Below are 72,089 nucleotides of genomic sequence, written 5' to 3' on the forward strand. Positions count from 1 at the left end.
AAATTTTAGGAATATAATCTTTTCACAGCATCAATCAACCTCAAAAAAAGAAAAGAAAAAAAACTAAAAGAGAAGTACTAGTAGAATGATGGATCAAGCTAAATTTCGATGGTAGTTCTTTGGGGAACCCAAGACCAGCAGGTATAAAAAGTATCATTCGGGCTGTCAAGGAGTGGTGTTGACAAAATACAATAGTCTAGTAGGGGTGAAAACTGCGAATGAAGCCGAGCTTAGGTCAGTGCTGCACGGTGTAATGTTGGCGAGAAGTTTCAATATTCCAGTGGTGGTGGAAAGAGATTCGTAGAACGTAATAAAATGGATAAAAAAAGGAAGCTCAATTGCAATGATTTCTTAATGAGTTATTAAGAGAATTGTTAGATAGGTGTATAGATACGATTTGATCATTTGTACATATGTATAGAGAACGAAATATGGAAGCGGATGCTCTAGCAAAATAAGGAGTCACTGTTAAGGCTTTAATGATTGTGTAATATTTGATTTGACATTTCTGTTTTGCAGATTTGAATTAAAATTGTATTGTTGTTGTATTGGCCAATTGGCATTCACGATGATGTAACTTGCAAAGGATAATGTAATAAAATTGTTATTGTTTCTTAGGAAAAAAAAAAAAAAAACATTAAAGCCTACTTTTTATGTGGTTGAAAAGACAATATCATAAAACTACTAAAACAAGGACGGTCCAATTTTGGTTACCCAAATCTAAATGAAAATCCTTTTTTTTTTAAATTATCAACTGGAAGCATACAATGTGCTCCCATGAGAAGTTACTATAAACACTCACACTTTGTATATCATTTACAAAAACGCTTTATATGTCATTTACTACGGACCACACAACACCCTCATTCGTGAATGATCGATACTCCTTAACTTAAAGCATTGTTCACCCTCATTCCTGAATGATAGATACAGCTCACCTTAAAGCATTATTAGATAAAATTGAACGTTTTCCATAAAAAGAGATTGAGAAAGTAGAGATTTTGCGAAGAGAGATAGAGAGATTGTTTTCATACTTTATAATTAAAATAGGAGATCTTAAAATAGAGATTTTAGAAAGAGAGAGATTGTTTCTATATTTGAATTTGAGAAATATAAGAATTTTTCTTTCTCTATTTTTTTGGTTCAAACTTTCTCAAATTAAGAGAGAGAGAGAAAGATATGCCTATATCCTAGGGGATTCCCTATCCAAGAGCATGATAACCTCTTTTAGTGTATGCGCCCCCCCACTCTCTTTCTCTAGTTAGGGTTTTCATGTTATAGAAGTTCCAAAACCCTAAAGCCCCACTCTCTTTCTCTAGTTATTTTATGTTATAGAAGTTATAAAACCCTAAAGAGGGCATGCGTAAACCATTTGCTCATATAAACTATGTTAGCATCTACCTATCATTTCGTATCTCTCTATCTTTGCTACATAGGTCTTGCTTACTCTCAATGAGGTACATGTCTTTTGCTTTTTCTATAGTATCAATATTTGTGGCAATTTAGTTACTAGGGTTTTCTTCATATCGCATAATTCATTAGTTTTAATATGATTCTCTATTATACTTTACATCGCATGGGATGTTTTTGTTATGGATTGAAGCAAGTGAGAGTTTATGTTTATAAAAATGTAAAAATAAGTATTCATAGCCAAAATACTTTTTAATCTTTGCCAAAATGATAATATATATATATATATATATATATATATATATATATATATATATATATATATATATATATATATAGCAATGCATGCATGCCCCACTCTCTCTCTCTCTATCTTTCTTTGTTTTGATGTTATATAAGTTAGAAAACCCTAAAGCGGGGCATGCCCAAGCCATTTGCTCATATAAACTATATTAGCTTCTACTTATCTTTTGTTATCTTTCTTTCCCTCTTTGCTGCATAGGTCTTCCTTACTCTCAATCAGCAAAGTTTCATTTCCTTTTCTATGATATCAATATTTGTGGCAATTTAGTTATTAGTGTTTTCTCCATATCACACGATTCATTAGTTTTAGTGTGATTCTCTATTATACTTTTCATTGCATGGAATGTTTTAGTTATGGATTGAAGCAAGTGAGAGTCTATGCTTACAAAAATGTAAACATAAGTATTCATGGCCAAGATGTTTTTAAAAATCTTTGCCAAAATGATAAAAAACTATATATATATATATATATATATATATATATATATATATATATATATATATATATATATATATATATATATATATATATATATATATATATATATATATATATATAACAGATAGATTTCTTATTTTTTGGGATTTTTATATTTTTTAAATTTTTGTTAAATAACCCCTTTCAATGCATGCATGCCCCTCCCCCCCTCTCTCTCTCTCTTTCTCTCTCTCTAGTTCGGGTTTTGATGTAATGGAAGTCAAAAAACACTAAAAGGGGGCACACCTAAGCCATTTGCTCATATAAACTATATTAGCTTCTACCTATCTTTGTTATATTTGTGGCAATTTAGTAATTAGTATTTCCTCCATATTGTATGATTCATTAGTTTTAGTGTGATTCTCTATTGTAATTTCCACTGTAAATTATGGATTGAAGCAAGTGATAGTATATGTTTACAAAAATGTAAAAATAAGTATTTATGGCCAAAATATTTTTTAATCTTTGTTAAAATGATAAATAATATATATATATAAAAAACATATTAGAGATTGATTTCTTATTTTTTGGGATTTTTTATATTTTAAATTTTTTTAAATATCCCCAAGCTGGGACAAAATATTTTTCAATTTTTATCAAAACGATAGAAAACATAAAAAAAAAAAATACAAATAATTTTTTTGTTTTTTTTGGATTTTTATATTTTTGTAGATTTCATTTAATATCCTCAAGTAGCTTCTCGATCACAAGAACCAAAAATAGTCATTTCTTATATAAAGTAGTAATAATAATAAAATAATAAAATAATTTGTTTGATTTTTTTCACTGTTTGCTGTAATATTTAATAAAACTGTTGATAAAACCATTGAACAATTACTTAATGGAAAATTGTTTCATGCAGATTGGACCACATTTCTATAATATGCGGTCCTAAGGTATAAAGCATCCATCTTAAATATGGATGCAAATAGTGGTCCATCTAAAAACAGTTGAAACTAATAGTCACAATGTTTTCTTCATAAAATTATAATTTTTATTTCTTAAAATTTATTTATTTTTTTATATTCGATCTCCATGTTAGATATTACATATTTTTAAATATTCGGTCTGAAAATCCATCTCGAAAATAGATTTTTAAGAGGCAGACTCATTTCTATATGGACTCATAGAAACAATGTCTTTACTTTATTTATAATGATCCATGCATGCACCCATAAAACTACCAAAAATCAATAGAATTGGCCCCAATCATGCATATTGATTTTTTCTTTTCTTTTTTTGTTGTTATCATGCATGTTGTGCTTTATTATTATTATTATTATTATTATTATTATTATTATTATTATTATTATTATTATTATTATTATTATTATTATTATTATTATTATTATTATTATTATTATTATTATTATTATTATTATTATTATTATTATTATTATTATTATTATTATTATTATTATTATTATTATTATTATTATTATTATTATTATTATTATTATTATTGTCATTTATGGTGCACTTTTATGAAAGCAAATAACATATGTTCATTGTTATGTAGTACAATATTTATCTACGCTAATAATTGTTTTGATCTATCGTCAAAAAATGTTAACATATTGGCTTAATGTAGAAAATCACGATAATAATTGTTTTTTATTTTTTGTTGTTGTTATCATGCATGTTGTGCTTTTTTTTATTATTGTCATGCATGTTGCACTTCTATGAAAGCAATCATTGTTATGTAGTGCAATATTTATCTGCAATAATAATTGTTTTGATTTATCATCAAAAAATGTTAACAGATTGTCTTATGTAGAAAATCACTATTTTTAGAATTATGTTTAGATTCATGTTAATATATTAGGCCTCAAGGCAGGTCATATTTTTCTCGTACGTTTAACACATGTTCAAAATTTGTAATAATATTATGTAATAGGAAATAGATCATAACTCTAGAAGTCACTCATACCACATTCAAAGTTTGTGGGAACTATGTGAATAATAGGAAATGGGTCATAACCCTAGAAACCACTCAATTCGTAAGGGTTCTTTGAACAAAGATCGAAATAGAGATGCACGTTAACACTACATATTTATATGATTAATGGATATTATTTTCTATGTTCAATGCACGTAATCCAACTAGTCTCTATTAATGTTGTCATATTCGCTTCGCAGTGTTTTTCGGTTTGGTAAGAAAAATAAAGCAATTTAGTGCTTCGGGCAATTCAGAAGAAAACTTTAGACTTTTTAGTTAATATAAATAAGTTAGATATTTATATATAAAATATATACAAATAATAAAAAAAATAAAATAAAATTGTATATAGCTACTTCCTTGCTGCCCGAAGTAAACCCAAATTTGATCGAAGCAGCACGAAACGACTTGAATCTGGCCAAAGCAGCAACACCATGCTTCGCTTCACGAAATGGCTTGAATCTGACCAAAGCGGCAACCTCATGCTTCGCTTCGTTTCGGTTTATGCCTAAAATCCAAAGGCCTAATGCAAATTTGATAACTCGGATCTCCATTTCTTCATCTTCAATTATTGTACAATTAATAAAATTTACTGCAAGAGACACGCTTTGCTCCTTTTAATTAAGAACATTTATTGTAAGAGACACATTCAGTTTTTTTTTCTAACTTTTTATTAAAAAGTAAAAAAAAAGACAAAAATCCAACGTGTCACTCAAGTGTTTTTTAAGACAAAGATAAGAAAGTGCACGTAAAGGTCGAGTAAAGAAAGATGGTGAGGGATGGGCACCAACCTATGAATTGGTCCCACCTTTGGTCCCAACTCAATTGCTCCATTATTTAACAACAACAATAATGCTAATACTAATATAATAATCAAAGATTGGAATCATGCAATTAATGGAAACGAAAACAAGAATTCTTGTCCCGAGGTTATGAAAAAAAACACAAAGGAAGCCATGCATTACTACCTTCTTCTTTGGTGAGGAGGAGGCGGACTTGAACAAAGCAAGCAGTAGTAGGCCGAGCGGAAGCCCTGGTTTTCTGAGTCGGCGAAGTGCTGAATATGGAAAACCTTGTACTGACTCGGCCTTCTGTGAAAGCTGGATTTCATGGATCGCCGACGTTTTGGCCTTCGAGGCGTTGGTTCTCCTCGACTAAGTCTATCAGAAGCCCTGGTTTTTGCTTCTCTTCTCTTAAGGTACTCGTGTTTTTCTTCTAATTCTTTTCTACTTTTATTTGTACTCTTTTTTTTTGAGGTATTTCTACTTTTTTCGTTTCTTCTTTCATTTGATTGTTTTTTTTTTCCCCTGGAAGTTGGGTTGGGTTGCATGATAGAGGTTGGAGACCATGATGCTCTTACACCAATGGTTTAGCATACTTATTGTTCATGTGCTGATATTTGTTCGAACAATATGTTTTTTTCTGGCTTGCTACACTCGGTTTTTCGAACCACTAATACTATCAACATTAATATGGAAGTGGTTATGTTCGTGACTAATAATAATAATAATAATAATAATTATTATTATCATCATCATCCGAACCATTTAGGGCTGACTACATGAGTCGTATTTAGCTATTCTGCTCATAGGTTCACGATTCATGACAAGATTGGCAAAGTTATTTTGGGTTTATATGGCCATTAAAGACCTTATGAGAACTGGTAATCAAATATTTGATGTGGTCGAACATAAACTCGTTGGGAGAATGATCCTTTGTGGACTGAGATAGACGAATACTATTTGCCGTTACTTTGACGTGCTAGGCCAATCGAGTTGGAGAACCCTTGTTACCTGAACATATAAAACAAAACCTATGAGAGTTTGCAGGGTCATCCTTTGATGAGGTCGGAGTTGCCCAAGATTGTGAGCCAAGAGACTGTGTAGCCTTTGTGCGTGATAGTAGGCTTCTAGGGGCGAGGGCCAAATCCTGATCCTCGAACTATCACACGGCATGTACATATGATAGCCGTATCGGGAAAACAAGTCACCATTGACAGTGAAGCATGTGCATGTGCGAGAGGTTACCCCTATGAACCATAGAGCTGTGGTTGCATCAAGTCTGTGTAACCTTGGACTCGTCTCTAGGGGAGAACATGTAATCCATATTAGGATTGTATCCCCTTGCCTATTGGTTGACTTTCATAACCCATGGTCAGTGGGTCATTGTAACTGTTGGGTCAGTTTGAGAAAGCCAGTATAGATTATTGTCAACAGAAGAAGATAGAGTGCTTCAAGAAGATAGAGGAATTAATTATTTTTATGTTAAATGATTTTAAGATTGATTATTTAAATTTTTATAAATCTCTAGATATTTTATTTTACAAAATAGATTTATAAATTAAGAGATATTGAATTTTTAGTATTTGAATATTCAGAGAGAAATAATGTTTATTTCCAATATTCTAATAATTATTTTATGAATTTTATAATTCCGTAAATATATGGAGGCCCCACCATGAGCTATCGGGCCCACTATAAATAAATCACATGAGAAACTTTTGTGGGGCCCACTATAAATAAATCACACGGGAAAATTTTGTGGGGCCCACATGAGGCCACCTATGGTGGCACACCCACTCAAATGAAATCTTACTTATTATTTTATGATAAAGCCACCAAGGCTATCAATCAAGTTGAAATAATATAGTACGTTTTGAAATTATGGATGATTGATTTCAATTATATATGATGTCATAAGTAGACATTGGGAAATTAAAGTAAGATTGATAATTTTGTCCATATTTCATTATTTGATGGGATTAAGTTTAGGTAGCTGAAGGATAGGGTTATAGCATCTTCCTTTGAATCATGATGGCTGATCTAAGGATTTGATGACTAAGATATGTCACTCCACAAGTCTCTTATAATTAATGGTCTAGGTCTAATCTCCATAAAGATGACTAACCCCTAAAGAAACCCTAACCCCCTGAAAACTCTATAAATAACGGCCTCTCCCATTTCTAAATCTCTACACCTCTCTTCTCTCACTCTCTACTCTCTCAAACCTAGGGTGACATGCCATCCTTTAGGCTCTCTTTCTCATCTCTCTAAGACAGTTATCTCATCTATCTCCATTAGAACAGTAAAGTAAGGGGCAGCCCCAAGCTAGGTTCAAGAGGGGGCATGCCCCACTACTATTAGATAGTGAGGTCTAGGTTTTGTCTAAAAGTTGTTCAATTGCTCTTATATTTGTAAGGGTAGTAGCCAAGACTTTTTCATACTTTGTAGATCGGAGATAGACCATTGATCCCATGCGTCATTGGAGGACGAGATCCAGTATAGGGTGTACTAAGTCCGATTGAGGTAATCTTCCAGCATCTTGCTTTGTGCATTACAGTCTCTTTATTTCTTGTGCCTTGTTATTTCTATAAGTATTATATTTCTTTCGTTTATTAAATAAAAGATATTGTGATTAGTGGCAACAAGTGAGAACCTTTTTTTCTTATATATTTGTTTGTTTCGAGTAAATTTTATTGTACTTGGACTTTTTAAGTATTCTAGTCGATGATAAAAAAAAAATAATTAAAAATTATATACACAGTGCTTGATCTCCTTGTCCAACTTTCAATTAGTAATAGTACTAATAATAATGATAATGATGATGATGATGATGATGATGATGATGATGATGATAATAATAATAGTAATAATAATAATAATAATATGTCGTGTGCCCAACTGATCACATGCACTTCTATTGCTAGTTTTTATGAATAATCCACAAAAATTAAGAAATTTAAGTGGATCAATTTTTATTTATTTGCTTCCAACTAAAATTCAAATTGTTTCAGCTTGGTCTAGTACTATTAGCGTGCCTTCACCCTAATCATTCCTTGGAGCAGTACTTTGTTTTGTTTCTTATTAATGAATTTTCATATAAGCAGTTACTCAGGCCACCCTTTTGATGGTTTTGTATAGAGCTCTCGACATGTGGGGAGCCTATTTTTTCTTTCATGGACATCTTCCATACTCAATACAAATGCTAACAACTTCAACAAAAAAAAAAAAAAATCTTTAAATCTTTTATTTTAAAATTTTATTTCAAACCATATATTAAATCATAGATATTCTAATTTTTTATCTTTTAACCTTTAAACTAACTCTATTATTTTAAAATTTATTTATTTTTAAACAAATATAAAAAAGACATATATTTTTTTAACCCGTTATTTCTCTCTTTTCACATCATTTTCCCCTAAATCCTTCTCTGCCCAATTTTCGTCTCTCTTCCCCCGTCTCTCTTTCCCGTGTTTCCCCAAATCCCTCTCTATCTCCCGGCGTGTTCTCAGCCCCTCTCTCTCTCCGTGATTTCCAACCTCTCTCCCCATTATTCAATATTTTCAATATTTTGGTGATCGGATTAATCTTAGGAGAGACTTGTCAATTCCTCTCCCTTCTCTCTCTAAAATTCTGCACAGGGTTAAGAACTACTCTCCAAGTCCATGCTTTTAAGCCTAACACCCATAAACACGTCTCTCTAGAACCCCATGTTTGACAGAATCTCTCTCCTGTTCTTATTTACTCTCTCTCTCTCTCCTGCAAGAGCAAATCCCGAATGGCTGGTGCTCATGTCCATGCTCAAATAATCAGGTATGGGTTCATCAAGAACACATTTTACCGAACAATTTGCTCTCAAGTACGGGTTCATCAAGAACACATTTGTGCTGAACAATTTGCTCGTAATGTATTCCAAGTGCCACTACTTGGGCGAAGCCCGCAAAGTTTTTGATCGAATTCCTGAGAGAAACCTTGTATCTTGGACTTCCATGATCACTGGAACTGTTCAGAATGGAGAGCTGGTAGATGGGTTGTTTCTCTTTCTAGAGATGAAATGGGGAGGATTCATGGCCAATGAATTTGCTTTGGGTAGTGTTTTGATGGCCTGTTCAGGCTTAGAGGCTCTGAACTTTGGGTTCTCATTGCATGGTTATGCTCTAAAGATCGGAATTGAGTTTAACTTATTTGTTGGGTGTGCTCTATTGGATTTCTATGGAAAATTAAGGCTCATTTCCATGGCAGAGCATGTCTTTGAGAGCATTACAGATCCTGATGTAGCATGTTGAAATGCCTTGGTTACATGTTATGTGAATAATAGAGTTGCAGAGAAGGCATTCATGGCTGTTTCATTTATGCATAAGCAAAATTTACAGTTAGACCAATTCACCTTCCTAGTCATGCTCAAGGCCACACCATTTCGCCCAGTTTTGATATTGGGCGCCAAGTCCATGCCTTGATTATCCAATCTAAGGTGAGAAAGGGCCTCTCAGTTATCTCTCCATGAGAATAACCCCTGATTCCGAATAGAAAGGCAACGTAGCCAAATAAGCCAAAATCACGGGGGAGAGAGAGGGGTTAGAAAACACGGAGAGAGAGAGAGGTTGGTTGGGGAACAGAGAGAGAGAGAGGGGTACGGAAACACGGAGAGAGAGAGGTTGATTGGAACACACAGGGAGAGATAGAGAGGAGGGAGAGGTTGGGAAAACAAAGGGAGAGAGGGGTTAGAAAGTACGGAGAGAGAGAGAGAGAGAGAGGGTGATTGGAAAACGCAGGGAGAGATAAAGAGGGGTTGGGGGTGAGAGAGACGGCTTTGGGGAAATACGGGTAGAGAGAGGGAGCAAGAGAGGTCCGGGAGAATCATAACGAAGAGAGAAAAATTTGAGAGAATATATCGTGTATAGAAAAGCAGGGTTCAGAATAAATGTATTTTTGTTATATTTGTTAGGGCTAAAACAATAGTAAGAAGTTGATAAAGTTAATGGATTAGAAGATATATTTTGAGGCTTTAGATCTATTGATATATAAAAACCTAAAATAGAGAATAAGAAAAAAATTTCTCAAATAAAAATCATGTAAGTAGTGTATGGGACTTGGCCGAGTCTACTAACTCCGCTTATGGGCTACGCCGAGTACCTCCAAGTTGTGTGACAACCATTGAAGGAAAAATCAAGCAGTCAAACTGGTATCCGTCCGGTTAGATTGGAACCAATTGGTCAGTTTTGGTTTCGACTAGTGACCATTTTTTAATTTTTTAAAAACATTTATATAAAACATCAAAAATAAAGGATTTTGTTTGTAATGCATTTTTTTTAATGTTTTTATCATTGTGACAAATATTAGAAATTGTTTTGGCCATTAATACTTATTTTTACATTTTTTCATCTTTTTGTGAAAAATTTCAAAAATACCCTAAGCATAAATTGGTTATTTAAGGTCCATTTTTCATTAATTATCAACTTCATTTTGATGTTTTTTGTTTAATCATTCTTTAAATATATTTTTTATATTTTATTAAATATTTTTTGTATTTTTGTAAATTTTTTTAACACTTTTTTGACTGCACAAGACTTACATAGTTAGAATGGTTGAACCGGCCGGTATACCGGTTAGGTCTGTTGAACCGCTTCTGGGCCATGTCCGGTTAACTATTCCGGTTCGATTTTTCTTGCACGGATGACAACTCAAGGTATTTAAAAATTCCAAAAAAAATGAAAAAATGAAAGTTATACAATTTTTTTTATATGATTTAAGATGCATTTGGCAATGATTGGTGAGTGTTTTTTTGCCATAATTACAAATATTATTCTTTTTTGGATTTTTTTAAATATCCCAATCTGAAAATTGGGGTTTCTTAAGTCCATGTTTTCTCTACTTTTTTATACTTGTTTTAAATTTTTAAAGGTATTTTAGGTTTGATTTTACTTTTAATGTATGCGTTTTGTAATTCAAATTTCTTAAATATTTTTTCTATCTTTTTGGGCCCTTTTGTCATGTGCTGGACTCGGCCGAGTGACCCACTTCGAGCCGAGGAAAGTTTCTGTACGTTGCATATGAGACAAAGGGTTTCATCAATAACACTCCTCCTCCCGTCAAATCAACCTTATCCTCACAATTTGGAAACTTTTGCTTTTGAAGTTCAAAATGATCTTCATACCCCGTTGTTGGCTTTTTCTCTTTAACCTTCTGTTTGCATCTTTTTAAGCCTTTCCTCTTGTTTGACTACTTTTGCATGCTTTGTATGTGTGAAGCCAAATCACATATGTGAGCTTCACTTGTTTATCTTTTCTTGTTGACTTTTGTTTCTTTAGTCAACTCAATTGGATTGGTTTTTTATCCAAGGGTTGGGGTTCATTGAGAGGCCCATGGGTTTTTCCTCTTTGTTTTAGAGTGAGGAAAAAAAAAAAAGGGAAGAAAAGGAGAGAGCTTATGTAGGGTTCTAGTGTACTCTGTTTTGCCCTTCTTTGTAGAGAGAGAAATTCAAAAATTTTGGGTCATCCATTTGGGTTTTTTGGACCCTGTTGGTTCTATTTTAGAAACAGAAAGTGCACACTTGTAGTGTGTTTGGAGCCTTGCTTTGGGCCTTGTTAATGATTCATAAACTTGTAGTAAATTGGAGCTTGAATCTCATTTTTCTCTTGTAATCTCCATTTATTAGTAAGTTGAGCCTCTCACCATTCTCCCATGGATGTAGGTCACGACTGAACCACATTAAATCTTTGTGCTCTATGATGTTCATGCTGTATTTTCATTTCATGATGTTTTGATTCCATATTGTTTCTATTGCTGGTTTATGTGATTTATGATGCACAATAGCTGTTAATATGACACACCCATGCTGTATTTTCACCACCTTCGATCACCACAATTGGTATCAAAGCTTAGGTTTTGTGTTTCATCGTGTTTGTGAAGAAAATGGTTTTGTTATTGTGCTTATTTACTGTATTTTTCCTAAAATGGAACGGGCAATGGAATTTGAAAAACTAAATCAAAATAATTGGTCAATATGAAATATGATATCGGAAAATATCTTGTTGGAGAAGACTAGATAGACTACTTCGAATAAAAGATGCCATGCGTGTTGGAATGGAAGATTAGGAATAAGATATTCTTAATCAACATGTTTGGCAGCAGTTAGACCTTGTAATTCACCCTCAAGTTTATTTGATGTTTGTCAATGTAAAACATTTGCATAGCTTTGTTGGAGCAATGTTTTTAACAACCCTCTGGCGCAAATAAAATGAATGCGCTGAAAAAGTTTTAAAAATGAAAGAAGATTCAACCATTAGAGCTCATGTGAGTGAATTTAATTCTATTTCTGCACAATTGAGATCTTTAAAAGTTAATTTAGATGAATAAATTTTATGTTTGCTTTTGCTGAGTTCTTTACTTGTTAGTTGGGATACCTTGGTTACCACTGTGACAAATACAATGGGTAACATGTTTAAGTTGAAAGACGTGGTTGCTTCATTGCTAAATGAAGAGATTAGAAATACATCTACACAAAAGCTTGCTGAATCAAATCAAGTATTGGCAGCAAGAGATAGAGGAATGAGATCAACCCTCTGGATTTGAGGTAAATCTCATGCCAAAGGCAGGTCCAAGTCATAGAGTAAGAAGGTTACTTGTTGGTATTACAAGAAACCTAGGTTATGCTTTGAAGAATAAGCAAAAGGCCTAGAGCAAGGATAACCATGCCAAAGAAAGTACTGTATCTGATGGTGAAGATGGAGTCACTTTAGTGTTGTATGTACAACACTGTCTGTTGAAGATACTTGGGTCTTGGACTCTGGTGTTTCATTTCGTGTTTGCCCAGAAAGATCATACTTTTCATCATATATAGATGTTGATGATGGTTTTATCTATCTTAGTCATGATCGAGCTTACAAAATTTTGGGCATTGGAAATATTGTTATCAAACAATAAGATGCAAATAAGCACACATTGAGTAATGTGAGGCATGTTCCTGACTTGACGAAAAATCTCATTTTTACTGGGCAATTAGATGACTCTAGTTTCAAAATGACTTTTGAAAATGGGTTATAGAAGATTTCAAGATGTTGCATGACAATGTTAAAGGGGCAGAAGGATGGAAGTTTCTACATTCTTCATGGCACGACTCAAAGGAATGATGCTGCAGAGAAGAGCATTGCTATAGTTAGTAAGCAAGAGGACATGCAAGTTTGGCATAGTCACATGGGTCATCTTAGTGAGCATGATATGAAGGTATTACAAAGTCAAACTCTTATTCCTATTTCTAAGTATTCCTTTCTTGATTTTTGTGATCATTGTGCCAAAGGTAAGCAACGTAAAGTTGGTTTTAAAAGAAATGATTAAAAGTAAAGCATTAGAATTGATATATTTTGATGTTTGTGGCCCCGTTAATGTTAAATCTCTTGGTGAAGCTTCTTATTTTATCACTTTTTTAAATGATTATTTTAGAAAGTGTTGGTTGTATCCTTTGGCATCTAAGGTTTAAGTGTTTGAAGTTTTCAAAGCCAAGGCTGAAAAAGAAACAGAGCGATTTATTAAAGGCCTGTAAACCAATAATGGTAGTGAATATTGCTCAAATGCTTTTGATGCTTTTTGTAGAGAGAATACAATTATATATTTGATCAATAGATCTCCTAGTGTACCCTTGAATGGTGAAATACCTGAAATTCTTTGGAGAGGTAAGAGTGTGTCATATGAACATTGAGAACATTTGGGTGTGAAGCTTATGTTTAAGTGCCAAGTGAAAGTAGAGCCAAGCTAGATGCCAAGTCAAGAAGATGTGTTTTTCTTTGGTATTGTGGTGGTAATAAATGTTATAGGATTTGGGATCTTATTGCTAAGAAGACCATAAAAAGTAGGGATGTTCTCTTTAATGAGAATGTGATGTTTTTGAAAAGAAGCAATAAGAGTCAAAGTAAGACAGGCTTGTTGTGGACATACAAGTCCAAAATCCCATTGTTTAACCTTGGCAAATACAAAAAACTCAACGGGGTGATGTTAGTTATGAGGAAGACATTGGATTGATTGAAGATGAAGAAAGCCTATCTGTTATAACCTGTGCCAAAATTGAGAGAATCTATACGTCTTTACAAGCCCACATGTAGATACTATATTTCCTTAAATAAGCCCACATGTAGATACTATATTTCTTTAAATTATGCTTTGTATACTGATAGTGGTGAATTTGAGTCTTTTCAGAAGGCTATTTATTGCCATAATGCTAAAAAGTGGCATAAGGCAATGGAGGAGGAGATTGATGATTTGCATAATAATAATAATACATGGGAGTTGGTGGAGCTTCTACATGGGAAGAAAACATTGAAGTATAGGTGGGTGTATGCAATTAAGTAGGAGGCAAATGGTCATATGCGCTATAAGGCCAGACTTAAGGTGAAAGGCTATGGGCAAAAACCAGGTGTTGATTTTAATGAAATTTTTGCTCATGTTGTTAAGTATAGCTTTATTAGAGTTGTTTTATCTTTGGTTGCTAACTTAATTTGAAGCTAGAACAACTTGATATTAAAACTGCTTTCTTGCATGGTGATCTTGAAGAAGAGATTTATATGTATTAGTCTGAAGGTTTTGAGAACAAAACTAATCCAAACTTTGTTTGCAAGTTGAAAAATGGATTGTATGGTTTGACGCAAACATCTAGGCAATGGAATAAGAAATTTGACAATTTTATGCTGAGTGAAGGCTATTCTAGATGTGAATTTGATCATTGAGTGTACTTCAACGATTCAACATATGATTCTTTTATTATTTTGTTGCTTTATGTTGATGATATGCTTGTTGCTAGCAATGATCTCAATAAAATCAAGCGTTTGAAGCTTGATATGTCCAAACATTTTGCCACCAAGGATCTTGGACCAACCAAGAAGATGTTGGGCATGCATATCTATAGAGATAGAAAGTAAGTGAGCTTTAGTTGAGTCAATCTGAATATATTTCTAAAGTTCTTGAACGTTTTAATATGATTGACTGTAAATCTGTTTCTACACCATTAGCTCCACATTTTAACTTTTCTAAAAATGACTTCAATGAATGAGGTAGATAAAAGTAAGATGAAGAATGTTCCATATACTTCTGTATTGGGTAGTTTGATATATGCGATGGTTGTACTAGACCTGATATTGCCTACGCAGTGGGAATTGTTTCTAGATTTATGTCTAATCCAGGTTGCGAACATTGACAATCAATTAAGTGGGTCTTTCAGTATTTGAAGGGGGCGCGAAATATATGTTTGTGTTTTGAAAACTCATCATTAGAAGTGTTTGGTTATGTAGATGCAGATTATGCCAGGTGCCATAACACTAGAAGTCCTACCACTGGGTACATTTTCAAGGTTGGTGGTGGTGCAGTCAGCTGGATGTCAAGGTTGCAAAATATTGTTGTCTTGTTATCAACTGAAGCCGAGTATGTGGCATTGACAGAGGAAGCAAAGGAAATGATTCGGTTGAGGAGGTTACTTGACCAGATTGGGGTGAAATAAGATAGATATACTATGCATTGTGATAACTAGAGTGCTATTCGTACGGTTAAGAATTCAGCTTATCACTCCAAGAAAAAACAATAGAGGTCAGATACCTTTTCATTCGGTTGGTCCTGGTGCGTAGAGATCTGCAGGAGGACAAGATCCACACTAAGAAGACCCTTGCAGATATGTTGACAAAGATTATCTTAATTTAAAAGATTAAGATGTGTAGAAGGCTTTCGGGGTTGGAGGTGACATAACCTCGAGAGGATGGAAAGTTGTGCATTGGTGGTTGTTTTATAGGTTTGGTGATTTGTCTTCAAGTTGGAGATTGTTGTATGTATGAAGCCAAATCACACATGTGGATTTCATTTTTTTATCTTTTCTTGTCGACATTTCTTCCTTTATTCTAAACTATTTGATTGGTTTTTTATCCAAGGGCTGGGGTGCATTGAGAGTCTCATGTTTAAAAGGGCTTTCCTCTTTGTTTTAGAGTGAGAAAAAAAGAAGAAGAAAAGGAGAGAGCTCATGTAGGGTTCTGCTGTACCCTGTTTTCTCTCCTTTGTAGAGAGAGAAAGTGGGGAATTTTAGGTCCTCCGCTTGGGTTTTTGGAACCCTATGGGTGGCTCTATTTTAGAGAGAGAGTGCACATTTGTAGTGTGTTTGGAGCCGTGCTTTGAGCTCTGTTTTTTAGCGATAAAGTTGGTGCAAATTGGAGCTTTGGATCTCATTTTTCTCTTGTAATCTCCATTGAATCAGTAAGTCATTGAATCAGTAAGTAAAGTCTCGCACCATTCTCCCGTGGATGTAGGTCACCATCTGTGACTGAACCATGTTAAATCTTTGTGCTTTGTGATGTTCGTACTGCTGTATTTTCATTTCATGATGTTGTTTTGATTCCATATTGTTTCTATTGTTGGTTTATGTGATATATGATGCACAATAGTTGTTAATGTGCCACACCTTTGCTGTATCTTCACCACGTTCAATCACAACATCTCTCTCTCTCTCTCTCGTATTCTTCTTTCTCTTTAAAACTTAGGGAGCCACTTTGACCAAAGGGTATTTTGCTTACTACTATTCTCTAAAGAATTTTATCTTTGAGTGGCCCCTGTTAATGGTGCTTATGAAATGTGGTCTCAATCATGCATACATCGTGGCAAATTTTATCTATAAACTTACTAATAAACAATTGACATAGAAAGATAAAATCAACATTGTTTATTAGAAACACTTCAATATAGACCTATGATTTAAAAGACTGTGACTGAGGCTCAAACTCGTTCGAACACGGTGGGGTACTAAGTCCAGTTTAGAAGTCTGAGGATTGACTCGAGTCACACTGGGTCATGTTTGCACTACTGTGTTATTTGCATGAGACTCAGTCCAGTTTGGGTGAAACTCAAGCAATTCCTGACCACTGACTAATGCTTGGACACTGACAAGTCTGACCTCAAGTTAGTGTTTTGAATCAGTGACACAGTAGTTGCTACTCTATCCAACCACTTGTTGAGGAGTTATAAAGTTTGAATATGGGATTATATAGAGCAAAGATTATGAGGCTGTGTTGTTTGCTTGTTGTCTATTTGATATTTGATCACATTACACAAGAGGTTATCTCACGTACCACAACATCAAAATTATGATCTAGTGTTACAGATATACATGCTTGTTTGGTTCTTATTTTTATAGAACTAATTTCATTCATCTTTACTTCATATGTTATAATAATATCCTACGATGTTGCTCTGATACAAGTTTTGATGATCCCATAGAAACTACAAAAATGTACTTGGTGAAAAATGAAAGAAAATAATGCCTCTTAGAGGGGCTACCTTTTTACATCTACAACCACTTTGTGGAGGCTACCACCCAAAGCCTATATATAATATTTTATTTTCTTCTAGTCTGTTTTTATTTCCTAAGCGTACTTATATATGTTCAAGTGTACTCTAAGCTTGCTCAAACTTTTTCCCAAATCTTCGAATAAATCTATATAATTGAGGGTTCGTCTCCTACCCCATTATATGATTTTGTAGTTAATAGAAAGTCTTTGAACTCTAAGGTGTCAATCATAATGCCATGTGGGGTAGATGTGGAGGCTTCATTGAAGAGACTTGATTAGAAATTGGAATTGACTTGGATTGTGCTTACAAGATAAGGTTACACCTAATTAAGTTTCTTATTTTACTATAACTAAGTAAAAGGGTTAAACAGATCCTTTTGATTTGAGAAAGAACATTAAGGAGGTTGCCCCCTCGGAGTGGATAGAGTTATAAGGACATACCCTTAGAGGAATTGTTTTATCTATATTACATTATTAAGCCATTGCTAAGGGGTGGACACGTGTTGAAAAAATAAGAGGGTGGTTCCTAATTCTAGATTATATGTAGGGCACGCAATTTCTAAATTAAAAAACGCGTAGGGTGCCCAATCCCTATCTTTAATGGAGAGAGATGTGTATTAAGCCAGAGTTAAAGGGGTTTGCTTTTTCCTTGGTATTGCTATTTGTGACAATTTAGTTTTTAGTGTTTTCTCTATGTCGCATGATTCATTAGTTTTAGTGTACTTCTCTATTATACTTTTCATTGTGTGGGATGTTTTAGCCATGGATTGAAGCAAGTGAGAGTCTATATTTACAAAAATATAAAAATATATACAATAATTATATAATTATTTTTAGTTAAAGAAAGTTGTTATTGTGTTGAAAATGGAATTGAGAGATGTTGATTTCTCTCTGCTTTTTTTTTTTTCTAATCAATCATCGTGGAATTTGAGACACACCACTCACCCAAGTCGCCCCACTCACTTAAATGTGGAGTCTCTCTCAAAGATTAGTACATTAAAAAAAAATTGTTTAAGTCTAGATTCCGCCGTGCCAGTTTGTCCACTGCGGAGATAACAATTGTCCACTGCAGAGATAACAACATAATTCATCTCTTTTCCCATCTCCATAGTGGAGATAACAACGGAAACCTTAGACCCATCTCTAGCCAAAAAAATGGATAGATTTGTGATCTAGAAACAAATATAGGAGAGACTTCATATCTTTATAGACATTGCTGATTAATTGAAGGAAGAAAAAATTCATCTCTTTCCCCATTTTGTATTCCCCACATTGCTGATTAATTAAAGGAAGATAGAGTTCATCTCTTACCCCATTTGTATTCCTCATTATAGCACGTGCCTTCATATGTTTTATGGTGGAGTTTTTTTCTTGCAGTTTTTTCATGATTGATATTTGATTCTAAGTTATGCATTGACGAGTTTCATGAAATCCTCTCTCGATCTCTCTGAATCATTGTTATTTGGCTCTTTTTTAGTGCTACTTATCTATTATAGATATGAAGAATATCTGAAGTAAATATCAAAGTATTTGAAGAAAAATGCTTAGGATGAGCGATGCAGTTGTGTAGGATTTTTGGTGATTTTTATGTAGTCGTGTAGGATTCTGGTGATTTGAGTTTGTTCGTGTCTTTAGGGACGATTTAAATATGCAGATAGATAGTCATGTTTTTTGCATTCTCAATCTTTTTTGATATGTGTTGGGATCCCATGCTACATATGTAACTAATAGTTGTCGTTTAACTATTTTAATTTTTATTTTAAGTAAGTCTACATAATTGTCAAGATTTGCAAATTTTATATACATAATTCCTCAATATTAGCTTATTGCTAACTTCTGATTTTTTTAACTAAAATTTTTATTCGTTTAAGTTGTGGGATTTGCTACGGTTGGAGACTTAGATTATTGACAATATGTTTGATCCTTGGTATAATTTTCTATTGCCTCTTTCAATATTTAATTTTTACTCTTCTCTATAATGAGAATTTTTTTAAAATTATATTTGCAGCGAGCTTATTTGTTGAATATTGTTATTTATTTTAATTTTAATTTATTAGTATTTTAATTTGCTTTTATTGGTTTAAATTTATACTTGGCATCCCCCGCTTTATTTTTAATTCAATTTTCTTCTATGATGTCCATATCATATATGTACTCACATTTAGGACTAATTTTTATTTTTAATATCTTTTATATTTTTTCATATTCAATTTTGTAGTTTTTAGGTATAAAATTAAATTGATTTCTCCAAGAAACTTCATTATTGAAAAATAGAACCAAATTTTTGGTTAAAATATTGAGAAAGTCTTTCAAAATAGATTGAGATGTATGATAAAGTTGAGTAAACGCTTTGTATGATACTTTCCTCCCCTCGTCTCAAGCTGTCATTGGCCGTCTCATTCCTTCTCCTCTCTCTCTCTCTCTCTCTCTCTCTCTCTCTCTCCCTTGCCCCATATCTTCCCCCCCTTGAGCCTCTTCTAAAATATCTTTTTATCTACCCTCATCTCCTAAAATCTCTCAATTCTCACATATCTTATATATTCTACATTGAAAATTTCAAAAAATTTAGGATTTATGTATCTCTCTCTTCCCCCACGTGAGCTCTCTTTCTTTTCACCCTCATCATGCATTGCATGTGTAAATGTAAGGAGATCTAAAACTAACAAACACATCCATATGATAAAAGAAATCGCTGATAAATTTTAAATTTAAACATAAGAATATAATGTGACAATTGGTCATAATCACAATGAGAAATTTTCTCATTTATTATTATAAATTAGTCGTGTAGGATGCTGGTGATTTGAGTTTGTCCATATCTTGATGGAGGATTTAAGTATACAGATAGGTAGTCGTGCATGTTTTTGGCATTCTCAATCTTTGTTGATATGTATTGGGATCCCATGCTATATATGTAACTAATAGTTGTAGTTTAGCTATTTTAATTTTTATTTTAAATAACTCTATAAAATTGTCAAGATTTCTAAATTTTATATATATTATTCCTCAATATTACTTATTGCTAACTTCTGATTTTTTTAAACTGAAATTTTTATTCTTCTAAGTTGTGGGATTTGCTATGGTTGGAGAGTTAGATTATTGACAATATGTTTGATCCTGGGTATAAATTTCTATTTTTCTCTTGTAATATTTAATTTTTACTCATCTTTATAATGATAATTTTTTTAAAAAAATTTGTATTCATTTAAGTTGCGGGATTTGCTACGGTTAGAGATTTATATTATTGAGAATCTGCTTGTTCCTCAGTATAATTTTCTATATGCTCTTTCAATATTTAATTTTGACCCTTTTCTATAATGAGAAACTTTCGTAAAATTATATTTGTAATGAGATTTTTTGTTGAATATTCTAAATTTTTTTAATTTTTGTTTATTGATATTTTACTTTTCTTTTATTGGTTTAAATTTATTCTTGCCATCCCCGCTTTATTTTTTATTCAATTTTCTTCTATGATGTCCATATCATATATGTACACACATTTAGGACTAATTTTTATTTTTAATATCTTTTATATTTTTCATATTAAATTTTTAATACCTTTTAGGAACTTTTAAAGTATAAAATTTAATTTATTTCTCTATGAAACTTCATTACTGAAAAATATAACCAAATTTTAGGTTAAAATATTGAGTAAATCTTTCATAATAGATTGGGATGGATGATAAAGTTGAGTAAAGATGTCATGTTTTATTCTCTTGCTTCCTAAAGTACCTAACATGACCCAATCTCTTTTTGATTGAAAACATTGTTTAACTGAATACTTGCTAAATAGAAATTCTTCTTAGAAATAGTAGTATATTTCCTTGATATTCCATAAAAAGAGATCAAATTTACAACTGGAATGTCTCATGCTATTCGGTTTGAGCTTTAACATCCATGGGTTGCATGTAGTATCCATGTTGTTTCTCTTATAATTTGTAATTTTAGGAAATTAATAAACCCATAATAAAAATTTAAAAGTAACAAAGTTGCATATCATAAATTAACAATATAATACTATTATATGAATTATATAAGTTTGGTATTTTAGTCATGCCTTATTTCATATATATGTGCAACACACGTAATCCTACTAGTATGATTTGAACCAAAGGGTTCTTAGTTTTTATGGGTTCTGGAAGTAGAGCATTTCTTGATATTGTAGTATTACATCTTAGGTGAAAATGAAGGTACTTGATGCTAAAATTAAGAAAATCAAGGTTGAATCATCAAACAATCAAAGAGCTTTTTAGATATTGATCACATTTTGATGTTGTAGTACTAGGTAAGCTTCTTATATGGGAGATCATCATCATTATCATCCAAGTGTTATCCCAATTATTTGGGATCGGCTACATGAATCATGGTCCTTCTGTTCTTCTCTATTAAAGGCTATAAATCAGCAAACCCTCGACCTAGCTGTAATTTACCAGCTTCGTTGTTGAAGAAAACTATGCTCTGATACCAAATTGATGTAGGAAAAGAGTAAAATCAGCAAGAAACAAAGCCAAACACAAGCAAATTCAAAGAAATCTAGGGTTTATTCTCCACGCCAAAGTTGGGGTTGCAAATGCCTGAGTTTTTCCTTTTTTCTCAATTCTAATAAATCGTGTGACTGCCTCCTCCTAGGCCCCTACGCACATCTTTATAATATTATTTAAATGTTCCAAGTACAAAAAAGTACAAATAATACTTTGACCCATGTATCCTAAAAAATAAAATTCATAATGATAGTTTATCCCTTTGAAAAATACTCTTGAGCAATACCTATGAACAATAATCATGAACAGTACTCTTGAATAGTAACTAGGGAATAGTAAATGAACCCTAGAATTCCTAAACAACTTGAAAACCCTAAAAATAAACCCTAAAATTAAAATTAAAATTAAAATATATATCCTTTGAAATTAAACAAATGTTTGAAATAAGAATAATCTTGCACTCCATCACATTTATGCTTAAGCTTCTCGTTGGTTGATTCAAGGCCTACCATGAAGAAGCACAAGAAATATCTTAATTCATCATTCTAGATTGGAAATATTTCCTAATTTTGCCTCTTAACCATATTGGCAAGAAGCAGCCGAAGAAGATAAATATTTGCTTGACAAGCATGGAAAATGGTTTTTTTTTTCTTTTTTTTCCTCTTATGAAGGGGGGATAAGCTGTTCATTACAATTTGGTCTGCAAAATAAAGTTGATATAAATTTGGATTATTTACAGACATCTAGGTGAACCGGTTGTGAAGGGAGTCACCCATGGGTATGAGATACATCTATTTGAGAATTTGGCACAACTCACGAAATTGGGATATGACCACCATATAGAAATCTTACACGAGAAGAATTACACAACAAACATACAAAAAATGCGGCCAAGTTCCTGCATCTTAATATATATATATATATATATATAAATATGTGTGTGTGTGTGTGTGTGTTTATGAGTGCGTGCGTGCATTTGTGTGAGTGTGCATCATATGCTTGTGTATGCGCACACTCATGTTTGTGAGTGTATCATGTTGATTTTATCCATGCATATGTTTTATTATTCTGATTATGAATATTCATCTGTCGACTTTGTTCTTGGAGCTCTTTAACTCTCCCATTTTTGTTTTTTATTATATTTTGATGAGAATGTGAAATGGAGATGTAGAAAATTATTCTTGAAATAACTAATATCTGTAACTACATCTTTGCAGTCCAACTCCATCTCTTGCTTCATATGTTCTAGTGCTGTAGCTTCTTCTCAAACAAAGTGTCAAGCTATGGCAGTGGAATCCTTTAGGTTAGTGTGAAAGAAACCCCTGAGGACTGGTTGATAGCATTTTCTTTTGACATTACATATTCAGTAGATATATTGAAAAAGAATGTTTGCTTATCCTTTTGGAAATCATTTTTATGTTACATCAATATGCCTCTTATTCTCGCACATGTCTTAACAAATAGGAAAGGTTCACTGAGATTGATTTGTGTCCACGCAGCTACTTTTTTCCAATGTGATATTTTATATGGACTCTTGACTGGTTGAGTCCTTGATAAAAATCAGCTGAGTTCATAGAGTGGGTTGAGTACGCACTTGCAGGCATTTATAAACCCAAGGGAGAATATATCTAGTTTGTTCCTCTTTTCAGTTTTGCAACTTTGAATGCCTCTAAATCCCTTGTAAATTTGTGTAAATCCATGTTTTTATTGTATTATATAATGTATAGGACTCATGTACATGTATTTGAGCACATATATCTTTGTGTGTTTATGTGTCCGGATTTGTCCACTTTCACCTATTTGACCCGATCCTCCAATTTGAAGGGTTATTGCGTGTACAAGATTCAAACAGTTAATGATCCATAAAGAAACTTAAGTGTGTAATAGATTGGAAGGTTTTTGTATAATTAAGTCTTTTATTGGTATTATTGGTTGATTATATATACTAATATGTGGGTTGGTACTTATTCCAATAAACACTTGCTAATTATATTTTGAGTAACTATGCCATAGGGTTAAAACTTATATATGGAGCTTACTTAGGTATATAGTGGGTATGCTGGTGTCAAGGCTAGTTTTACTTTTATCTGCCTGTATATTTATTTATATATGTTTTCTACTTTTGTGAGATGGTTTTCATATGGCCAAAGTCTGAATCAGGATTATGTGTTTCTTATGTCACATGCGTATCTGTTAATAAGAACAAGCTATTGTTTCATGGTCGGATACAGAATCGGAATGCAATTTGCTTTTTTCATGGTCGGATACAGAATCGAAATGCAATTTGCTTTTTGTAGTAGCACAAGTGGGAAATGGGGAATGATGAAATGCTCATATTCTTTGTGCTTCATATTAGAAATTTGTGTGCTATATTGGCATTCGTTTTATGATCGAATATATGCAGGTATATGCAATGGGGATTGCTTATTGACGTGCTTGATTAATGTGATGCAGGGAGGTTGAAGAGTTGGCTGATATTGATTGGGATAACCTTATATATGGGATTAAACCAACTGATTATATGTATATGATGAAATGTGCTAAAGATGGGAGTTTCTCTCATGGAAAATTGCATCAATATGGAAACATTGAGTTGAGCCCATCAGCTGGAGTCTTAAATTATGCTCAGGTTAGTGAAACTTGATCCTTAGCTTCCAGCATTGTCTGAATTCTCATAATAGTTCTCATTTTAGATACTTTTTCAGTTGGAGTATATTTGAATATCTTCTGTATGAATTCATGTTTGATTATTTAGTCACTATTTTAATTATTGTTATTATTAATACAATCCTTGTTATCTACCGTTGTTGGATGTGGACTTTTTTTATTTTTCTTTTTTGTGATTATGCAGCAATAGGCTTTTCTAGATAATCTTCTATACAAGTGGCTCATCTCTTGCAAGGTAGTAGTGTAATCCTTCAAGGACCAATTTATGACCACCTTTCTTCCTTTTCCAATGTGTAACTATTGTATTTTGCTCAACTTTATCAACCTAATACATAATGCATCTGAAATAGTTAGTAGCTTAAATGATTCTCTTCAAATGTATCATCTTTCTAGTTTTTTATGATTCTTGGTCTTTGCTGAATTGACTATTCAATAAAATTAAGGGTGCCGAATGTCAAGATAACACCAAATCTTTTGTGTTATTTGAAAAACTCTACACTCTTTTGAGATTGTTCATTAGTTCATTCATCATGAATTTACTCGTAGAGTGAAAGCCCATGGATTCCCTTCTCTTATTTTGCTTCACCTAGTCTGTTTTGGTTGTTAATCAAGTTTTGCCTTCTCACTTTGTTGTTGTCTTTGATGTTGTTTTGTTTTGGATGAACTTAATGTCTGCTTGATTGAGATACCAGCTTGCTAGATGAATTGATTCCAACTGTGAATTTGGGGGATTAATCTAGTAGTACCTGTAAAAGAAAATAGAAAATGAGAAAAGGGAAGGTTTTGGATCTTGAAATTTGGTATATGTTTCGGTCCGTTCATGATTTCATGCTTGTGCTCACTATGGCATTTACTTACTCTCAATAGCTTGGGCAATTGATAAATTGAGCAATGTTCATGACATGCAGAACTGTTGTTTTCTATTATTGTGTTTATTGGTGGCATGGCATTTAAAAGCTTCCATATGAGTTTTTTATCCGTCTTTTTACAGGGCGTGTTTGAAGGGTTAAAAGCATATAGGAAACAAGATGGCGATGTGATCCTTTTTCGTCCAGAAGAAAATGCATTGCGGATGCTTATGGGTGCGGAGCGCATGTGCATGCCATCTCCTTCTGTCGAACAATTTGTAGATGCTGTGAGGGAAACTGTTTCGGCCAACAGGCGTTGGGTATTTCTAATTATTTCCACTTGAAACAATTATGATTACATCAGTATTGATAAGTGGATTGTGATTGTGGCTCACTGTTTTCTTTCAGGCTCCTCCTTCAGGAAAAGGATCTCTATACATTCGTCCAATGCTTTTTGGAAGTGGGCCTATTCTAGGTCTTGCCCCTTCTCCTGAGTACACATTTCTTATATATGTCACACCAGTTGGGAATTACTTCAAGGTTTGTGGTTTTCTCCCTTTTATTTCTTGTGGGCATGTGTGAAACTAGACCAGAAATTTCATGTCATGGTCTTTTTGATGGCCTATGAAAGCCTTGTTTCTTCTTTTTAAGCTGCATCTCATCTCAGCATAGCTTGTTCTGCCTAGAAAATTGATTTCTATTTGAGTTTTAAAGGATAAAATATACTCTGACACCACCCACTTCCAACCCCCCAACCAACCACACACCCCTCACTGCGCCCTTCGGCCCCCCCCCCCCCCCCCCCCCCCCCCCCCCCACCCCACCCCACCCCACCCCACCCCAAAAAACAAAAAAGAAGAAAAGAAAAAAAGTTGGATAGATCTACAAAAGTTGGATAGATCTACTAAATTTTGTGAAAAATGAGCATGCTCATCTCTGTTTTCTACAATTTACTTAATCTGGATGTAAAACTTTGGTCTTCATAAAATCCCATAAGCTGAACTCATTTCTTTGCATAAATACATTAGGTAGGGCATGTAATATTTTATATACCACCACGAGAGTATGAACATTAGTAATCCATGACAAAATTGTATGGCAAGTTCTCGCTTCAGATAAAGTGTAAGCTAGTTTTGATGGTATTGTCTTTTTTTAGGGGGTAATGGACATAGTCCATAGGAGCCCATAGGGCCATGAGAGGAGTGCATATTCTGGAAAGGAAGTTTGAGGGACATGGATCATCAAGGGGGATTTACTAAATGGATAGCTCCACTTCTTTTAGAGCTATTCAGCGTTTCAAAAAGTGTTAGGCGGCGTCAGGGGGATCTAGGCCGCCCATCACCTAGGCAGGCGCCCAGAACCTGGCGGCCTAGTAGAAAGAAAAATATCTTTATAGTCTAACAATATAAGTATAACTGTATAATACATAAGAATTAGGGATTTAGGGCACATCAAATGTATAGTACACAAGTCCACAACACACACTGCTCCATACTCCATAACCATAAGTCCATATCCAATTATCCATAGTTTAATGGGTTTTAGGTTTCAAATGAACCTAAAACCCACAATTTTTTCCCTTTAGTACTAAAAAAATTGCCAAAAAATGTCCTCAACGAGGGGCATTTCCTCCCCTAGGCAGGGTGCAGGCCCTGGGCGGTCGCTCAGGGCTAGGCGCTGGGTGCCCACCTAGGTGGGTTCTCGGGCACCTAGGCGGGCGCTCAGGGATATCCTGCCTAATTTGGTTGCTTAGGCCTAGGCGATGGGCCCACACCCTATTGGACAGCTTAGGCGGCCGCCTAGACGTTGGGCGGTCCGTTTTTTAAATCATTGGAGCTATCTTTATGACATTTAGTGAATCCCTTTCGATGATTCTTGTCCCTCAAATTCCTTTTCATAATCATACTCCTCTCATTGCCCATTTAATGAATGCCCCTTGATGATCCCTGTCCCTCAAAGTTCCTTTTCAGAATCCACACTCCTCTCATTGCCTTGTGGGCTCCTATGTATGTGTACTCTACTATGTTCGAAGGTCCTAAACTCTTACTCACATTGTAAGATAATTGCAACCTATTTCACAATCGTCCTTCTGAATTATGTGGGTCTTGTTTTCCTTTGGCGCTTTGAAAGTAATCTTTCAAGTGGTTGGTTCCATTCAAAATGAGGCCTTTATTGTTGAATGTATTCAGTGATAGCCTTTGTAAACTATCTTTGCAAATTTATAGTGCAATTCCTTCTATTTTTATGTTTATAAATTGCATCTTTTTAGATGATTTCATGTAAGATGTTTGAATTACAAGGTTTGCTCACTGGAGTCCCAACAGTTGCTTTACTTAACACTAGTTGAATTGCATGCATTTCACGTAATTGTGAAACAAGCAATCACACACATTATCGTATAAATATGTGATATAAAATCAATGAAATCTATATCATCATAGTAATAAATCAACAACATTTTTGCCATTGTCTATTATTGAAATATAAACATAGTTTGCAAGGAACTTTTAAAATTTTGTTTTGAGAAAAATACGAAATTTGATATAAACTTCGAAAATTTTTATGGAAAACAACATTACATATTTTTATAATATTTTAAAAGTGAATAAGACATTATTTATAAAATATATAATATGTTATAATTATTTCGTTTAATAGTAAAGAAAACATATTTTATTTTTACATTTCAAAATGTTAAATTCAGATTGTGGAAATTTAGTTGTATATAGGTTGCAACTAAATAATGCAATCATGAAATTATGGTATGCACAGATGGATATTTTGAAAATTAGTGTTTAATAACTTTCTATAATTTTTAGATAAAGGAAAAATTATCATAAGTGAATTTAAAGTATATGATATTCAAGTGAATAAAAAATTAGCAACAAATCAAATTTACAATAAAAAAAAAGAAATGAGATTTTAAAAACTTGCAAGTTTTATAATAAGTAAACATTCTAATCCATTACATGGAATCCTCTCTCGTTCTCTCTTCAACCTACTTTCTTTCTCTCTTTAATTACATTATATAATCATCCTCTTTCTCTCTCTTCTCAACCAAGTGTAATGTGTAATGACTTTTTCATTGGATGTCCATCCATGAAATGAAATTATTTTACGTATTAATTTACTAATACTAATGTCCATGCTTAGCTCAGCTTGATTTCATTTCAAAATTCCAATAGTTTGAGAACCCATGCATTAGATGATTTTATAAAAGTTCAAAAACTTAGACTTATAAATACCCAATTTATTTTGATTGTTTCTAGACATCCAAATATTATGTGAATTGAATGCTTAATAATTTTCAGGATTAAGGGGACTTCTATGACCTATTCAAATTCATACATATTTACCACCATAAATTTAAGCCATAAAACTTGAAAAAGGATGATAAAAATAAACAAAAAATGATGAAAGTAAAGCAAGAAAGAATGTACTTGAAAATATAGAAGAAGAAGAAAGTAAACAAAGAGAGAATGCCCCTTCAATATATAATATATTGGCAACCAATATATTCAAGATATTAACAACCAATATCTTTAATATAACATATTCGCAACCAATATCTTTAATATATCCATATATATCTTTTACTTTTTGTCTCTCTACACATCTCTATCTCTATTACGCACTTTCTCTCCATATTTCTCTATCTTCCCCTATACAAAAAGCTACCATAGAAATCTTTCATCACGTCTAAAATCTATCACACCCTCTCTATTCCTCCACTTCCTTTTTTCCTCTCCCTTGCACATAAGCTTCCATAAAAATATCTTATCTCTCTCTCCACATGTCTCCCTACACATATTCTCTCTCCACCTTTCCTTATCTCTCTCCCCTAATATAAGCTTCTATAAAAATCTTTCATCTCTCCTAAATTCTCTCATGCATTCCCTCTCTCCAAATCTCCTATCTCTAAGCTTCCATAAAAATTTCTCTCTACATGATTAGGGTTTGTTTTAGGATGTAAAAATCTCTCTACATGATTTAGGGTTTTTTTTGGGATACTGCGAAATATTTTAAGAAATACATACTCTCTCTTTTCCCTTGAATATAGTTATGCGTCTCTCTCACTTCTCTCTCATCCACGTCTTTATCTTTCTATGGATACGTGATTTATGTGGAGAGAGAGGGAGAGACTATTTTCGATTTGGAGAGATCTAACAGAGAGAGATTCCATATCCTAATTAGAGAGAGATATAAATAGATATGCTTTATACATGGATGTCACAATCATTCTCTCTAAAAATTCCATCTTCTAAAAATCTCTTATTCTTTAATTTTCGCTGCATATATCTCTCTCACGCCCCTCTTTCATCTACTCTCTCTCCCTTTATCTCTTCCCTTGAATATAGGTATGCATATCTCTCTCATCCATGCCTCTCTTTCACTCTCTAAAGAGGGTGCACACCTCTCTTCCTATATCTCTATACCAATACTTTTATAAAGTTTATAGGAACCATAAAATTCTCTTTAAAGATTCTCTATCTTTTAAAAATCTGTCATTCTTTAATTTTCTCTCCATATATATCTCACACCTCTCTTTCATCTACGTCTATCTCTTTCCCTCTAAAGAGGATACACGTCTCTCTCTCCCTATAGATGGGGTAATGTGTCCTAAGATTAGGGTTCTTTTTTATTCTTGCAACATGTGTCTACCCCTTAACTCTTGTTTAACAATGTAGTATAGATAACCCCAGACAAATGGAAACTTGTTCACCCTAGTGCTCTACTGTCTTGGTTCAATCTTGTCTTTGGCTAGACCTTCATAGATTGAGAAAAAGATCATGTTTAAGGTGAAAAAGGTGGTTAAGAACATAATTTATTGAAGCATTTTCTTGGGTGCAAAGATAAATTGTATTTGTGTTTTCTCATCCAAGTGTCATATGAAATCGGTTATTTACTTAGACTCCTGATTATTCTTCTCTCTTCATTTAGAATTTGTTTAGGATTTCTTTAGTTATATGTGTGTGCGTGCGTGTCTATATACATATATATTCATTTATTTATTTGTAAGAGCTTGTAAGAGATCGTTATTGTGTTCTGAAAATAAAGTTTGTTTCATATATGTTTCAGGAAGGTTTGGCTCCAATTAATTTGATTGTTGAAACTGAATATCATCGTGCCACTCCAGGTGGGACTGGTGGTATAAAGACAATAGGAAACTATGCAGCGGTAAGGAAATCCTTGCATGTTGTTTTTTCTTTGATTTATTCGTCTATTGAATCATTCAATAAGTTTTGAAGCGCTTCATAAGAATTGCCTTTACATGTTTTTTGAAATGTTAATGATTGAACCAGATGCTTAGATATCTACAAATTAAGGCTCGATGCTTTTTAGGTTTATTATGTTGGTACTTCCTTGACTTTGCTATATTTAATTTCATTGTTTGTTGTGATAATTTCGTGATATATGGACCACCAGATGAAAATAGGAAGATGTCTATTCTAGCATCTTATGCATGACAAAAAGAGAGTTGCGGTGGACCCATGTCGGTCTCCTTGATAAAGGTGGACCCATGTCGATCTCCTTGATGAATCGAGAATACGCTGGTTCTAGAAAGAACTGTCCTTTTCCACTTTGTTTTAAAAAATTTCATTTGAAATTTTTTTTTAATTTAACCAAGTTTCATTGGAAACTTTTTTTAATTTAGCAAAGGGTGTAGCTGCCCACCCTTCACTTAAGAGTTCGAGTTCGGATCCTCTTGTTTCTGTTTTATTTACAAACTTTATTATTGCTCAAATGAACCTAGAGCCCACCGACTAACATGCTGCTTGCTTAAACACACACAGCTCATTTACTAGTTACTACGTTTTTATAGGCCTTAGCTCATGGAAGTGCTATGGAAATCCCCGATGTGGGACTAAAGAAAGATATCTTTACATCTCATCTTATTAAAGTTTCCTTTTTAGGCCCCTCCCAATATACTCGATACAATGTTTATTGCGAAAAGAAGAGAGACTGCGAAGTTTATCATGAAAAGAAGAGAGAGTGAGAGTTTTTGAAGATTATTAATTTTTTTTTCATGAGTGTTCAAAGTTTAGAAATGGTAAGATATTGAGAAGGGATTCTCTGTTTCTCCCACTCTCTCTCTCTCCGAGAAATTGAGAAGGCATTTTCTCTCTCTCAATTCCAGGTGAGTTTATAGAAGCATAGTGGATTTTTCTCTCCTCTTGAATTTTGGATTGGTTTTTTTCACACTTGCTTGGATCGGTTTTTTTTTTTTCCATGCTTTCTCTCTCCCCGTGGATTGGGTTTATCTTTTTTCACACACTCTTTCTCTTGAATTGGGTTTATCATCTCCTGTCACGTCCATTCTGTACCTGATATCATTCATGAAATGTATAGCATAGTTTCGTATAAATTTGTGTTCAAACCCACAATTACACCATCTATAACATCAAAATTTTTGTAAAAAGTATTGTATTGTAAAAAGTATTGTATCAAAATTTATATAAACTATTAATATTAAAATTAATATCATTAGACACTTTGATAGGAAACTGTCCCAATATTCATGTAGTTTTGTGAAATCATGAAAGTCCATAATGTACCACCTTTATTTTTTTTTGAAACCCAAAAAACAATATTTATAATGAATTTTAATATTTTCTGAAAATTTTTTATTTCCGACTATGGCTGATCCACCCATCCAGCTATCAATTCGCCGATCCTGACTAGTTTTTGGGATGGGCGATCAAAGTCACTGATCTGTTTTTTTAAACATTAAATTGTTGCATAGATTGGGATACTCATTTTCTTATTTTCAGGTTTTGAAGGCGCAAACCAATGCTAAATTGAAAGGCTACAACGAGGTCTTGTACTTGGATGCTATCCACAAAAAATATCTTGAGGAAGTGTCAGGTTGTAATATTTTTGTCGTGAAGGTACGCCATATTTATCTGATTTAAATTCTGGTACTTTTTACGGTAATTTTCTTAAGAACATCATATTACTTCACATATATTTCAATGAATTTAAAATCATTGAAATTTTGTGAGTTTTTTTCTATTTTGAGAGAAGAGGGGGGGAGAGAGAGAGCAAGACAGAGAGAGGGAGAGGGAGAGGGAGAGAGAGAATATGAGTCCGCACCGGCACACGTGCATGAGAGAGAGAGAGGAAGATAGAGAGAGAGAGTATATGAGTCCATGTACATGTGTGTGTGAGAGAGGGAGGGAGATAGAGAGAGACCTTGCATCGAACACTTGGAGGTAGTCTTTAAGACAGAGAGAGAGGCCTCACATCGAATGCTTGGAGGTAGTCTTTGTTTCTACTTCTTCATATATGTAGAGAGAGAGTGAGAGAGCATATGGGTCCGTGAGAGAGATCTGGGGAGAGTGGACTGTCAGGTTATCTTCTTTGTATAAATAGAGAGAGAGAGAAAATATGCACTTGTGTAAGCGACATGGATAGGGCTCACATCCAAATATGGTTTTGTTTAGGCCCCAATGGGTTTGGATAGCCCCTATCCCACCAAGGGGGCCAAGTGGGTGAGTTTTCTTTCACTGGTGTGACACTGACATGTTTTCTTTTACTATATTTGTTTACAAGGGTAATGTAATATCGACTCCCCCAATAGAAGGGACAATTTTACCTGGGATTACTCGGAAGAGCGTGATTGAAATAGCTCGTAATGAAGGATACCAGGTACTTACCCTGCTGCTAGATTACAGTGTATATGACATAGCAATTGAAATTTACTCTGACATATTCTATCAGGATCTTGTTAAGATGAGCGCGACTATTGTGACATTAAAATTCAAATATCGAAAACACTATTACGATAGTGGAGACATTGTACTTGTTTCTTTATAATTTTCTACATGTCATATTTTCCTTTCTACCTATTCCATGTGTATTTAACCACATGAATTTCAAAACCTTGTAAAACCCTCTCATCCTTACCTTGTTTGGAGGTTACCCATTTTTCCTCCATTGTTGTTTAGTTCATATTGTGGTTTAGTTCATCCACTGCTCTCTCTCTCTCTCTCTCTTTTCTCCCACACACACGGATAGCTATTTACATGTACGCTATTCTTAATTTATCTTGTACTATTACATGCATATTGTTGTATTTAAATTTATGTTATATCCAATGTGAACTAAACTAAGATCAGTCACTCACAAGTCTTTGTATCAAAGACCCTAAAATATCCACAATTTCATCTGGTAATCATGCATAAAACTAATCAACAAACTTGTGTAAATCAGACTTGTGTAATTCTAGGAATTTGTTTTAATGCCTGGGAGATGAGATTTTGAATATGTAATGCATTAAAAATTGTCACGGATCTACGGAAACCGTCGTGGTTTCCTGTGTTTTGTCTGTGGCGGTATTTTTTCACTCAAAAAATACAGAAAACCGCAACGGCTCCCGTAGATCCGTGACGGTTTTTAAAGCAAAACCACAACGAACATAATATGTCTGTGGCAAGGCGAAACACTATTCAATTTCGCCTATAGGTGTTATTAAGAGTTATGCAAATTATTTTTTTAATATTTTTATTAGATGCAACTTGAAGACAAGAGTGGACGCTAAAAATTTCAAGTGATTTGAGTTTGTAAAAAAAAATTAAAATTAAACTACGAAATTAAATCATGACCATTGGATCGACCTAGATTCAATAAGGGGCTGTTGGGCTACCACTGTAGCTATTAGCTAGTGGGCTAACGTCAGCTTTTCCTTATATATATATATATATATAAGAAAATGATCCTGTGAGCCAGTGGAGCTCACAAGTAAAAATGAGCCCAACGGCCCAGATTGAATCTGGGCCGATTTGACGATCACGGATGCCCGATAGTGTTTGAATTTTAATTTTTTTTACAAATCCAAATCACTTGAAATTTTAGGCGTGTGTTCTTCTCATCAAGCCGCACCTAATAAAAATATAAAAAAAATAATTCGAAAAAAATTTGGGTGCCCACCTAAGCAGCTAGGACCCTTGGCCTCCTAGATGGCCGAATCCAACTTCTTGAGCATTGAAATAAGAAAATAACCTTGGTTTTCCCTATAAAAAGAAATTATACCCTCATTCCATGACCTCCTTATCATTTTCTTTGGCTTCAGAACGATGTTTCTTTTGTAAAATACACCCAGAAAAAACTATGGAACAATGTTCTTTAAAAAATTGACGTTCTATGCACTCAATCAGAGGAATTACTTAAGAAACAGATTCCCCTCCGATGAGATATCATCCTCAAGGGCGCCTTAGGGGCCCCTTTTCTTCTTTTCTTATAGGCCGCCTAGGTATTTGGGTGACCGCCTAGGCAGCGGAATCCACCTTCTTGAATGTTGAAATTACCAAATAACCTTAGTTTTTACTATTAAACAAATTTGTATCCTCATGCCATGATGGCCTCATCAATTCTCCTTGGCTTCAGAAGAACTTGTGCTTGCCGAGTTTGACTCCACACAATGATGATAAGGATCCTTCCTCCTCGCAATTCACGCTCAATTCAACAATAAAATCAGTCAATGGGCGATCTTGCTAATGATGCATTATCTCATGTATCGATCATGCTGTGTATCAACGGTACAAACATCCACATCCTCTATCTTGTCATTGGCTCTCGGTAGCTCTACAATCTCTAGGGAAGCAACATCCAGGTTTCCAGGTGTATAGGTGGATCTCCTCAAAACTAGTAGAGATTGGCAATATTAAAGATCGGCAAGCTGTAAAGGTTCTTAGGAAAGTCTAGGAGATAAACATGACCACTGTAGCTAGGAATTTCGTTGGCATAAGTTGCTGTGAGTGCCAATTGGGAAACTCTCATGCCTCAAATGTACCATGAAAGAGTCCCTTAGAGAAAATGATCAGCCGCATTAATGCTCATCTGCATTCTCTTAACCTGTCAAGGACTTCCTTTTGTACTTCATTGGGCATAGTCGTTCGCTTCGATACTTTTCCTCAATGTTGTCATGACTAGAGATGAGGGAAATGGTGTGGGCATTGGTCCAGTCATACTATCCAGATCGGATTGGTTCACCGGTTGGACTGATGCTTAAAATATATGGGAAAATAAGGAAAAATTCAGAAAAGAGAAAATTAAGAAAGTTTGAAAGATCTAGATAAATTTAAAAAATTTCAAAATTATCATACCAAAAATGCAACAATAAGTCAAACAACTAATTTAGGCACAAAACATGAGAACAAATAAACCAGAATCTCGTAATCATAAATATGAAAATAGTACAACTGTACAACATTACATTCCACAAGTCCCACAAGTCCATAATTTCATAACATGATTCCATATCCCTCAGAAAGATAAAAGTTTCCCACAATTTCAATATCCTTACAGAACACAAGTGAAATATTGTACTCAAAACATCAATTTTCAAATCATTACATATTATAAGAAATGAGAAAGAAGTCAAGAATACTAGAGCATATTGGACAAATTAACAAGAACATATTACCCCTTTCAATTCAGGTGGTATTGCACCAAAGAGACTAAGTTGTTAGCCTTTTGCGCTCTAAGGTATTTCGCTTATCCGTATGGACATGTTGGAAAATGCTTCAATTCCTCTCATAGCCGCATGCACTAAAAGTTTGCCTGAGAGGACTGAGAGTGAAACTCTAAAGGTTGGCGATCTCTCCTCCCAATCATGTCCACCAATTCACTGAAATTGAAAATTGAATAATACATTATAGAGGATTAGAGATACTCGTTACATCAGAAAAATAAACACCACACATTACAATAACTAATGAGTTGATTAACAAGAAAAAGTGAAAAAGTTAATTAATGCGAGGATTTGACCACACAAAGCAACTAATACTACCCTCCCAAATAGACCTAAGGCATCTTGATGTGCACACATGTACTTTCCAATCTTCACTTGTACATGTGTGTCTGGTATAACTTTTCCATCATAGTACACGAACCCATGGTAACCTCAAGATGGATTGAAAATGTGGCTTTGTTGTAGAAGAACTGTGATTAAGATACTAAGAAACTACATGTATATGATGAAGAAATTGCTTGTTCTGTGTATCGTCAATAATTTTCCAACATGTCTCAGAAATGCCCTTCTGATGCTTAGAAGTGTTTGCTATTGTTTCCTTGACCTTGTACATTGCCTCATACATATATCATGTGATAGGTTTAGAATCACTGTCTACAATCCTTAAAACCTTCACCAAGGGCCTTGTAGCTCAATTTACAATGGCAACATTACTCCAAAACTTACTCAAAAAACCAATTCCACCATCTCCTCCCCTCTAGTTTTCTTAGTCCATATGGTATCCAGCACTCGACCAAAGTAACCATGGATTTGAGGTTATCCTTTTGCGGCAACATACTTCGTGAAGTGAGGATGTTTGTAGCAAATCTTGTAATATCAGGCTTCACTAACTCCCTTCCTTGAGTATGCTTCCTCATAATATTGAGGACAAAGCCACGGATGAAAATTAATTTTGTTATTTTCTTATCGTTGTCTACAACCTTTTCAATGTGAGACATCTTCCCTATAGGCCCTAGCATTGAATCTATACAATATACTGCACAATATGCGAAAAATATAGTTGGATAATGCTTTTGTAGCAATTGCCCCAGAAGCGCATAATTGGTTGCATGATCTGTAATGAATTGGACCACATTTTGCAGATCAACTCCCTTAAACAGCGCAAATAATGCCACCCTAGTTTTAATTGTCTCGAGGCATCCCCTGACTTCAAGAAAACAGTCCCTTTTACACAATACACCAAAAAATTAATTATCTATATTGTCTATGCACCCATCAGCTACAACGGAGCATCCTTCCTCTCCAATATTTCCCTAAACGATCCTCTGTACATCATCACCTCATCCACATTCTTCTTTAGTAATGAAATTCTTGAATCATGATAAGAGTGGCCTTTATAGTGCGGATCTACGGATGTCACCACATCCAACACAGGATGGACATAGGAGTTGAGAGCATTAATTGTGAAAGTTATGATACATTCACCAAGCGACACTCATGTTTACCAGTTCTTTTTATTTCTCCTTGGCCAACACACTTCTGATGGTTGGCTAGGAGCCCGTGTTGTCCTAGGTGGAAAATAACCTTCTGTCCCACCACCTGGACCAGGTCTTAAACATAGAAGGTGGGGAAGACACTAGCTATGTTGCAAGTCTCTTCTGTATCTGGGGGGCTCCTCATCACTTCCCTATCGATATCAAAAAGCTTCCCTCTTGGGTTGGGTAAGGGTTCCCTATGTCATTGGCAATTTCTTGGCTCCTCTTCTCAACCACATGATGTTCAATGCTTTTTTGCATCTCAAACATCATGTGAGAGGAAATTTTGGTGCACTTATCCACATTCCTAGTTTTTTGTAGGCCAAATGCTACTTAACCCTTGAATTCCACCTCCCTTTTATTTACCATAATATATGCACACATTTTCAATTGATCTCCCTTTGGGACCCGGTCTAAATGGTGTCATGCCACGTCTGATTTTCCCTTTGTAGATCTAGTTGAAGGCATTTTTCTCCCAAATTCAAAGTTCAAATATCCTTGACTTAACATGGAATAGCCAAATCACAATCCCAACCCCACCCCAACCCCAAACCCAACCCCACCCCAACCCTCACCCCCAAAACACCAAGCAATCATATAGTTCACATGCATAGAAAATAAACACAAACAAAAACCCATCCGAGTTTTGAGAGGAAAGGAGAAATTGAAACACTGAACAATAGTTGAAAGTTCATTATTTGTAATTTTTAAATTTACAGTGTAAAATTCATTTAAAACTGAAAATGTAAATAAATTGCACACAAGCAATTGTTTTTTTTATTTTTTATTTTATTTTTGTTGTTTTGCATTTATGTACTTAACTTCTAAAGGCTCTTGCAACAAGCAGAAGCCCTTAAATTTGAAACAAAAAAACAAAAAATGTAAACAAACTTTTGCTTCATTGTTTTTTTGCGTTGTCTGTTATTTGACATTAAGGACTTCACAAATTGAAAAAAAAAATAAAAAAATCCCATAAAAACCTGAAATGCAAAAAAGAAGCTCACAAAAATAAGTTTGTGCTTTTACTTCTTTTTTTTTAGCATTCTCAGTTGTTGCTTTTTAAGGGCTTTTACAATTATTAGAAGGCCTTAAAAGATGTAATTTTAAAAGCACATAACATTAAAAAATTGAAGTATATATACACAAACAAAATAGTTCTATCCATTTTCTGCATTTTCTGTTCTAATTTGAACTTTCTTAAGGACATTTTACAAATTGAAATGGCCTTTAAAAAATAAAATGTAAAAAAAAAAAAAAATATATTTTTTGTTTCTTACTTTTTATGCGTTATCTAATTTTAAAGGAATTCTAGAAATTGTAAAAGCCCTTACCATTTAAAACCAAAAAATGCAAAGGATAAAAAAGATTTCACAAAACGCATTTCTATTTTTTTGATTTTGCATTTTCAATTTCACGTTTTTAGGGGTTTTATAGATTATGAAAAACCTTCAGAAGAATGTGAAGTCAAAAAATGAAATTTTTTTGTAAAAGGTTGCTTTCAAGTTTTTATAGAAGCCCTAATTTCCTAAAACCAAAAATTAATTCTTTCAGTTATTTGTTCCTTTTGAAAATCCAAAAGAAAAAAAATCTAAGAGTAAATTGCGTAGTTGTCGAACGTTGGTCAGAATGTGATTGGGGATTTCGCCAGAATCTTGCCACAAAAGTTGAGGAAGAGAATTTTCAGTTGAGATAAAGGAAAAGGATTGTAAAATCTTTTTCATTCTCCCTAAAATTGTATTTTATGCAACCTCCCTGTAAACCCTTATGCTTAAGTTTACCAGTTTGCCCCCTTTTGATTCCCAAAAGGGCAAAAGAATACCTCTTAGAACCCATGTTTTGTAGAAGAAACAAAAAGAAAAAGATCAAAATAATGTCTTTTTGCTCCTTGTGGGGACTGGCTAGTTCAATTCTGGATTGGGGACTGGCCGTTCCACCAGTTGAGGGGATTGGTCGGTCCAGGAGGGTGATTGGACCAGTCAAGGCACCTGTTCTTTGGTTCTCGATTCAAACCAGCTGGTCTGTTCTGTTTTAGACATCATTGCTACTCCTCCCCGCACAAGGTTGTGGAACATAGTCATAACATTGTGGAACGTAGTCTAACACGTGTGGAATGGACTGACCATACATTACCTCAAAGGAAAACTTCCCTCTCGATCAGTAAACTAAGCTACTATAACCAAATTCTACCCAAGTGAAACTCAGATCGCACTGATTTGGCCTTTCACCTGCAAGACACCTCAATAAATTTCTTAAACTATGGTTGACTACCTCAGTCTACCCATCAGTTTCAGGATCATATGCACTAATGAACTTTGGAGTCCTACCTAGTTTTGACCATAGTGTTTTAGAAAAAATGACTCATGAATCTAGTAGCTCGATCAGACGTGATTGACTTAGGTAATCCATGAAGAGAAATAACTTCTCTAATGGAAAGATATGTGACATGATATGCATCAAAGGTCTTTTGAAAAGAAATGAATGGCCATTTTTAAAAAACAGTCAATTAATACAAACACAAATTCTTACGGTCTAGCAGTTCTAGGCAAACATAACATGAAGTTCATGCCCATGTCTTCCAAATGAGAATCTAGGATGGAAAGTGGACTGGAGGCCGGTATTCTGAGAATGACCTTAAAAAACTGACAAACACGATAACATTCCACTTGCTGCTTCACATCGCGTCTCGAACTAGGCCAAAGGTACCCCTACTCTACCAACAAAATAATCTTAGCTTGATCAATATGTCTGCAAGACCCCACTATGCAACTTAAAAATAATGTTCTTGCAAAAAGAACCATCTGGTACAAAAAATCGAATCCCATGGAATAGAAATTGATATTGAAGAAAGACCTTGAAGTAGGATATGTACCATTAGAGTGACAAGACTCTCATAGTAGGACTGATGTTTGTATCAATAGTGTAATGGTCCTTAAGGGACTCAAAACCCACAGCTGTAGGCGAATGTTCTACAGAGGAATGGTTGACTACCCAAGGCATCAGGTACATTATTGTGAACTCCAGGTTCGCACTTTAAGGTAGACATGTATTCTTGTAAGAATGTTACCCATTTGGCATGTTGACTATTTATTATACTTTGAGAGTTGAGATATCTCGATGACTCACAGTCTGAATGTAACATGAACTCCCTCTTAATCGAATAATGGTAGAAGTACAGAAGTTCTTGAACGGTTGCATAAAATTAGAAATTGTATGTTGCGTGACAAGAATGGACATATCAGTAAAGAATGCCACAGGGCAACCCTCCCAACTCAACACAGCTCCTATCTCAGCATGGGACGCATCACGATCCACCTAGAAGACTTTTGCAAAATCGGGAAGCGATAACTCCGACCCACTTGTCACTTTGGCAATTTGAAACTCACACCTGCCTCTGGAGTTCATTTAAATGCGAATTTCTTTATATAGTTATTTATCAGTGCAATCACAATGCTAAATTTCGAATCAAACTCAGAGAATGAAGTGGGACTGCAAAAACAGTGCACGTCACCATTGGTAGTAGGGGTCAGCCAGCTCTTGATGGCCACCTTAGCAAGGTCAACCTAACCCCTTCTACAAAAACAATGTAGCTCAGAAAAAATCAAACTTTTGGTCAAGAAAGTACACTTTTTAAGGTTGACATACAGTTTATTCTTCCTTAGGATCTCTAGTACTCGTTGCAAGTGTAGTAAATGATGACCTCGGCTATGTGTTCAAATTTCTAGGATCGATTTAGGATGGCTATGAATATGGATTACAGCAAAATCAGATCAATGCCTCTCTTTAAAATTCACTTGAGAATATTAACAAACACTTCATGTGTATATATACTAAGCACATAAGAAACATAAACAATAATCTGTAATTAGGATCTCCTCAAAACATCAAGACAAATCCCCAAACAGTTATCATCTAAATCATACTTTATCCAAGCTATTAATCATACCAAATGAGCAATTATGAGGTCTGGAACGAACTCACCAATTGCTTCAGCTAAGGCATGTAAAGAATAACCAAATCTACAACTCAAAAGTATCAAAAAATGCCCCAATATATTGTTGGAAATTCTGGAACATCAAAAGTTTGTACCAATGTAGAGGGAGAAAGTTAAAAAATAATGGTTCATGAGATTAAGCTCAACAGTGGCTTGTTTCAGGGTGACCATGCAAAGCTTTGGGTGCTCCCCTATGACCAAGGCACCTCTCAAATTGTAGAGAGAGAGAAAGGAACTTTGGGTAGTGAGAGAGAGAGATCAGAATACCATAGCTTTCTCTCCCAACCATCGTTCTTTAAGCCTCAACATTCCAATGGGTGGATTTTTGGGGAATGAGTTTTCTTTCCTTTTTAACACTTGGAAAATACATGCAAAATGTATTATAATATGGCCAGGGCCATTTTGGTCATAAGAAAATAAAGCGTTTTAGGAACTAAAAAAATAAAGAAAAACTCATGCCAACATTCCCCCACTGTTTTCAATAATTTTTTTTTTAATGAAATCATCCACACATTGAAATGATGTGCTTTATTTTGATCACTTGAGCTGTACATCCTCAAGTAATCAATAGTCCATCGACATATACATTTCATCCACTCAATGGCATCGACCACACATTTTCCCACGCTTATTACACGCTGTGATGTATTTTGTGATCATCAACTATCTTACGAACTTCATGCATAGGCTTCTGGATCATCATACTCTTTCATTAGGTACCCAACAACATATGCGTCAGACATCTGCACTGCTGATGCCATACATGCGCCCATTATCAAAATTTTGATAGTTTATTGCTGCAATGAGTTATCATGTAATCCCACAAAGAGATTTATCTCACTAAGAGATCATCAACTGCCGAAAGATACATACTTGTAAATCACAAGGGCAAACCACGAATGTCTAATCACCCATAAATGCTAAGAGCATCAGCCACATAAGCTAGTGGATCACAAAGAAACCACTGTATCACGAAGATACCATTGCATCACTAAGATGCTCATGCCACATAGGCATCATTGAGATAAAACTCGAAATGTCACAACGGTAGGAAATCACATGATCATTATAATGGTTAATGGAGTTACAAAGGCTATCCATAACACTATACCAAAACCACTAAGGATCCAATATTTTGCTCAAACATCAATATACCATAAAGTCTAATATCACTGTGACTCACCTATGCGTCTGAGTCCCATGGCAAGTACACTTCTTGCAAAAGGGTCCACATGAGTACCCTTTGTTAGTGGATGAGTACCCTTTGTTAGTGGATCCGCAATCATCAATTGAGTAGGAAGATAACTAACTTTTACTTATTTTCTACATATTCCCTTACGGAGTGGTACTTTTTCTTAATATGTTTTGACTTGCCATGATACATTGGATGTTTAGAAATTGTTATTACTGCTTGATTATCACAATAAATTATTGTGGGTGCATGATCAAACTTGACTAGTGGCATCTCACTAAGAAAGTGCTTTAGGAATATCGTTTCTCTTGAAGCATGATATAAAGCAATATATTCTGCTTCCATAGTAGAATGCCACCAAATGTAAACACCCATCCTGATGTGGATCTATAATCATCAATGTATCCTCCTAGATTTGCGTCGCAATAACCTTCTAGGATCAGATCCTTAGTCCTGTAACATAGATCATAATTATGTGTCCCCTTTAGATATCTAAATATCCTCTTTACCAATTTTCAATGTTCAATTCTAGGATTAGTCATATATCGGCTAACAACCTCCACTGCATAAGCTACATCGGGTCTAGCACAATTCATCAAATAGTTAAGAGAACCAATAGCTGGTGCATAAGGTTATATCTTCATAATGTCCTTTTCTTTGTCACTTTTAGGACACATTTCCGTACATTGCTTACAATTCTTCTCAATCGGGGTGGCCATAGGTTTGGAGTCCACTATATTAAATTTCTTTAACATCTTAAGAGTATACTGATCTTGATTAAGAACGAACAACCTTTTATTTCTATATCTCGTCACTTTGATTCCTAAGATATTATCAACTTGTCTTATGACTTCCATCTCTAATTTAGAGGATAACCACTCCTTACAATCATGAATGGCTTTTGCATCATTCCCAGTTAAAACTATATCATCCACATAAAGGACCAAAATCAAATGTATGCCCCCACTGTATCAGGTATATACACAGTAATCAATAGTAATATTTTTGAACCTAAACTCTCTAAGAGCTTGAGTGAATATTAAATACCACTGCCTTGAGGACCATAAAGTGATTTAATTAATTTATATACTTTATCTTTTTGACCTTGATATTCAAAACCTTCAGGTTGAGTCGTGTAGATTTCCACATCTAGTTCAGCATTTAAAAATGCAGACTTTACATCCATTTGATGAACCTTAAAATCATAATGATTAGTTATTGCTAATATTATTCTTATCAAAGATTTTCTTACTATAGGTGAAAAGGTTTCTTGAAAATCATTTCCTTCCTTTTGGCTAAACCCCCTAGCCACTAATCTAGCTTTATATCCTTCAATATTACCATCAGAATTTAATTTCTTAGAGTACACACATTTACAAACAATTGCCTTTCTATCTAAAGGAAAATCTACTATGACGCATGTTTATTGCTCATTAGGGACTCATATTCATCCTTCATAGCTTCTAGCCAACTATTAGCTTCATCGGAGCTAATTGCGTCTTTAAAATTATGGGGTACTTCATTCAATTCATTGTAATAAACGTAATCATCTAAATAACTAGGTTTTTTAATTTTCCTAGTACTCCTTTTAGGCTCATACAATTTAGGAGTCGGATCAAGTCAAGAAGAGCTTCTTACATCAGTTGTCCTAGGATCTAGTGATTCCTCTTGGTCTCTTTCTTCTAAAAATCTGGCTTGCTTATATATCGGTATTTGAAAGTCTTCAAAGAAGTAGGCTTCTCTACTCTCTATGATTTCTTTAGTTTCTATGATTTCTTTAGTTTCATCATTGTAAAATCTATATCCCTTTGAATCAACGGAATGCCCAACAAATATACACTTGACACTTTTAGGTCCCAATTTCTCTTTCTTTTCATGAGTTATATGAACGTGTTCTAAAGAGCCCCATACCTTAATATGATCCAAACTTGGTTTTCTTCCAAACCATAACTCAAAAGGTGTTACATTAGTCGATTTAGAGGGTACTCTATGTAATATGTATGTTGCTGCCATAATAGCTTCACCCCAAAAATAATATTCTACACCGGCCGCTTGTATCATACAGTTAACCATATCAATCAAGGTTCGAAATTTTGTAGTGAGGAGTATATGGTAAGGAAGTATATGGCAAACTTGTTGAGGAGTATATGGTAAGGAAGTTTGCCTAATAATCTCATTCTCACTACAAAATTGATTAAACTCATATGATATATATTCTCCTCTTCTATCTCTCCTAAGAATTTTAATTTTCTTATTTAATTGATTTTGAACTTTGGCTTTATATTTCTTAAATTTGTCTAATGCTTCATTTTTATGGTTTATTAAATAAGTGTAAGAATATCTATAAAAGTGATAAGATATTCACACCCACCAAGGCTTTTGGGTTTTAATTTACCACAAATATCAGTATGGATAATTTCAAGTAAGTTTTGAGCCCTTTTACCCTTAGGAAATAATCTCCTGTGCATTTTTCCCTTTAAGCAACTTTCACATTTGAATTTTTCCTTTTCTAAATAAGGGATTATATTTTCTCTCGTTAATCTATTTAATTTTTCATAACCAATGTGACCAAGCCTTCTATTCCAAATATTGAAACACTCATCATAAGCAAATGGCCTTTTCATTTTATTATCAAGATCAAGCTTGTACATATTGCCAACCATAGTGGCTTTTACAACAAAAACATCATTTTTCTTAATGATCATTTTTCCATCTTTTACATAAACATCACTTCCACTAATATCAATCCTAGAGAGAGAAAGTATAGTTCCTCCTCATTTCTGGGGCATATAATACATTAGTAAGAGTCAAAATGCCACCGGTTGGAAGTGGAAGTCTAATTGTGCCCTCTTCAAGAATGTTGATGCTAGACGAGCCCATATAAAGACTGTCACTCCTTTCTTTGAAGTCTATCACGTTGTTCTTGGTGTTGGAAATGTGCCGAGTAGCTCCCGAGTCCACTCACCACGGGAGCTCACCATCAAGATTCGTCAACCACAAAGGTAAAATCCTTAGTGCCACTCGCTTGTCCAGCATCCCTCTTCTCGGTTTCCCTGCAATATTTGGCAATATGACCATATTTATTACAATTATAATATTTTTTAAATTTCAAAGGAGTTTGTCCTTGAGGAAGTTTCTTAAATCTCCTGTTAGATTTTGCTTTCTTATTCTTGTTGGCCATTGCTAGATAGGCTTGGTCTCTATCTTTTTCATTCTTCTCCCTGACCCTATCATTTTCTTCCATCCTTAAGTGTCCCCTTAGATCATTTAGTGTTTGGATAGTCCCATTATGACGCAATTTTTTTTTTAAATACTTCCATGAGTTAGGGAGATTTTCTATAATTTTCATAATCTGTTGATGCTCACTTATGGGTTCACCAAAACCAGCAAGTTGGTTAGCCATAATGCACATATCATCAAAATATTCAAATAACGGTTGATTTTCCTTCATCTTATACATATTGTATCTTTCATACAACTCACACTTAGCCACACAGTTATCATAGGTGTGTCTTTTATCAATAGCAGCCCACAAATCTTTAGCATTATCATTGCATTCAGACACTTTATGTAGTCTATCACTTAGGCAATTTAGAATGGCACCTCTACATGTAAAATCATCATTTTTCCACTTAACAAACCTTTGCCTATCTCTAAGAGTTGTATCATCATCAGGTTCAGCAGGTTTTTCATCATTAATCGCATATCGCAATTCCATATTATGCAGTAAGAAAAACAATTTACTTTTCCAAATTGAAAAGTTAAAGCCATCTAATTTCTTTGTCTTCACCAAATAGGAAAGAATACTCTTTGTAATAGCCATTGAAATTAACCAAATCTCTGATACCAATGCTAGGATCAATTTAGGATGGCTATGTATATGGATTACAGCAAAATCAGATCAATGCCTCTCTTTAAAATTCACTTGAGAATAATAACAAACACTTCATGTATATATATTCCAAGCACATAAGAAACATAAACAATAATCTGTAATTAGGATCTCCTTAAAACATCAAAACAAATCCCCAAACCGTTATCATCCAAATTATACTTTATCCAAGCTATTAATCATACCAAACAGGCAATTATGAGGGTATGAAACAAACTCATCAATTGTTCAGTTAGGGCATGTAGAGAATAACCAAATCTACGAGTCAAAAGTATCAAAAAAACACCTCAATATGTTAGTACCAACGTAACACCCCAATATGTTCGTACCAAGAGGTTAGTACCAACGTAGAGGGAGAAAGTTGCAAGATAATGGTTCATGAGATTAAGCTCAACAGTGGCTTGTCTCAGGGTGGCCTTGCAAGGCTTTGGGTGCTCCCTTGTGACCAAGGTACCTCTGAAATTGTAGAGAAAGAGAGGAACTTTGGGTAGTAAGAGACAGAGACCAGAACACCATGGTTTTCTCTCCCAACCCATCTCTCTGTAAGCCTCAACATTCGAACGAGTGGATATTTGGAGAATGAGTTTTTTTTTCCTTTTTAACACTTGGCAAAAGAAATACATGCAAAATATATTATAATATGACCAGGGCCGTGGTCATTAAAATTGGTTCATTGTAGCATGACTGTGCTCGGTGCATTGGACAAATCAAATGGCATCCTCACAAAGATGCGCATGAGTCTTGAAGGTTGTCTTCCATTTATCTCCAAGTCAAATGCAAATCTGGCAGTATCCTTTCCTGAGGTCAATCTGAGAGAAAATTTCTGATCCACTCAACACATCTAGCATGTCACCAATCCTAAGTATGGGGAACTTATACTTGATGGTAATCTTATTGATTGCGCTACTCGCAACACACATTGTCCAAGTACAGTCTTTCTTTATAGTTAAAGAGTGCAGGGATTGTGCACGGACTCAAGGTTTCTCATATAAGTTCTTTTCTTAGCAGTTCTACCAGCCTATGCAACTCTTTGCAATCTGCTGGATTCATCAGAGAATGGATTAAGTGTTCTGGGCTTGATCCCCGAGCGGGATCTATGCAAATGTTGTATATTTCTCATGAAAAGAAGGTTGTCAGGATGCTACTCTGGATTGAGCTCCCTATGTCTCCTTACCATCCACCTCAGATGATGCTCTATTCAATCTCTCCTCGATGCACTCCTATGATACCACCTAGGATATTCTCGAGAATCATCATCATACACTCCATTTTTGTCCTCATGTAGTATTTGACTTCTCTCAAAACCATATAAACTGGCATCTTCGCAAGCTTTGTAGAGAGGGTCACAGGAAGTGTCACCTTAACACCTACTACCTGCATAATTTCCCTTATGTGTAAGAGGGAGTCATAATGTTCATCAAGACTTTGGAGGATGCACTATTGCTGAGCACCATTCACTCGACAAAGTGCATGGCCTTGGCCGTAGCTATGGCCTCAATCATGACCCTAGTTCACATTGCCTTGATTTGCCATGGAATGTGGCTTCACCTAACCCCCACCATGGAACTTTCTTTTAGACCTAAGGAATGGTACTTCCCACGCTCTAGATAGACACCTGAAGAATGTTGCTATTTCCGATAAGACAACAACCAAAAGGCTTCAAGAACTCTTAATTAGCCTCAAGGCATCATTTGAAACACTAAGGAACACTATGTAATTGAGTCGGACAGCATCCAAGGGACAAAACAGTGAAGTGACAATGCCTTAAAGACCTAATGGACACATTACAACTCTAAGATAGACCCTAAACAACTTAAGAATAGATCTTCAACTCCATTACAAAACTTGCTCTGGTACCAATAACTTAAGATCAGTCAGTCACTAATCTTCAGTTACAAGAACTTAATTGAATAAGGTTTAATATCTGCAGTTTTTTCAGGTCATCGTGAACAACACTAATTAGACAGACTAGCATAAATCAACATGCAATTTAGGCACTTGCTTTAGCTGGATAAAATTGTTTCTTATCAATTTAAAGCTACCCTACAGCCCTGAGAGAAAAAGAGTGTAGAATAACATTAAATTAATCGCAGAGGGTCGTTTCGAAGTTGAGGGTGGTAAGTAAGGGTTTATTTTACTTTGGGTTATTTTTGGGGAGGATCTATGAGTTACTGTTAAGATTTTATTGGATTTTTTAATGGAAATGTTTATTGGTTTGGGGACTATGATAAATGGAAAGGAAAATTAAAGAAAGAAGAAAGCGGGAAAAATAAGGGACAAAAAGAAATAGTAAGAATCATAGTCTTTGGGATTGAGAGTGGGATCTGGAGCAGAATCGTGATCAAGAACCAGGGATCTTGACTAGAACCCTGTAGTTTGGAGTAATGTATGTGCAATGCACATGTCAGGGTTGAGATTCCCAAATTTTAGGGATCTAGATCCCAACCTTTTGGGGTTCTTTCTCCTAACCTTAGATAGTATACCCTATAGTCTAGGATTATATATACTCTTTGAAGTAAGGATCTCTTTATTTATAGCCAACAAGAATTTGATTATCAAAAGTTGCATTACTAGCTAGTTATAGATAAAGAAAATCATCAGTTTGGATGTTATCTTTGTATTGAAGCGGGAACAGTATCCCAAAATTTTAAAATTAAGATCCCTTGAAGATCTCCTTTCCAAATTTCCAGAGCAAGATTCTAGAAGGGGATTGCTATCTAGGTTAGGTGACTTGCAGCTATGGGATGAATACTAATGAATTCTAGAAAAGGAAAAGGGATGAAGGGACAGAATGGAGAGGACGAAAGAGTTTAGGGAAAGAAAATTGGATGAAGGGTCTTCCAAGCCTTCTCTATACCCTTTAGTCAAATAATTCAAGAGGCCTTTTCTAGAGTCTCTCTTTCTCAAAGATAGCAAAACATAAACATCCTTGGGGTTGGACGTTCTTCTCTCCCCTGAATATGCAATTTGTCTTAAACATAATTAGCCAAAGTACTGTTCATTAAAATAAAAATAATAAAAAGACTGAAGTACTCATGGATTTTCTACTAATCTGAAAGACAAAAATTACCCTTTGGTAACTAATATAAATTGAAGGACCAAATATCCTAAGTTTTAAAAAGAAAAGAAAAGAAAGGGAAATAACCCTAATGACATGATCTCCTCATCAATCACATGCATTAAGCATTTGCACGTACCACCTGAGATAGTGGGATCCATGCCATATCCTATGGACACCAGTATTTCAGCCAGGAATGCAATTTAATCATCTTTGAAACCCTACTTTTCTTTTTCATGGTTCTGCCTGATCAATCCCAAACTTTGCAGGTTGAGGAGCGACGTATACCAGTAGAGGAGGTGTTTGATGCCGATGAAGTTTTTGGAACTGGATGTGCTGTGGTTGTTTCTCCTGTTGGCAGTGTCACGTATCTTGGGAAAAGGTTTGATTCATATCAATTCAGCTGTTATCTTTCCCATGTGTGTCTCTTTTATTGGCCAGCTTATTAATCAATTTTGTGAAGTACCCTATCTATGCATTGAAAATTTGAAACTTGTGAGACATATTCACCTCATTTAATAAGTTTTGAAAGCTCAAGTTCTTGCGTCTTTCATACTTTCTGTTAGAGGTAGTGAGTATGAAACTGGTCATGGACATTTTCAATATGAATCAATCATTCAAAGCCTTGTGTGTAAGAGGTGTGTATCTATCCCTTATGGTTCCTTCTACTTAAGAAATTTGCATCTTGATCTTGGCTTCTTATCAGATCTGTTTGATGCCGCATTTTGTGAATTTTCTCTTGCATATTGACAATGAACTTCAACATCTGTTGTGCACTCAGATGTTGTGCCCTCAGATGGTAGATTCAGCTATGGAATTGTACTTTATCATATAAAATAATAATGATTATGAGGACACGGTCACCTGTTCTTCAAAGAAAATAGTTACAAGAACAACAATTCCTAGTATTTTAAGAAGACCATTAGTCCAGACCATGTCTCGGGACTTGGATTGCATGGCACTTAGATTCAACACCTGAAATTGACTTAACTGGCTAGTTCTTGGTATACAAGATATCTTGAATAAGCTTTTACAAAGATCATCATCATCATACCCTTTTCTCTGCTATTTGGGGTTGGTTACATGAATCATGGCTTGCCAATCCCTTAACCCGTCCCAAGCCCGGATAAAGGAGGTGGGTTGTGTTAGGTAGGCAGCCAACGTAAAATTTCGTTAAAACTTTCCACAAATCCCGAATCTAACTTTCCAAGCTTTTTCAAAGCTCACACTGTCTAATTACTCCCACATTGTTTAATTACTCCCTTGCTCAATAGATTAGCTGATATTTTCTCATGTTGTTGCAGGATAGAGTATGGTGGTGTAGGAAAAGTTTCTCGGCAACTCTATTCTGCACTTATAAGCATTCAGTTCGGGTTAACAGAGGACACAATGGGGTGGACAGTTATAGTAAAGTAGGAAGGAGCAAGCCAAACCATTAAACTTTAGTGGCTTGGTGAAAAATTGATCATTAAGTGGATCTGTAGATGGAGCGATGAGCGACATGATCATACAAGTGGTCTTTAATTGGATGCATGGAATGCAATTGGAATAAATGCAAAAACAAACTTCAATGCTTCAGTAGAATAGGGTCTCTCATTGAATCACCAACATTTATAACAAAGAAAAAGACAATCCACAGGGGCCTAGTTTATACAGTATGCACTCAAAATTCTTGTATATGCATCCACTGTGCCACCTTACACCTAACGGGTTGTTTTTAAAGGGGGTTAAATTTTAAATGTACTTTTTTCGAACTTGCCTAAATAAAGAAAAAGAAATTGTTTCATGCGAGCTGGACCGCATTTCTACATATGCGGGCTTGGCCGCATAGAAACTGCGTCCATAAAGAAAACCACTTTTTAGGGATGCTTTCAACTCATTAACCTTTTCAGAAACTTGCCAAAAAGATTTGAATCAACTTTCATTGACCAATGTAAATAGATAAATGGATTAATAGGCTTCTTAGCATCTATTGGGTTTTTTTATCTTTGTTTATTGAGTTGTACTCTTTTTAATTTAGGAAAAAGTTTATTTAAGGTTGCAACTATAAAATGTAGAATTAAAGGTGCACCTAAAAAGTCTATCATATAAGGTTGTTTGAATGTCAGAAACTTCTAATTGATCATCTCGACATCGAGATATGCTAAAATGAAAATAAAAAAAGATTTTGGGTCTACGAAATAGTTTATCTTCCAATACATTATCTGGACTATCCATTTTCAAGCTTTTCTTGTGCTATAGATCTACTTGATTGAACCATTTTTAGAGTTTAAAATTTTATAATTAGATATGAAAATAGATTCTCAAGCCATCCTAAAAAAATTTTATATCAAAATTATATTTATAATAAAATTTAGACGTGCGCCTTAATTAGATTGTTTAAGGCTGCAACCTTATGCAAACCACACCCTATAATTTAATAAAGCGAAGGATAAATGGTGGCTCAGATAATATCTTACAAGATTGACAAATTTTTGCTTCAAATTTATTTTTCGAACTCATCGAGGTAAACAACTTGTGAGTTTTTTGGCACCAGAATAATGCCCTATGGTAGATTCTTTTGGCGCAAATTTACCTTTTTTCTTTCTTTTGCTTTTCTATTTATTGTCGCTTCTCTATTAAATTTGGTGGCAAAGAGTTCAATTTTAATGCCATGCCAAGTGGCCAAAAATGGGATTTAACATCAGCACGGGCTTGAGACCTAGTCTATGCCTTGCCCAATTTTTTTATGGGAATGTATACAATGAAACCATTTACTTTGGTACATCGAAGTCACAATTATTCACAATCATTCACGTGAAATTTGATAGCTTGAAAGTGTCACAAAGTTCAAAAAACATTATTTTGAACTTTGAGCTTGGACAATGAAATAAATGCAGCCACCCAATTTCACATCCAATGGTCAAGATTAATTGTGAGCATCTTATACTAAAGGTAAATGGTCTCATTATATACTTTTCCATTTTTTATAGTCCCAAACTTGGCTTGGGCCCAAAGTTAATTTCTACACCAAGCTTGGCCTAAATGCCACTATTGAGGCTCAAGCCATGCCCGGTCTTACCTGAATACATGACTTTTTTCTATTATAATAAAAAAAAAAAAAAGTAATATTAAAATTCAAACTTGTTTTTAGATGGGATATACATTTTTAAGGGATTATATGCAATGAGACCATTTACCTTTTATATAGATGGGTGTGTCACAAAGTCTGACAAAATTTCTTTTGAAGTTTAAGCTTGGTCAATAGAATAGATGCAATCATCTAATTTTATATCCAATAGTCAAGATTAATGTTGACCATCTTGTACCAAAGATAAATGGTCTCATTGTATACTTTTTTTTATTTTTATAATCCTTGCACTTGTCTCTCTCATGCTCCTCCTTCAATCTTCTCACACTGCATGCATTCATTGAATTTGTTGGCGAAATTTATCAAAGTACATCAAATTTGTTAACTTGTAATAATTTATACATTTCAACTAAAATATACATAAAGAACATATTTAATTTTGGTACTAGGCGGTTACAATTATTCCTGTCCGTCAGATTTCATCAGCTAGTTGTATGAGTGTTATTGAATAGGCTCAAAGTTCACAAAAAAAAAAAAAAAATTTTGAACTTCATGACATACTCTAAGCCATCCAATTTGACATCTAATGATTAAGAGTGATTATGACCTCCTAGAAACAAAGATAAATGGTTTCATAATGTACAATATCTTTTCAGTTAAACACATGATCATGTATATTTTGATGAGATTTTTAAATTAAATAAAAGGGTTGTGGTTTGTATAAGGTTGCAACCTTAAGCAATCAAATTAAGGTGTGCCTCCAAACTTTGTCATGAGATTAATTTGGGTATTGAAAATTTTTAGGATGATGCAAGAATTTATTTTTATCTCTATTATAAAATTTTAAACTTAAAAAAATGTTTGAAATCAAGTAGATCTACATATGCATGAAAATCTTAAAAATAAACGGTCCAGATAATGTGTGGTGAGATGCACTATTTTTAGGACTTAAAATCAATATTTTTTCCCTATTTATATATATCTGATGTTGAGATGATCAATGAGGTGTTTTTCCAACATCAAAACAACCTTTCTCAAAGGATTTTAGAGCTGCACCTTAATTATTATACATTTTTAAGGTGCATATAGATTTTTTCCTAAATAAAAATATGTAGCATGTTAAGTACTCGATTAACTATATATATTTTCATAAATCTCTCTGTTTTGAACAATTGACACTCACTAACCGGTCATCGTTTTCTCTCTCCCCCTTATATTTTCTTGGGTATTAAAAGTTTAAAAAAAAAAAATTATGAGGTATTATACTTTTTAATTCTCAAATGAACATATGTTTTCTCACCAATTTCCCTGGATTTAGGTGCTTGAGAGTGGTGGTCTTTCTAAAACAAAACATCAATGTTATGTCCTATTATGACGATTAAATTCGAGGGAAAAAGATGTTAAGCCCTGGCTGAATTTACAAAGGAAGAGTATAAACAAGGTGCTCACAATTAATCTTATCCTTTAGATATGAAATTTGGTGGTTGCATTTATTTTATTGACCAAACACAAAATCTAAAATTTTTTTTTTGTTAAATTTTGTGACACTCAAATTAACAAATTTCACATTGGATGGCTATAATCTACTTTTATTAAGTCGGACATTGACCCTTCTCCATTTCTCTTTTGCATGTGTTTTTTAACGTTCCATTTCTCTTTTGGAACTGGATTTTTAGAGAGAGTAAACAGCACCGAGGGAAACAAAACTTAGATTTCCGTCGTCCCTCTATCTACTTATGACAAAGGTTAGATTCTCATGAATTTTGCTGGTTCCGTAATTTTCTATAATTTCTCATGAATTTTTCTGGTTCCATAATTTTTTTAAAATTTGAAAAACAATAATTAGAAGTCAGTCAGAGGATGTCGGTGGATCGAGGAGCAATGTTGAAAAAAATAAAAAAAGATGGGTTAAACGACTTTCTTTGTAATTTTCACCAATAAATAAAGCATTTAATATTTTAAGAAAAATTTTAGGATCTATACATAAATCACTCTATAATTTTGAAGCGAAGTGCTTGTCCATCTCTTTCCTTTCTCTTATTTTCTATTTCGTAATATGTATGGTTGGTTTTCTAATTGTTTGAGTACCTAAATGGGGATGAAATATTTGGGTTTCTTTCTTTTAAGACACTTTTGGATCCTTGGATTCAGATTTCTAGGAGTTACTTTTTCTGGAAAAAGCATAGCAATCGTATTTGGTATGCTTAGAATTGACATTTCTGTTCGAATTGATATTTCCATGGGATTTCTGAATACTCAAACTTAAATTTTGGAAATCTCAATTCTAACAAAATAGGTAGAATTAACATTTCAAGGAAATGATCCATTTTGTTGCTGAAGAACAAAATTTTAGAGAGAGAAACTATATCAAATTTTACAGTGACAAAACATATTAAAATTTTAGAGAAAGAGTATCTTAAAATTTTAGAGCGAAAAAGTATCTTAAAATTTTAGAGAGATAAACTACATTAAATTTGAGAGAGATGAAGAACATAAAATGTTTTAGAGAGAATTATCGCAAAAGTTTTAGAGGGAGAAATTATCTCAAATTTTAAGTTTTAAAGAGAGAGAGTATTAAACTTTTAAATATTAGAAACTATATCAAAATTTTAGATAGAGAAACTACTTGAAAATTTTTAGAGCGAAACTATATCAAATTTTTTAAGTTATAGAGAGAGAAAATATCTTAAAACTTTAGAGAGAGAAATTATATCAAAATTTAGATGGAGAAAATACTTGAAATTTTTAGAGAGAGAGTATTTCAAAAATTTTAGATAGAGAAACTATCTCAAATATTAAGTTTTAGAGCGAGAAAATACATTAAACTTTTAGAGAAAAAACTGAAAATTTTAGAGAGAGAGAGAGTAACTTAAAATTTTAGAGAAAGTAACTATAGTAAATTTCAGAGTGAGAAAGGACCTAAAGTTTTTTAAAGTAAACTATCTCAAAATTTTGAGAAAGAAACTATCACAAATTTTAAGTTTTAGATAGAGAAAAAAATTTAAATTTTAAGAGATAGAAACTATATTATATTTTAGAGAGAGAAACTATCTCAAATTTTTAAAGAGAGAATTATCTCAAATTTTAAGTTTTAGCGAGAGAAAGTATCTGAAATTTTAGAGAGAGAAACTATCTCAAATTTTGAAAGTGAGAAACTATATCAAATTTTAAGTTTTGCAGAGAGAAAATATCTTAAAACTTTCGAGAGATAAACTTTATCAACCTTTAGATAGAGAAAGTACCTTAAATTTTTAGATAGAAAAACTATTTCAAAAAAATTAGATAGAGAAGCTATCTTAAATTTTAAGTTTTAGAGAGGGTACATATAAAACTTTGAGAAAGAAACTACCTAAAAAATTAAAAAAATTTAGAAGGATAAACTAACTCAAAATTTTAGAGAAAGAAACTGCTTAAAAATTTTAGAGAGAAAGCATCTTAAAATTTTAGAAAAAGTAACTATATCACATTTTAGAGTGAGAAAGTACCTAACATTTCTTAGAGAGAGAAACTATTTCAAAAATTTAAAAAAGAAGCTATCTCAAATTTTAAGTTGTAGATTGAGAAAGAACCTTAAATTTTTAGAGAGATAAACTACATCTCTTTTTGAGAGAGAAACTACTTAAAATTGTTTTGAGAGAGAAACTATATCAAATTTTAAGTTTTAGGGAGAGAAAGTATCTCAAAATTTTAGAGAAAGAAACTATTTGGAATTTTAGAAAGGGAAAGTATCTAAAATTTTTAGAGAGAGAAACTATTTCAAATTTTAAATTTTTGAAAGAGTGTGTATTAAAATTTTAGAGAAAAACCATATCAAATTTTAGAGAAAGAAACTATCTCAAATTTATAGAGAGAGAGAGGATTTGTATTTCCGAGAAAAAAATATTCCAGGCAATCTAAACAAAGAATTTGCATTTTCTTGATTTCTACCTGATAATCCTAACAACATATACTATATCCATGAAATGTCCATTCTAGAAAATCTCAATTCCAGGATTGACTTTTCTTAGTATTGAAAAATCCAGGGATCCAAATGGGCCCTTAGAATGTTTGGATCTTTATTTGTTTGTGAGATAGAATTACAGTGCTGGGTTTTGCTGCCAAGCAATTGCGTATTGGGTCTTGAGTTTAGAGTTTTTGGGTTTTGAGAGTTTGAGGAACCTTAGGGTTCCCTAAAAAGCTTACTCTATGGGCTGAGAAAGTGCACCTCAGTTCCATAAATCTTTTGGTAGTTTTGATTTGAAAAATGCTTAAGTGTATTTCAAAACAACAACTTTGATTTTATTGTTATTTTTTAAATTGTTTTAGTAGAGAGAGAAAGATGTAGGTTTAAGTCTCACATTGAAGAGAAGAAAGCTTCTTGAGCGGTATTTAAGAGCACATATTCACATGCAATATACTCTAAGTGCAAAGGAGAGAGAATGTGCATGTGTGAAGCACACGAAGCATGCGATGCGCATGTGCATGCGCACATATGTGTGCATGTGCAAGGGCGAGGGCGTGTGTATGGGCACAAGGGCACTTGATGGTGCACTTTGCATTCCACGCGTGCATCGGTGCATGAGGCATCCCTCGCCCGAGCACATGTGCGGCTCATGACTCGTTATCTTTTTATGAGCCTGGCTCGTATGGGGGAGCCAAACAATCATCTAGTCATTGATGCATGTGGGACATATAACAGTCGTCTAAATATTGATAAGATGGAGGCAAAAGGAGGTTGTAACAGCAACCATCAAGAGAGTTAAAGTGCATATAACCATTACTACAAGTGAGTTAAGGGTCTGCATGTAACTTTGGCTGGTGGTGCAAGTAACCACCACTATAGTTAATAGATAGCCACCTTATAGCTCTATATAATAGAGCTTCTATCTGCATACGAGATGGACACTTAGAACAACTTTTGAGCCTCTAAATAACATACTAGTCTCTGCACTTCCAGGATCCAGTGGGCTAACTCTGTCTCTCTTCTCGATTTTCTCTTTGTCTCTCTAAACTATCAAGACTTTGGTGTCTATTATGTAGGTTCCAAGCTTGGGTGCATAATGCTTAAGAATATTGAAAAAGACATCTATGTTTTCCTGTATCCCGAATGACAAATTGCCCTTCTTATGCACATCAAATTCTATATCGAAGGGAGACAAATATCGTCTTGAGACAGCGCTCCTGCGTGCCTGAAAACAAGAGGAGTTCGAGATCTAATTTTCGAAATCGTACAATTTTTTTCTCCCTTTTCACTCAACCAAATTCTAACAATTGAAGATGATGGGTGAAAGAAAGGAGATTGCCATGACTTCTTTGAAAGTCATGAATTACGATTTTACTCGACTTGAACGCTTCAACGGGCCGAATTTCAAGAGATGACAGAAAAATGTTCTCTTTTTGCTTACCGTACTCAAGGTGGCTTACATTGTCACCGAGTCAATTCCCGCACCGTCGCCACCATCGGATGACTCCACCGACGAGCAAACTCAATCATACAAGAGATGGATGGAGGATGGCTATATATGCAAGGGTCATATTCTAAATGCCTTGGCGGATCCGATCTATGATATGTATGCCTCCATTGGTACGACAAGAGAGCTATGGAAACTACTTGAAACCAAGTACCTCATGGAAGAGTCTGGTAACAAAAGATTTTTTATCTATAACGTTTTAGATTTTAAATTCATTAAAAACAAACATATTCTCTCTCAAGTATATGAGTTGCTGCTTGTAGTCAATGAACTTAAAGATTATAGTATTTTGTTGGATGAATATTTCCTAGTAGGCTCTATAATTCGTAAGTTACCCCTATCTTGGAGAGAGTACCAAAAAAAGATGAAATACAAAAAAGTTGATCTTAATTTGGTCCAACTTCAAATATCTCTTCGAACTGAAGAAGAGAATAGACTTAGGGAAAAGAAAGATGAATCAATTAATTTTTACTCTAAGGCAAACCTTTTTGAGCAAAAATCAAGTACTTCATATAATAAGAAGCATTTCTTTCCTAACGTCCATATGAAAATTACAAGGACCAAAAGTCTATTGCCAATAAAAATAAAAAGTAATCCACTTGTTATGTATGTGAAAAATCAGAACACTATTCAAGAGAATGCCGACACTAGAAAGGGCTCAAAAGGCCTAAAGACCAAGTGAACTTGACCACTGAAGAAAAATTTGTAGCAATGATCATCGAAGTAAACAAAATTGATAAAGACAATGGATGGTGGGCAATACCAGCGCTACCATTCATATGTTTAAGAATCAAGACACGTTTAAGACTTTTGAAGCAGTGGATGACTGTAATTCAGTTCAACTTGGAACATAAGCTAGGACAAACATGCTTGGAAAGGGTATGGTGGAACTAAATTTTAGTTTAGGCAAGGTATTCACATTAGAAAATGTATACTACATACCAGACATGAGAATAAAGCTTGTTTCAGGATATATATTGAACAAGAAGAGCTTTGAAATGGTCATTGGGTCTGACAAACTCATATTGACTAAAAATTGTGTATTTGATGGAAATGGACACCCATGTGATGTGATGTTCAAATTTGATCTTATCAATGAAATGAATAAGTCTTCTACTTATATTGTGACTTCTTGTAAGTATGACATGATAGATTACAACATGTTAATTATGTTTCTATTAAATCTTTGGTTAAATTAGGATTAATTTTTAATTGTAATGAATTAACTAGAGAAAAATGTGAAGTATGTGTATAAGCTAAAATAACTAGAAAACCATTTTCTTTAATTAAAAGAAATAGTGAATTGCTAGGACTTATACATAGTGATGTATGTGATTTAAATAATGTTCTAACTAGAAGTGGTAAAAGATACTTTATTACCTTTATTGGTGATCTTTCTAGATTTTATTACCTTTATTTGTTTAGACATATGTATAAGGCTTTTGAAAAATTTAAAATTTTCAAAGCGAAAGTTGAAAATCAACTTAGTAGGAAAATCAAAATTATTAGAACTGATAGAGGAGGAGAATATTTATCAAATGGCTTTAATGGGTTTTGTGAAAATAATGACATTATTCATCAAGTCCTTATACCCCTCAACAAAATGGACTAGCGAAAAGGAAAAATAGATCTTTAGTTGAAATGGTAAATGCAATGCTTATTTCTTCTTTCTTGCCATTGAATTTGTGGGGTGAAGCTTTATTATCTGCATACTTTATTTTGAATAGATTTCCTTATAAAAAGCGTGATAATACCCCTTATGAGCTTTAGTTTGATAGAAAACCTTCTTTGAGTTTTTTCAAAGTATAGGGTTGTCTTTTATATGTTAAACTTCTAGATCCTAAAAGAAATAAATTAGGTCTTAGAACTTCTAAATGTGTTTTTGTGAGATATTCTCAAACTAACAAAGCTTATAGATTTTTTGATCTAATTTATAACATTATTATAGAATCTAGAGATGTTGGATTTTTTGAAAATCTCACTTGTAAAAGTGAATTGAATGAATCAATTAGCATGCAAAATGAAAATAATAATGAAAATGATGAATATGTTGATAAAGAACATATTGAAAATAACGATGATGGAATAATAGAATCAAGAAGAACTAAGCTAATTAGAGATAATCCATCTTACAATTTTGGATCTGACTTTTATATTTATTTTGTTGAGGCTAATCAAAATAAACATTTGAATTCATTACCTATAATCTCAAATGTGGAGGAAGATCCTACATCTCTAAATGAAGAGTTGGTATCTCAAGATGCTATTGTTTGGAGAGAAACTATAAATAATGAAATGGATTCTATAATAGCTAATAAATTCCACCTAATTCTAAACCCATTAGATGTAAATGGATTTTAGTTGCGAAAGGTTTTAAACGAAAAGAAGGCACTAATTATTTTGACACATATGCACCTGTAACAAGAATTGCTACCATTAGATTGCTCTTAGCAATAGCCTCTATCAATCATCTAGTCATACATCAAATGGATGTAAAAACTATTTTTTAAAATGGTGACAACAGCCCAAAGGGCTTGAAATGCAAGGTCATGAGAACAAAGTTTGAAAATTGGTTAAATCAATTTATGGACTAAAACAAGCACATAAACAATCGCATAAGAAATTTGACAATGTGTTGATGTCAAACAGTTTTAAGAGAAATGAAGCTGATAAATGTGCATATAGTAAGAAAATGAATTCTTTCTGTGTCATTATTTGTCTATATGTAGATAACAAGCTTATCTTTGGCTTTAATCTAGAAATTGTGGAGGAAGCTAACTTTCATATCTAAATTTGATATTAAGGACTTTGAAGAGGCTGATGTGATACTTGGTATCGAAATAGTGAGAAAAGAAAAAGTATTAATTTTGACTCAATCTCACTACATTGAGAAAATACTTAATAAATTTGAGCATACTGATAGTAATCTAGTCTTTACCTTAATAGATCATCATATTAAGTTAAAGAAAAATGATGGGAGTTGTATATCGCAACTTGAATATGCTAGGGTAGTTTGATGTATGCAATAACTTGCATGAGGCCTAACATTGCATATGGGGTAGGCAAACTTTATAGATATACAAGTTATCCAAGTAAAGAGCATTAGGATGTGATATCCCGAGTATTAAGATACTTGAAAAGAACTATCAATTATGACATAAAATATGTGGCTTATCCCAGAGAATTGGAATGTTACATGAATGCTAATTGGAATAATGAAATCCAAGATTCATTATCAACATCGGAATAGATATTTACATTAGTGGGTGGTGCAATATCACGAGGGTAATAAACAAACGTGTATTTCACGCTCTACTATGGATTTTGAAATTATTGCTTTGGACTCTACCGGCAAAGAGGTCGATTGGCTAAAGAATTTGTTATATGACATTCCCATATGGCCAAAACCTGTACCTGCAATAACAATATATGGTGATAACAAGCTACTATTGCGAGAGCTTGTAATGATATATATAATAAAAAATCTACACATATTACGAGAAGACATAACTCTATTAAAATGTTAATTGGAGATGAAGTGATTAATGTAGAATATGTAAGATCAAAGAAAAATTTAGCTAATCCTTTGATTAATTGCCTTGCAAGGGATGACATTAGTAAGATGTCAAAATGAATGGGGCTAGAATCCATTGAGTAATCATCTACAGTAGAAACCCAACTTAATCTTTTGTAACCTGAAAATTCTATGTTCAATATGGTAAAACAAAATTGTACGTAGAGTTAGTTTGGTCACTAGATGAAAAAATATAAAAAACACCCATTCATACAAAAATCTATACGGTGGATAAGTCTAATGATGACCTGTATATTAGTAGGAAGATCTATGCTCTTAATGTTGTCTATAAACTATAAAAGTTAGAGTGTTTTATATATAAGAGCACTCTTGATAGACACTTTTATAAGTGCGGAAGTGAGGCCGCTTCCTATGAGATGGACTTGTCTCTAGAGCACTTATGAAATTGGGATATAAGCACAAGACCCAAAACATGTTGGCAGCTAAAAAAGCATCAGAGTTGAATATTGTTTGTGAGTTATACTACTAGTTTGCTAGATAAACAACTTGGTTTAAAGCTTTATGCTACCACGATACTTGATAGACGTTATAGTGTACACTCTAAGTGAAAGTTCAAATTGAAAGATACTTTCATGGTATGCAAATAATATGTTTCCTATGTTTTGATTTGAAAAATGCTTAAGTATATTTTAAAGGGAAAATTACATAAACCAACCCAAAATCAACTATTCATTCAACTTACCCCCCACCTAAACTTTCTTAACTACTTTTTTTCCAAACCCATATTTCCTAGCAAATACTCCCCCACCTAAAGAAAAAAGAAAAAAATGAGAATACTACCCCTCCCTTACCCACGAACCTAACCCAATTCTACTCACTCTCTCTCTTTACTCGCGTTCTCTCTCTTCATGATTTACCCCATGATTTACTTATCCTCTGTCTCTCTCCCCCAAATCAAGCCCAAGCTCCCTTTCAAGCTCGAGCTCTCACCCTATCTCCCTCTCTCTCTCTCTCCTAAAACAATCGAGCTCTCACCCTATCTGGCGTTCTCTCTCCACAAAGTATACACCACCTCATCTGTCTGTGAACTAGATCGGGCTAGTGGTTTTAGCCGAAGCCCCCAAAGCCCGAGCTCGATCTTAGCCCCAAATCAGCCCATCACATGTATGAAAGAGGGTGTAATTTACTTTTGTAAAAATAAAAAATAAATTACTGTCCTCTCTATAAAAATAAAAAATAAATCAGGCTAGTGGTTTTTAGATGGTTTTCTCTTTGATCCCACATGAAAATTTACTTTTTTAGATTTTATTTAGACAAATTATTGATGATATATATTATGTGACATTCCTTTCGTGGCTAGATCAATTCTTCGTGCATGCATTGAAGATTTAAATCAGAGAGAGTAAATTGAATCCCTATATATTTGTTTCTCAATCTTGAATATCCACTATGTTAAAACTATCTAAAAGAATAGAGATTGGTTTGAATGTGGTATCTTTAGGCTTGAATGTTATTGGTAGTTGTATTTTTTTTTTTTTTGAAACTGTTTACTTTTGTATTAATATAAAAAGAGAATAGACAATAGAAGATCAACCGAGAGAGCCCGCGAAACGGGACTCATGGTAATGTTAGCTGTACACAAAATTTACTAGAGGAGAGAGCCTGTTATAGAGAGAAGTAAGAAAGAAGGGTCAAACTAGTAAGTGTGAAGGTCAGACTTATAGAGTTGCCCTTTTTACAACAAAGAAAGAAAAAATGAAAAGATCAAAACATGTGTCCCCTATGGTCTGTTGCAAATTAGAGAGAATAAATTGTCCCCTATTGGAAGTTGTAAATTTTTTTCCCCTATTGTAAATTTATTCTCTATTGGCTTGAATTGAATTTGTTTTATTGTCAATTTAGGGTATGAATGATCCATCATATTTTTCTTGTTAACTTTAGTTCATTAAAAAAAAAAATTATGCGTAGCTCTTGTTTTTGTTTATATACCCCCAACAATATGTCTACCTCTTGTTAAAATTTAATTGTAGCTCTTTGAAAAAAAATCTAACAGCCTGCCAAACTTTTGCAAGTTCAAAGCTAGTATTAAGATGTTGTAATACAATGTGTGGAGTGCAAATTATTACAAATCTTGTGCAAGATAAAAGAAAATGGGTGATAACAGATTGAGTTATTGTATTTTTAGTGGAGAACTCTGATCAAGTATCGATGGGACTTTAGATTATATTGGTGGATGCATGTATATTTATGATTGACATTAGTATTAGGTTAGATGACATGCGAAAATACGTAGTAGAGCGGTTCTCATTTTATATCCACTTATATATTTGAGGTATTTTGTCCTAAGAAATAAAAGATTTATTGTAAACCTATACACTGATGATGATATTATTAAGATGTTGAACGCCCATGAAGGTGAGAATGAAGTGCTTGTCTATGAATTTGATAGAAGTGAACGTAGGGGTGGAAGTACTTCACATAATACTATGATAGTCGAAAAGGTTAGACCCCCACATTCCTCTAATGTTTTAGTCTCTGTCTTCGAACAAAGCAATACACCAAAATTTCTTAGAACATGTGAGAATGCACTTTCTGGGATAGGGCAGCAGTTTGAATCTTTAGAAGATTTTTGAGAAGCCCTTTGCACGTTTGCTATAGCAAGCCATTTAACATATCATCTTGTTATAAATGAGGGGTATCGCGTAAGGGAAAAATGCAAGGGTGAAGGATGCAAATGGAAGATATATGCTGAGAAGTTTGGCAAGACAGATATTTTTATAATCAAAATATGGAAAATAGATCACTCATGCAATATTGAGACAAACAATGATGTACATAGAAGAGCTTCACAAGTTGCATCCTTAATCAAGGATAAATTAAGTCACACTGCCCATTACAAGGCTAGAGAAATCATGAGTGATTTGTCTCAAGATTATGGGTTGGAATTACCTTGTTGGAAAGCTTGGTGAGGAAAAGAAACGGCCGTCAAAGACATACATGGTTTGCAAGAAGAGGCATACAACCAGTTACCAGCATATGTAAACCATGTAATGGAGACGAATCCTAGTAGTTATGCGACAGGACAAATATGGCCAGGTAATAGATTTCGTCGATTGTTCTTAAGCTTTTACGGGTCAATACATGGCCTCAAAAATGGATGTCATTCACTTCTATCTTTCGATGGGACATCATTGAAGGAACAATACCTTGGGAGTAAGAGTACTTCCACCTCACTTAAGGAGCCCCCCAGACCGACCTAAAAAGAATCGCATCGAGTCACAGGAAGTACTAGTACGACCTATTCACTGTAGTCGGTGCAAAGGAACTGGTCATAACAAGGCAAATTGTAAAACATCCACTTGAAGGTATAAAGTTGTACTCGGCTTATTTATTCTGTCTTTTTAATTTATAGCACCCACTTGAAGACATATACTTGTATCTAACATACTGCTTTTTATGTATACTCAACGTGAAATCTTGACTCTTGATGTGGTTAGTTGTGAGTTCTTTAGACAATCAGAAGCATGTGTCATTGAGGTAACATCCATAGTGTTTGACATACTTTATATCCATGCTTGATCATTTCATTAATTTGGGCAATCAGAAGCATACTTTATTAATACATGTGTTGTGCACATGTAAACTCTGATAATAAAAATAGATTTAGCAATGCAAGACCTATAACAGTCAAGTTCATCAACTTCGCCCGATCAAAGGGAAAAGGTACAATAGTCTATTTACTTTAATTCATGATTTACATTCATTAGGTAATTCTTTTATTGTTAATAACTGTTGTCATTTTTTATTAAACTTCATTTTAGAAGAAAAACAATTTTCGTATTAATGAATCAACTAAGACCCTGAGAAAATGGGAGCTAGATCCACGACAGGTAGCTTTGGTTGAAAAAACCAGATTGAGCTCTTTGACAGGCATTGGGGTTTACCATATCGATTACAGTCTATTGAGGGCCTTAATAGGGAAGTGGTGCAAGGTGACAATACCGCATGTTTAACTGTTGGTGAGATGACTCCAACCCTACACGATATGTGGCACATAGTAAGGATATGTGACAGGCAAGCCTGTACCAGGCATCAGACTTACAGACTACAGAGCTTTCATCATGGAGTATTTGGGAGATTTCCCTAATGGTGATAAGTTGAGTCGTCTTAAAATACTTGGCTGAGGACAAAATTTAGGCAATTACCAAAAAAGCCTACCAAATTAAAACTGCTTTAACACACTTGAGCTTATCTCCTTTATTTATTCGGCACAACTATATTTACCAATGCATCTCAAGGATCAATGCTTACAAATTACCTGCAACTGTTTTGAGATCTCGATGAAGCAGAGAAGTATGTATGGGGTGCAGTAGCGCTTGCCGTATTGTACCATTCCTTATCTTAGGTCATGGTCGATGATACACATTTCAGCACACTACTACAAGTAACTTTCATTATTTTTATAGTAAATATTGAGATATTTACAATTCCTTTGGCTTCAAAGTAATTACTTCTAGCTATATTTTCACATTCTAGTTTTTTTTTTGCAGTGTTGGATCTTTGAGAATTTTCCAGCTCTAGGAAACAAGCCTACACCTATCACCATAAAAATGCCTAGAGCTTACAAGTGGAAGAAACAACCACGTAGCAAATACCCAATAACAGTGTTTGGTGACATCTCAATTGACATGGTTAGTGATATGCTTATGTGCTTATGTAATTGTAGGTAAATACAAATACAAATAAGTTATTATTGTGTTATTGTGTTATGTTTTTGTTGTGTTTATGTTTTTGTACAGTCCAAGAGATACACTAATTAAATAAAACACGTTGTGTCTGTCATATATGATATGTTTCAACATTGCAAAGTACTATATATTTGATTGTGTATTACAACAATTTGGAAAGATACAAGTCATTCCTGTTGAGCCACGCACGTGGGATAGGAGGGAAAATGTCGGTTTACATCCCACAAGTTGGATTGACGAGTTGAGTACCGACACACATGACTGGTGGCAACGAGAACGCAACATTGTCAAGGCGGATGTTGATAAATATGGTAGAATGCCTACAACTAAATATATGACCTGGTACATCATGTTCACCCATAGATATAGAAATACTACCATGTACCCCCCTCACAGTTGCAATCAAATGTGCTCCCCCTCACAGGCTATGATTATAGAAATACTCACATGTGCCCACCTCACAGTCACAATCCTATGTGCCCCCCTTTGCAGGACATGATGACAAGAGGAGATTGATATATTATCTAATTTATGTATTTTATTTTTTATTGACTTAGTATGCATTCAAAATAATTTTCTATTTTGTTTTTTATTGTTTACTTGCAGCGATTAACCTGTGTAAGGATACAACAAGATGTACTTAGGCGCGAAGTATTAGTAGGGGAATCAAGACATTATGTATAAGCGAGCCATGATTTGCTATTGTAGAACACTCCCATGGAGACAAATATCGAGGAGAGGATGAAGGGAGATGGTGGAAGCGAGTGCGAGGAGAGAGATGGTGGAGATGATGAAAGTAGGAGCAAGGAGAGAAATGATGGAGATGACGAAAGCGAGAGCGAGGAAACAGATAGTCGAGATGAGGAAAGCGAGACTGAGGAGGGAGATAGTGGAGATGAGAAAAGAGAGAGTGAGACTGATGACAAAAATGAGAGGAGAACAAAGAGAAGAAATGACAAGAGCAAAACCAACCAGATTCAAGTTGTGCCGGCCTTGCATGAGGAATCATGGCGGAATTTGCGATCACGAAGAGAGGGAGATATCCAGGCAAAAATGACTAGGGAGGAACTCGATGTAAAGGGAAAGGTTATTGCAAGTTGGCAAAAAAAATAGCTGAAGCGAAGAAAGTGATTGACATGAATTTTTTAGATAATACTCGAATATGTAATTTAGAAAGTGACTAATGCCAGTTGCAAAGGCTATGAACCTTATTTTAAGTTGTATTTTTCAATTGATTAAAACATATGTTAAGTAGTGAGTTTCTAAGAGTGAAATGTCCATTCTTTTTGTACAATTGAAGCCACTTTATCATAGTAGCCAGGTAATGAAATGTCCCATTCTAATAGATTTTTGAACTCTGAAGTGCCATGTCTTCTTCTTACTATTGGAATTGTTGAATGCTAGTTGGGTAGCTATGACACTTTCCCAAGATTACTTTTGTTCTTGGAAATTTTTCTATTTCTCTAGGTTGATACTATTCAAGGGGCACCTTGAGACTTTAGGAATGGAAGTGGATTATATTTATGTGAACATGTGATTTTTCATTTTTCTTTTTATTTTGACATGCATGCATAAAAAGTTGTGCTTCTTATATAGTATATGCAGTGGAGCTTGTGGGTTTCTATTGTAATTTGCCTCTCTTTTTACAGTACAACAAGCTATGTTTTGTATTCCAAAACAAATTACTAGGCCTCAATCTCCTGACGAACCATACTGTTTGGTTTGAGATCTCTATGTTTGTGGACCGAATTTGTTGTTGCTGATGGGCAAGTTGGTGGAAAAGGAATAATATTCTTGATGATGATGTTGTAGTTGTGGTTGTGTATACTTAGATTGATGTCTAGTACAATACTGATACCAGTTTGCAGACATCAATTTACCTTCCTATCCACAATCTTGGCCATTAGAATATTTGAGACACCTGCAGAGCCAGCCATACTACTGAAATCATACTGGTTTGGTTGATCCTATCAGACACACCAACTCTACCATGGAGGCTTGAAACCATCTTCAACCAAATCTTTGAGCTGTGCTGCATTGTACAATAGTCTTTTAGACACATATGGGGCAGTCTGGTGGTTATGAGGGCAAGTCCAGCATTTGGATGGGCCGGTCCGATGGTTATGAGGGGCAGTTTAGCATTTGGATAGGCCGGTCAGGCAATTTTGAGGGGTAGTCCGACTTTTGGATGGGCTGGTCCAGCTATTATGAGGGGCAGACTGGCAGTTGGAGAGGCCAGTCTGGCATTTATGAGGGGCAGTTTGGCATTTAAGATCACTAGAACTGCCCCGGTCCGGCGTTCTGAGGGACACTCCGGCATTTAGGAACAACAGTCAAGCGTTGGGAAGGGGCAGTCCAACGTTCAATGTCACTAGAACTACTCGGTCAAGCTTTCTGAGGGCAGTCCGATAGTTTGGAAGGATAGTTCGGCAGTTTGGAAGGGTAGTTCGACATTCTCAAGGGCCAATCATGTCACAACCCCGTCCCCTGACCCAATATCATACATGCCAGAGGGCGGCAGAGTGCGGGACCGCGACATGAGGTGCTGAACGCCATTTAGGTGGGAGTGGCTCAACGCATATAGAGGCGGAATCAAGAGTAAACCATGAAACAGACTAAAATCCATTCATCAAGAAAGTACTTAAATTCAAAGAAAAGTCATATCCATTTACACATTCGTTCACCAAAATTCTTTACAATCGATTTAAGGCACTACTGGCCCACAAAAGTTACAGAGTCACATGAAACATCATAGTGGCATAGCCGCCAAATACATACTATGAAAAGCTTCTAAGAGCAACTCCACTGAACTTTAAGCTTCACCCACCCAACACACAGATCAGCTGCTCGATCTTTAGGTCAAAGGTTATCACTCTACAATCATGGGAATGAAATGGAATGAGCTAACAACCCAGTAAGCAGATCCTACATCATTGCATTCCAACGTAATAAATGGTGATAACAGATAACAGTGCTCACCAGAGATATCAAGAAATTTCCTCCATTATGCCCTTCAGTACTTTAATAGTATAAGAATAAATGCAGTTCAATTATCAAGAACATACAATGCATAAGTCATAAATCATTACATCTTAAACATAACAATAAAGCTGATAGATCACAGTTCCACACAGTAAATGCTAGAGAAGCCTACTCTTGAAATAGAAGTTCCACCAATCAGGTCAAGCCAATCTTGTAGCTTCGAACCTCTACCCTCGTTCAGGAGGGAGGACAATGACAAGTGGGTGTCTCACTTTCGATTGATAATGGCCTTGCAAGACATGACCCTCTCCTTATGCCCTTGTGGCAAGAGAGCGTTACACTACCATTGGAGTGACCTACCCTATTATCCAATTTCACCTCTTGACCACAGTCTTATCATTGGGGTTGAGGTAAAGTCAATCAATTGCCGACATAACAGTATCCAACTACCAATGGGTATCCCATTGCGTAGTGGTCAATGTCACAATATGACAATATCAGTATCATAGTATGACAGTATCAGTATCACAGTATGACAGTATCAGTATCACAGTATGACAATATCAATATCACAGTATGACAATATCAGTGTCACAGTATGACAGTATCAATGTCACAGTATGATAGTATCAGTGCCACAATATGACAATATCAGTATCATAGTATGACAGTATTAGTGGCATAGTATGACAGTATCAGTATCACAGTATGACAGTATCAGTATCACAGTATGACAGTATCAGCATCACAGTATGACAATATTAGTATCACAGTATGACATTTCCTTCAATTTCAGACAGTGATGTCCAATCATAGATGGAGTCGTAACTTTCGATCCATAGGGAATTTGGGGATAGTTCCAAAATCAATTTTACACTAGACACATAACTCTATCAAATGGAGGTAGTTGGAAAGTGTTTGGACCTTCTTGGCCCCTTCAAAAGCTCATTAGAAATCTATTGTGCAATTGAGACAATGATATGTCCTACTTAGTACAGTCATAACTTTCAATTCATAAGGCATTTTAAAGTGATTCCAAAACCAAAATTTGATTAAAACACGTATCTGCCAAACATTGGTAATTTGAAAGAATTTGGGCTCCATTTGGTCATTCAAAAGTCCGTGACAATCAAAGTGATAGTTCTGAATTTTAGTAAAATCTGTCCACAGCGACATGACTTCATAAATAATTTCATAACTTTCAATCTATGATGACTTCTCATGCAACTTTCAATCTATGAGGAGTTTGAAAAAAATTGGGTTTCATTTGGTTAGTAAAAACCCATGGCAACAGTAGTGATAGTGATGAAACTCAGTGCAGTCTGTTAACAATGACATGTCTATACATATTAAGACATAACGTTTCATTCATTAGGAAACATGAAGATTTTAGTTACTCATGCATACTTCTAATGGCAGTGATTTGTGGTAAATTGGACCTCATTTATCTATTTAAAAGCCTCATACAAAAACATGCATGTTCCTAGAATTTCACAGTTACACTTTACATGCCTCAATAACATGTTCCATAACCTTCATTTCTTAGTGAATACAGAGGCAGATGATCATCCAAGTTTCCTTTGAAATTTGCAATATAGGCCCTCAACATATCTTTCAGGTTTTGAATAGTAATTTCCGACTGTCCATCAGTCTGGGGATCGAAAGCAGTACTAAAAGTGAGTTTGGACCCCAAAGCCGACTGCAGACTGTTCCAAAACCTTGAAGAAAATCTAAAGTCCTTGTCGGACACAATTCTAATAGGCACTCCATGCAGTCTCACTATCTCTTTGATATAGTTGTACCAGTTTATCCTGGGTATAGGTGATGCAGATCGAGAAGAAATGAATGGCTTTTGTTAATCAGTCCACAATGACCCAACCACTGTCGTGCCCAATGCCTGATCTAGGCAGGCCAGATACAAAGTCCATGGTGATGTGTTGCCACTTCCACTCTGGCACGGGTAAGGGCTATAACAGACCGGTAGGTTTCTGATGTTCAACCTACACTTGCTCTTTATATGTCAAACACTTAGAGACAAACTGTGCCACTTCCCTCTTCATATTGTTCTAGCAGAAGACCCTTTTTAGATCCTGATACATTTCGTACTCCCTGGATGCACCGTGTAACAAGAGTGGTGTGCTTCTTCCAAGATAGCCCTTTTTACATTCTCGTCATTAGGAACACATACCCAACCTTTAAACCTTAACATTTCATCGCTGCTCGTAGTGAAATCCTCCTTCCATTCCAACTTCATTTCCTCAAGAATTTTCGTGAGTTAAGGAACTTCCTTTTGCGCCACTCGAATTTGCTGAAAGAGATGGGGCTTCACTCTTATACATGAAATTGTTCCTACCCCATGGCTAAGGGGCAGAGCTGGGTGCCATTCTACTGCATCTTCTAGTAATTTTATCTCTCGGACCATCATGTGAGCCACTGACATCACAGGCTTCCTACTCAAGGCATCTGCCACGACGTTCGTCTTACCCGGGTGGTAGTTGATGGCACAAAATAATCATTTAGCAAATCCATCCATCTTTTTTGCCTCATGTTCAATTCTTTCTGAGAGAATAAGTACTTAAAGCTCTTATGGTCGATAAACACTATAAATTGGGTCCCATACAGATAATGTCTCCAAATTTTTAGGGCGAAGACCACAACTGCTAATCCCAAGTCGTGTATGGGATAGTTTTGCTCATATGGCTTAAACTGTCAGGAGGCGTAGGCTATGACCTTGCCCCATTGTGAGGCATTAGTACAAACTACAAAATCTTTATTTCCTTCAGGAACGGTCAGCATCGGGGCCATGGTCAGTCTCGTCTTCAGCTTTTGAAAACTTTGCTCACAAGCATCTAACCACACAAACTTTACTTCCTTCTGCGTTAGGCGGGTTAGTGAAAGTGCTATTTTTTAAAAACCTTCCACAAGTCTTCTATAATAACTCGCTAG

General features: G+C 34.5%; 1 protein-coding gene and 1 long non-coding RNA gene across 4 annotated transcripts; one reads left to right on the forward strand and one right to left on the reverse strand.

Annotated features, from left to right (window-relative positions):
* Window positions 1-4,994: 4,994 nt before the first annotated feature.
* Window positions 4,995-50,939, forward strand: LOC18445578 (branched-chain amino acid aminotransferase 2, chloroplastic). Of its 3 annotated transcripts, XR_016045159.1 has the most exons (12): window positions 5,074-5,328; window positions 12,986-13,132; window positions 22,919-23,004; window positions 24,156-24,330; window positions 25,360-25,536; window positions 25,625-25,756; window positions 30,296-30,394; window positions 31,990-32,106; window positions 32,771-32,866; window positions 45,265-45,410; window positions 49,628-49,740; window positions 50,663-50,939. XR_016045159.1 is itself a non-coding variant. In XM_011629248.3 (10 exons), exons 1-10 carry the CDS (start codon window positions 5,194-5,196, stop codon window positions 50,772-50,774), a joined length of 1,242 nt encoding a protein of 413 aa, XP_011627550.3. In that variant the 5' UTR covers window positions 4,995-5,193; the 3' UTR covers window positions 50,775-50,939. The 3 variants fall into 3 exon arrangements, 2 of the variants coding, with proteins under 2 accessions (XP_011627550.3, XP_088708820.1); XM_011629248.3 differs by lacking the exons at window positions 12,986-13,132; window positions 45,265-45,410 and having other exon boundaries at window positions 4,995-5,328; XM_088852694.1 differs by lacking the exons at window positions 5,074-5,328; window positions 45,265-45,410 and having other exon boundaries at window positions 13,114-13,132.
* LOC148779425 (uncharacterized) lies at window positions 35,452-41,555 on the reverse strand. The gene is made up of 2 exons (XR_016045160.1): window positions 41,484-41,555; window positions 35,452-35,846 (listed from the first exon to the last, which is right to left on the reverse strand). It is a non-coding gene; the product is annotated as an uncharacterized LOC148779425 (long non-coding RNA).
* Window positions 50,940-72,089: the final 21,150 nt, after the last annotated feature.

Source organism: Amborella trichopoda, chromosome 12, assembly GCF_054954075.1.
Source record: "Amborella trichopoda isolate Santa Cruz 75 chromosome 12, AtrichopodaSantaCruz75HAP2 v2.0, whole genome shotgun sequence".
NCBI classification, from domain to species: domain Eukaryota; kingdom Viridiplantae; phylum Streptophyta; class Magnoliopsida; order Amborellales; family Amborellaceae; genus Amborella; species Amborella trichopoda.

Excerpts from the sequence above, each read along its gene's own strand:
- LOC18445578 (XM_011629248.3), top strand. The coding sequence starts at position 5,194 with ATGGAAAACCTTGTACTGACTCGGCCTTCTGTGAAAGCTGGATTTCAT. Across the intron at positions 32,107-32,770 it reads GTAATATTTTTGTCGTGAAG|GGTAATGTAATATCGACTCC; the intron begins GTACGCCATATT and ends TTTGTTTACAAG. Across the intron at positions 49,741-50,662 it reads GTCACGTATCTTGGGAAAAG|GATAGAGTATGGTGGTGTAG; the intron begins GTTTGATTCATA and ends ATGTTGTTGCAG.